The sequence below is a fragment of the Dromiciops gliroides genome, chromosome 3 (genome assembly GCF_019393635.1).
Source record: "Dromiciops gliroides isolate mDroGli1 chromosome 3, mDroGli1.pri, whole genome shotgun sequence".
Lineage (NCBI taxonomy): Eukaryota > Metazoa > Chordata > Mammalia > Microbiotheria > Microbiotheriidae > Dromiciops > Dromiciops gliroides.
The window spans coordinates 428,011,405-428,079,993 of record NC_057863.1 but is presented as its reverse complement, the minus strand read 5'-3'; the positions used below and the strand labels follow the sequence as shown (position 1 = coordinate 428,079,993).

Below are 68,589 nucleotides of genomic sequence, written 5' to 3'. Positions count from 1 at the left end.
TTCTTTCTAGTCATTATTGCCAAGGATTCATAGATTTTCTAGATGACCTTTCATCATGCTAATGAGTGCATTGATGTGAACATATTTTCTTTTTTCGTGGTGCTATTAGGTTTTAGTTTATTAAGAATTGGGACAAAATGCCCATTATATATCACAGAACATATATTTTGACATAGAATTTACATGTGGAGTTCTGGTCTGTGATATTCAGGTTTTGTGACATATAACATGAACTTACCACATCTTCTTTCAGTAAAGATCCTGCTTTGAACTCCAGATTTATTTTACCTACAAATTGTAGTTTGACACCTCTAAGAATGAAACCTGTTATAGGGGAAATCCCAGATCCATAGATTAAATCTTTTTAAAAAAACTATTTGCTGGTGAGGCAATGATAGGGCAGATATATGTTTGTGGATGATTTCATGCAGAGAAATTAATCTGTAGACCTTATCTTGGTGGCATAAGGCAATTCTGAAAAGAAACTTCATTATGATCCCACTATGAATCAAAAAATACGTGTAGATACCAAATGTCACTGTTTTGGGAGAGAAAAAGCCCCATATATAGGCCCATCTGTGCAGTTGTGATTTTGGCTGTGTCCCTGAAAATACAATTTAAATAGATTTTTTTTTTCCTGTCATGCTTAATGATTTATATCTAGACTAAGAGAAAAAAAATAAAGTTAATATTTTCTCAAAAATTGTAAGTGGAAAAGAAATATAATATGGAGTTCATTTATTTGAAGAGTCAGGCTTTATTGGCTTGGATAATAAAATTCCCCCTTTTAACTTTCAAGTTACATTTTGTTTTACTTAGGTAACTATTGTATTTACTTAACACTTAAAATTTATCTAATGATATAGAGAATTTTTGGAGTTTATATGAGCTTTTAAATCCTCTCTCTCCCCTTTCTCCATGTCACTAGATTTGAGGCAAAATGTTGACTATGATGATTAAACCACTATGACAACAGTGATTGGAAGAAAAATATATTGTTTTAAATCTTTATTGATATATCCTTTTTTCCTTTCTTTTCCCATTAAGATGTATAAGTATAGCATTTGGAAAGTATTCTTCAGGAATTGGGCAACCTACTTTCTTCCTGACTGAATCATTTTAATGGAAAAAAACTAAAACTTGGCAAGACAAATGTAAATGAGTCAGGCATTTCAAATGTGTGAGGAACTCAAAATGTTCCTAATATTGAAAGGAAGATTTTTGACTGTGACACAATGAATTTCTCAACTATGTACCATCCGAATGATATACATAGAAAAAGTTACAAAGACTAATTAGTTACAAATAGAACTTCATGACTGAGCCTAAGTGTTTAATGTCAGTCATTACTGGCAAAAAACCCAAAATAAAACGAAACAAAACAAAAAACAAGCTTTTGGAGGTACTCTATAACTGTTCTTTAGGTACTATTTAGCCATTCTTTTTAGCCTTAAGTCAATTTAGATAGAAAGTTTTGGAATTCTTGTTTATAAATGTAATTGTATTTCTGAGGTTTTTATTATTCTATTATGTTACCATTCATGTACATGCAGTTACAGTCAGAAACCTCAGTTTGTGTTTGCTTTGTTTTTTGAATGGTTAAAGTTTGCCTGATGTGATCAAGAAAGTCAAAGACATTTATTTTATATGATATTTGTAATTTATCCTGTACCAAAGTACTTTTTTTAGGTGTGAAAATACTTGATTTTAAAATAATAAATTTTACGTTTTTCCCTGTGTCAACCTTTTGGGTTTTTTGTGAATTTTTGTTTGAAATAATTAAAGTGCTTCTTGTGTTCAAGCTAGGAAAGAAAACCCATTGATCACACAACTGAATGATTTTAATTATCAATTACCTTTGAGGCTTTAGATAGTAAGTCATTCCAAGAAGGTTTGTGTTTGTATTAGTGACAAGCAATAGGGGGATGTAATTTCTTACCACTGAAACAACTGTACAAAACTCAGTGTTAGAGTCACACTGTAACCTCCAAATATAATAACCCCTAAGGCATACTATACTAAGAAATTCAAAGGGAATAACACCCTATTTGTATGAATTTAACTCCTAAAATGAGATCTATTTGAAAGAAAAAAATAGGTAGTTTTTTCTTTCATAGTTTTGAGAGTACTTTGTTTAGCAGTGTAGACCAAAACCTTTCCATTCTTTCCTGTGTACTTTTTTTTTTTTAAGTGAGGCAGTTGGGGTTAAGTGACTTGCCCAAGGTCACACAGCCAGTAAGTGTTAAGTGTCTGAGGCCGGATTTGAACTCAGGTACTCCTGATTCCAGGGCCGGTGCTCTACCACTGTGCCACCTAGCTGCCCCTCCTGTGTACTTCTTATCCATATCTTTCCATACTTTCTTCATGAAAAATCTACCTTACCTACTAAAGTCCTTTCTCAGGTTCTTTTAATAACTCAAGGTTATCATTATAGCCTTTTAGCCCTCTAGCCTAAGGTGCTCATCCTTGGTTCATGACTGGCCCAACTTCTTTTCCTATTCTACATGGTTCTAATGGTTACTATGATTCTAATCTTAGATTTTAAAATGGAAGGTATTGCTAAGGTAATTTAATCCAAACTGCCATATTTTACAGATGGGGAAACAGAGACTCAGAGAGGGAAGGAACAAAGGGACATGCCCACAGATACCCAAGTTGTAAGTCATATTCAGACTTAGGCCCTTTGATTTCAAATCTGATGCTCTTTCTACTATACCATGCAGATTCTCCATGATGACATTTCTTCTTTTATTAATATATTTTATTTTTTCCCAATTACATTTAAAAACAATTTTTGACATTTTAAAAATTTTGAGTTCCAAATTCTCTCCTTCCCTTTGCTTCCCTCTCCCTCACTGAGGAGGCAAGCAATGTGATATAGGTTATACACATCCAGTCATGAAAAGCATAACTCTATATTAATCATGTTGTGAAAGAAAACAAAGCTACCAAAAAACAACAAAGAAAAAAAGCCATATATAGAGATAGGTATGCACACATGCACATACATATACACACATACACGTACACATATGCTTCAATCTGTATTCAGAGCTCTATCAGTTCCTTCCCTGGATGTGGAGAGCATTTTTCATCATAAGTCCTTTGGAATTGTCTTGGATCATTGCATTGCTGAGAATAGCTGTCATTCACAGCTGAAAATTGTATAATATTGCAGTTATTATATAGACTGTTCTCCTGGTTTTGCTCCCTTCACTTTGTATCAGTTCATGTAAGTCTTTCCAGGTTTTTCTGAAAGCATCCTGCTTGTCATTTCTTATAGTACAATAGCAACCACTTTAGATGAACCCTATTTGGCTTGCTGCTAATATTTGGTGAATCACTGAAAAAAGTTATTGCCCAGTTGGATCTGTCACAGAATTTTTTTATTTTAACATAAATGAGAGATAAATTATTTAAGAAGAATTTTAAGGCATTTTGTTTTCCTGAATGAAATACTTTTAAGATATCAACAAATACACAGTGAACTTTTTACACTTTCTATGTCTCTCAGTAGCATGAATGCTAAGTAGTAGTCTGTTACAGAAAAACCTTTGAAAACCTATTTTATTTGCATTTTTCTTTTTAATCAAAGATATATTCAATGCATGCATGAGCCATTTTCTTTTTAAAATTTTTTTTAAATTATAAAAGTATTTTATTATTTCCCAATTACATGTAGAGATAGGTTTCAACATTTTTTTTTTAATTTTTGTTTTTTTTAATTATAAAAGTATTTTATTATTTTTCAGTTGCATGTAGAGATAGTTTTCAACATTTGTTTTTATAAGATTTCTAGTTTCAAATTTTTCTCCCTCCCTTCTCCCCTCCCCAAGACAGCAAGCAATCTGATATAGGTTATATAGATACAGTCACATTAAACATATTTCTGCATTAGTTATTCTGTGAAAGAAGAATCAGAACAAAAAGAAAAAAAAACTCAAAAAATTTAAAAAAGAAATAGTATGGTTCAATCTGCATCTAGATTCCATAGTTCTTTTTTTCTGGATTTGGAGAGCATTTTCCATCATGAGTGCTTTGGAACTATCTTGGATCACTGTATTGCTGAGAAAAATCAAGTCTATCACAGTTGATCAACACATAATGTTGTTGATACTGTGTACTATGTTCTCCTGGTTCTGCTCATCTCACTCAGCATCAGTTCATGTAAGTCCTTCCAGGTTTCTCTGAAATCCACCTGCTCATCGTTTCTTACAGCACAATAATATTCCATTACATTCATATACCACAACTCACTCAGCCATTCCCCAATTGATGGGTATCCCCTCAATTTCCAATTCCTTGCCACCACAGGTGTCAGATGGTACCTCAGAGCTGTTTTTAATTTGCAATTTTCTAATCAATAGTGATTTAGAGCATTTTTTCATATGGCAATAGATAGCTTTCATTTCTTCATCAGAAACCTGCCTGTTCATATCCTTTGACCATTTCTCAATTGGGGAATGACTTGGATTCTTATAAATTTGATTTAGTTCCCAATATATTTTAGAAATGAGGCCTTTACACCTGACACCTATCAGATTAGCTAATATGACAAAAAAGGAAAATAATAAATGTTGGAGAAGCTGTGGAAAAATTAGAACACTAATGCATTGTTGGTGGAGCTGTGAACTGATCCAACTATTCTGGAGAGCAATTTGGAATTATGCCCAAAGGGCTATCTATAAAGCTGTGCATACCCTTTGACTCAGCAATACCACTTTTTGGGTCTTTTCCCCAAAGAGATCATAAAAAGGGAAATGGACCCACATGTACAAAAATATTTATAGCTGCTCTTTTCTGGTGGCAAGGAATTGGAAATTGAGGGGATACCCATCAATTGGGGAATGGCTGGACAAGTTGTGGTATATGAATGTAATGGAATTCTATTGTGCTGTAAGAAACAATGAGCAGGTGTAGTTCAGAGAAACCTGGAAGGACTTGAATGAACTGATGATGAGTGAGATGAGCAGAACCAGAAAAACATTATACACAGTATCATCAACATTATGGGTTGATCAACTCTGATAGACTAGATTCTTCTCACCAATCCAACTGAACAAGAAAGTTCCAAAGGACTCATGATGGAAAAGGCTCTCCAAATCTAGAAAAACAAAAACAGTAACTGTGGAATATGGATGCTGATTGGACCATACTATTTCTTTTGTTTTGGGTGCTGTTGGTTTTCTGATTTCAGGTTTTTCCTTTGTGCTCTGATTCTTCTCATAGAACATGACTAATGCAGAAATATGTTTAATGTTATTATGTATATATAACCTATATCAGATTGCCTGCTGTCTAGGGGAGGGTGAGAGGGAGGGGAAGGAGGGAGAAAAATTTGAAATTGGAAATCTTATATAAACAAATATTAAAAACTATTTCTACATGTAACTGGAAAATAATAAAATACTTTTATTTAAAAAAAAGAAAGAAATGAGGCCTTTATCAGAAGTACTGGCTATAAAAATTGTTTCCCAGCTTTCTGCCTCCCTTCTAATTTTGGATGCATTGCTTCTGTTTGTACAAAAACTTTAAAATTTAATGTAATCAAAATATCCATTTTGCATTTCATAATATTCTCTATCTCTTGTTTGGTCATAAACTGTTCTCCTTTCCAAAGATCTGAAAGGTAAACTATTCCTTCCTCTCCTAATTTACCTATGGTATCACCTTTTATGTCTAAATCATGTACCCATTTTGACCTTATTTTAGTATAAGGTGTAAAGATGTTGGTCTATGCCTAATTTCTGCCATACTATCTTCCAGTTTTCCCAGAAGTTTTTGCATGAGCTATTTTCAATAAAGATATCTTAGAGGTGTGAAAATAGACCTTATGCTTAAGTCCTATTCTAAGCCTACATGATGTCTTAGAGATGACTCCTGGTTCTTGAAGCTTATTCAGCAAAGGATAAATTCTGGCAGGTTTTACCAGTCTTGAAAACTCTAGATATAGATTCAGTGATGGACTGTGTAATATGTGTAAGTTGAGAGAGATATACCAAATGGTGGTTGAGGGCTGATGCTCTTTTTGGCCATAGTTCATTTTAAAGATACTCTTTTAAGATAAAGAGAGGCTGTTTGCTCTGTGACAGTGAAGGGGAATAACTATCCCAGCAAAATATTTCTATACCTTGAAGTCCAGCCAACATGGTATAATGGAAAGGGTGCTGGATTTGGAGTCATCGGATATTGATTTCAATCACAGCCATGGCATTTACTATCCCTGTGACTTTGGGCAAATCATTTAACCTCTCTGGGCCTCAGTTTCTTTATCTGTAAAATGAAAAACTTGAAGAATTAAGCTTTATTGATAATGTGAATAATTCTTGGGGAATAAAAAGAGTAAGATAGTATTCTTTGCTTATTTTTATGTTCCTTCTTGATGTCACTTTAGCAGGGATGGCTGGCAAGAGGAGGGGATGGTTCATAAGTACTTATATTTATATAGGGAAATTTTGTAAGTTAGGTCTTCAGAACTTATGGCTCTTAGAACTCCTTTACTCTCCTATTCCCTATTCATACTTTTCCACTTAACACTTAAAAAAATAACATAGATCATACAGAGGGAGTATAGTGTAGTTGATATAGTACTAGTGTAAGAGTCATAAAGATCTCAGTTAAAAACCTGTTCTTGGCACTTCTAAGCTATGTGACACTGGGCAAGTTGTTTAATCTCTGTGTGTCCCAGACAACTCCCAAGGACTTAAGTTCTTGTCAGTTTGCATCTTTGTTGGTGGAAAGTTCTTCATGTTTACATAATCACTGACCTTTCCTATATTGTTTTGTAAGTCAGATTTGACAGCATAAAATTTAGACCCCCTGTTTTCTAGAGTTAAGGCCAAGCAAGCAAGCTGTGCCCTGAACTTGTCAGGACAATAATCCTTTGCAATCACCCTCTGGGTGATCTCACCCTCTGGGTGATCTCACCCTCTGGCCTAGTCACACAATTCACCAGGTGTTCTCTGATCAAAGACTAATACTGGATAAAGTCAGAACATCCTGCAATGAATTAAACTTGTCATATGCTTGTTGCTCCCTCATTGTAAGGGCTACAACTCACTGCACAGCCACTAGTATAAGTATTGAGATCTCCCCACACTGCCTTGGGTGCCCCCACTAGGGGTGGGGTCCCAGAATTTGTATCTATAACTCCTCCTTGCTTGCAAGCCTCTTTCCTCACTTAGAAAATAAACTTTCTAATTCCTTACTCATCTGTCTTTGGCCTATTATTTGTGCCTCCCTGCCATACATAAATTAGAGACTGGTTCTGATCTGTTTGATGGATTTGTAGCTCTCTTATCCACAAATTATTTCATATTTTTACATCTTATTTTCTCAACTGAAATAAAAGGTGTTTTTTTTTTGGTATGGAACAAGTGTTTTGTACTTCTTTTGTAACCCATAATTCCTAGTACAATGCAATGTACATAGGAAGGAGACAATAGCTGCTTGTGTAATTATTTATTTATTTTTTTGGTGGAGCAATGAGGGTTAAGTGACTTGCCCAGGGTCACACAGCTAGTAAGTGTCAAGTGTTTGAGGCTGGATTTGAACTCAGGTTTTCCTGAATCCAGGGCCAGTTCTCTACCCACTGTGCCACCTAGCTGCCCTCTGTGCAACTATTCATTCATTCATTCATTTATTTAATTATTGGTGGGGCAATGGGGGTTGAGTGACTTGCCCAGGGTCACACAGCTAGTAAGTCTCAAGTGTCTGAGGCCGAATTTAAACTCAGGTCTTTCTGAATCCAGGGCAGGTGCTTTATCCACTGCGCCACCTAGCTGCCTCTGTGCAGTTATTTATTAATAAAATTTCCTTGAGAGTCATGAAGTTGATTGTGGTAATCCACCTATAGATTTAGCTGTTTCAAAGAACACTTAAAACTTGGGGCTAAGCGACTTTAGTAAAAATAATTTATAAAATTTTTTTAGGTAACTATAATAGTTAATATAATTGTAGATGATAATCAAAAACATTTCAATGCACAGAAGCTGGTGGGAAGTAGCTGGAAGACAAACTCAGATTTGAGGGAGTTGAGAAGGAATGACAAGTTATAATAAAATCCAGACAAATAGGAATGGATTTCAATCTATTAATCCTACCAAATGATGATAAGATTAAGTCAAGCTGAAGGGAGAAGTCAAATGGATTACTCCAACTATGAAAAGTTATATGGTAGGGAAATTTTTGAAATTTTGTTTTAGAGCATTTTTTGACAACCAACCAATAATGATAATGATCTATCTATCTATCTATCTATCTATCTATCTATCTATCTATCTATCTATCTATCTATCTATCTGTGGGACATTGAAGGTTAAGTGACTTGCCCATGGTCACACAGTTAGTAAGTGTCAAGTGTCTGAGGCCAAATTTGAACTTAGGTCCTCCTGAATCCAGGGCCAGTGCTTTATCAACTGTGCCACCTAGCTGCCCCTATCATTTTTATTTATAACAGAAATGGAACAGAACTTTAACACTTTTGACCAAAGGCTACTGCTAAAGCTCTAAACAGATAAAATACAATCTCTTTTAGTAGATGGTGTCAGCATTTAAGCAGTAGAACAATTATATTGGAGACACGAGTGACAGTGTTATAGGGTCATCCCTGTTTTTAGAGCACTGAGTAACTCTGCCTTACTTAAAACTTTGGCTATCTTATGTCTTGGTCCTTTAACCGTACTCTCTTTAGACCTGAGGTGGCTGTGAGTACACCTCTTCCTTGTTCTGCTCAAATGGATCTCTGTTTTTTCAAATTTGGTCAGTTCATGATCCACAGCTCTTTACTTCCCCAACCCCTGGATAATGTAACTCCTCTCCTTTTGGGGTTTGGAATGGAATTTCTGCTGTATTTTCATCTTTCTAGCTTCTATCTTCTTCCAAGGCAGCTAGGTTTGGTTATGCAAATTATCTTGGTCTGTTTCTTAGTCAGTTTTCAAAAGCAAAAGGGTTCCCTGTGCCTATTCTAGGAAAGTAGGAACTCAGCTGTAAGAGCAAAAGATTGGTGGCAGTTTAAATCTAAAATAACATTTTATATCTCTGAACAGTTATAAGCATGTCTTTGTTAGATAGTAAGAACCATATCCTTTGAATTGTTCTTGAATATATTTTCCTCAAAATTACTTTTAGGAAACTATTGACATGACTCTGAGCCCACAGTGCTGCTGAGTTAAGAGTATAGAGCTTCTACTAGCTAGAGTCCATGCTGATAATGTGAAAACAAGATGAAGTTTGGAGATGCCCACTGCCATTATAAAGGGCTGGTGCTTAGGGGAAGAAAATTGTGTCAGACATTTAGTAATTTCACTAGCACTTCTGATAATATACTTCTTGATTTCTGTGTAGTAAAATATAAGAATATAAGGTACTTGAGAACAGTGATTGTTTTGTTTGACTTTATATTCCCCAGTGCCTAGCACCATGCTTGGCACATAGGAGATGTTTAGCAAACCTTGTTGTTGAGCTTCCTAACTTTGGTTTAACCCCCATATTCCTACTTCTGCCTCACTTCAAGTTCCATGTTCTGAGAAACTCCACTTCTGACATAGCCAAGCTTGCCATTTATGTTCTTCCTTGGATCCAGATTTGGACTCTGTTCCTCAAGGAGAGGTTGTTTTTGTTTCCCCTCAGTCCTATTTAATAACCAATATATGTTAGCCAGAAGATATAGGGGATATGACAGGGTGGTGGATAGCTTTTCAGGAAGGCAACCAGCATTTATGAAGTTCTTACTCTGTACTAGGTACACAGTAGATACTCAGTAAATTATTGAATTGAATCCCATGTATGTGAAGATTATTCTTTGATTACTGAGTATACCTATTATTTGGAGAACTTTGTTGTCATTTTTTTATTCTCTGTCATTAAGATTTTGACTATACAAAAAGCATAATGTTAAAAAAAAATCGCCAATTGTGGGCTGGCTTGCTCCTATTCCTGAAACATCTACAGCTTTGATGCATTGGAGAACTCCTCCCAGATACTCTATTTAAATGGAGGGTGCCCAGGGCAGCCATCTCAATTTTCCACCCTATTCTACATTTCTCTGGACTTTCATCATGCCTTCCTATTTAGCACAGTGCCTGGTACATAGCAGGAATGTGATCTTTACTGTCTGACATTGTGGGCCCTTGCATGGGTCTTCTATCTAGAAGATTGTCCCCACTATCATCCCTATTCTCTCTCAAGTATTTTTTTTTTTACCTACTAGAACCTTCACTATTACAAACCCCCTCTCTCCCTGTTCTTTAAAAAATCCTCACTAGATTCTATCATGCTTCCTAGCTACCATCCTATGACTCCTCAAAAAACATTTGGTTCCTTCACTTCTCCTCTCAATTACTTCTTAAATTCTGCAGTTTGATTTCCACCTTCATCATTAAACTGAAACTACATCCTTCAAAGTTACTAGTTTGGAGTACTAGCATCCTACAAAGTTAATAGACAAATCTAATGATCTTTTCTCAATTCTCATCCTTTTAAGCTCTCTACAATATTTGACAAGATTGATTACCTCATCCCTGATAATCTCTCCTCTGTTATAGTATGCCTTGGTCCTCCTATCAGTCTAACTGCTTATTATCAATCTTTTTTTTTTCTTTTGTTTTGGGCAGGCAATGGGGGTTAAGTGACTTGCCCAGGGTCACACAGCTAGTAAGTGTCAAGTGTCTGAGGCCGAATTTGAACTCAAGTACTTCTGAATCCAGGGCCGGTGCTTTAACCACTGAGCCATCTAGCTGCCCCAATCTTTTTTTTTTTTAAAACTGGATCTTCATTTATGTCATGCCAACTAATAAAGGGCACCCTCCAAAAGTCTGTTCTGTGCCCTCTTTTTGTTTTTCTCTAGACTCATTTAACAGTCACATCAGCTTCAGTGGGCTCAATTATCTTCTTAATATTATCTATCTATCTAGCCCTAGTCTGTTTCTTGTGCTCCAGTCTTACATCACCAACTGTCTATGGGGTAATTTGAACTAGATATTTTGTAGGAATGTAAAATCCAAGATGTCAAAAATAGAACTCATCATTCTCCCTCCCTCCCACCCCCAATTTTGCTATAGAAATTTCCTATTACTTGTAGAGGTTACTACCATCCCTCTGCTCATCCAGATTCAGAAACTTGGTATCATCCTTAATTCTTGAATAGGCCCTTGAGGATAGGGACAGTTTTTGCTTTTTGTGTTCTTAGTGCTTAGCACAATGCCTGTCACTTAATAAGTGCTTGTTGATTCTGATGAAGTGTCATGCCTTTGTTACTGGGAAGGATTTGATGAAGAAATTAATGTACTGAGGAAATAAACTACTCTAGGTAGACCAATAATTTTCAAATTATCTCTCCTTGGTTCCTGGACCTATTTTCCAGATCAGCAGTTTTTCCCAGAAGATATTTCACACTGTCCTCTATTTTTTAAATTCATTTGGATTTGCTTTATTGTGTCTTGGTTTCTCATAAAGTCACTGGTTTCCATTTGTTCAATCCTAATTCTTAGGCAATTATTTTCATCAGAGAGCTTTTGTACCTCCTTTTCCATTTGGCCAATTTGACTTTTCAAGCTGTTGACTTTTTTCTCATGTCTTTCCTGTATCACCCTCATTTCTCTTTCCATTTTTTCCTCTACCTCTCTAACTTTATCTTCAAAGTCCTTTTTGAGCACCTCTATGGCCTGAGACCAATTTGTATTTTTCTTGGAAGCTTTAGATATAGGGGCCCTGATGTTGACATCTTCCTGTGAGGGTGCCCCTTGGTCTTCCTTGTTACTGAAGAAACTTTCTATGGTCCTCACTTTTCTCTGTCTGCTCATCTTGCCTTTCTTTTACTTGACTTTTAGCTCCTTAAAGTGGGGCACTGTTTCCAGGCTGCAGTATCCCAAGCTTAAGAAGTCCCAGGTGGTATGATTTAAGGAGAATCAGGTTCTTCATTCACCTGGCCTGTTTCCTGGTCCTAGATGACCCCAGACCAACTTGCTGATCAACTAGCTTTGTGTGTTGTGGTTGTCAGCTCCAACGAGCCTGTGCCCCTCCCCCACCTGGGCCACTGCTACTCAAGCCTACCTCCTGGTTCTCAGCAGGGGTGTAAAATCCAAGTTCTGCCTTAGCACCAGCATAGACCCCTGTAGTCTCCCCCTTGCCCAGGGTTCAGCCCACTCACCAGACTGTGAACTTAGTTTCAGACAACACTGGCGCTTCAGCTGATTCAGAGGCTCTGAGGGTCTGCTTCTCTGGTGAGGCCTTCCTGGGACTGGATCTGTGTCTGTGGGGTTGGGCTCAACTCCTGTATCAGCACAGCAGCTCCCTCCTTCTGACCTTCCAAGCCGTTCTTGGTTAGAAGATGATTTCAGCACATTCTTCTGTGAGTTTTGCTGCTCTGGGCATTTTCCTATGGTGTTATTTGGGTGTTTTTTTGAGTTATCGTGTCATGAGTTCGGGAGCTCACTGCCTTTCCTCTGCCATCTTCAATAAACTACTCTAGAGAGTTGCCAATGTTGGTCCAAATGTTAGTAACCCCTAAGTATGAGTCACACTCCTACAATTATCAATTTGTAAAGTATTTACATATATACACACATACATGAATACTGAAAAATAACACTGTTCAGAGGCCATAGAAAGGTTCTGTGTAAGCCAAATTTTTGGAAAAATAATGTAGTTTTGACTTAGAACAGTGCTATATTTTAAGGAAGAAAACAAGTCAGTTATTAGCTATATGATAATATAAAGTCCTTCATTAGAATCTTTTCCTGAAGACTCACTTTGGTATGGAGATGTCCTTGGGTTCTTGAAGGCTTTACTGATGAATCACAAACTGTCATGGATATTACCATGCAGACAGGATTTGAATACAAGCCAGATAACTCCTTGTGTCTGTCTTCTAAGGATCAGTCTAACTAACTAATGTCCAGAGAGGCTCCTCCCTAGAAGAGTGGCTAACAAATGGTGATTTTTCCAATCAAAGCAACCCATGAGGACTATTTACTAAGGAATGAAGAGATTGTAATCTGTCAGTGCAGAGTACCAACATTCATGAAATCACAGATTTTAAAAGTATTGTGGTTAAAAAATTTATACATTCTAAATAGTGACAAAACATTAGCAAATGGGAAGGTACTGTTCTTCATAAAAAGCACTGCTATTCTTGTTGTGAAGTGAGTAAAATGATTAAGTACCCTGACATTTGGAGGTGAAATTTGCCTAATTACACATTTCTCTAACAATTTGAAAAGGAAATTGCTTATCAAAATGATGCCTCAGTAATTGAAGGAGAGTTATGGTATTGTTTTATTTCTAAAAGGCAAATATAAACTTTCATTTGAATAAAAGAAAAAACCCTAAGATGAATCAACTAAGCTGCTCTTTCCTTTGATGTTTTGCTGCCCTCCTCCTGCAGAGAGTTTACTATACAGCAAAAGAAAATCCCAGCACTTTTCACAGTGTACATAGTTGCACTGGGGAGGAAGAAAGCATCCTTGAAAATTACAAGTAGAAGGAATGGTGTGTTATGAAAAGTGTATGGTACACACTTGGTCATTTTTTGGGTTTTGTTGGCTCAGTGAGTGTAAATAGCCATTATTTTTGTTCTGACCAGAAACCCTGAGGGTCTTCCCTTTCTACTGATTGTTTTTTTCTTTTGAATAGGCAAAAGAGGCCATCTTTTGCCTCATTTCTTACCTAGACCTTAACCACCGAATGGTTGTTGCCTCAGACAAACTGAGACCTAGGAAAGCCCTTAGCTTGAAAAGGCCAAAGGCACTGCATCTAGGGCCATCTCCAGTCCACCTGATCTATGTCTTGCCACTGGACCCAGATGGCTCTGGAGGAGAGAGTAAGGCTGATGACTTTACACAGCCTTCACTCATTTAAATCCAATTAACTTTCTTTTTTTGTTTTTTTGATCAGCAGTATTTTTTTTTAATGAAGGCATCTGGAAACATCTATGAAATAACAAGAGTGAATACATGAAAACAAAGAAGCAGATCTATAGAAGAATGGAGTACATATTAACTAGTCATTTGAGGGAAAATAAATGAGAATGGACAAAGAATTCTGATAATTATTGACATTGTATTATGACATTTTTGCTTTGCAATTATTTATCCAATTCACTTTCTTTTTTTCTTCATTTGGTGAGGCAATTAGGATTAAGTGACTTGCCCAGGGTCACACAGCTAGTAAGTGTCAAGTGTCTGAGGCTGGATTTGAACTCAGGTCCTCCTGAATCCAGGGCCAGTGCTCTATTCACTGTGCCACCGAGCTGCCCCTCCAATTCACTTTCAAGTCAAAGACATCACCTTCCTGTCATTGGTCCTTTTGAGAAGGAAAAACAACTATTATACTCGGGGAACAATATGTTGTACATTGTAGACCACTTAGTTGGGTGTATCATTTTTGTGGCAGAGAAGTACATCAGGTTTGGATTGTGAACTTAGGAGCTAGAATATAGATGGCTCTGAATACCAGGGTAAGGATTTTACACCTTATCTTATTGCCAACGGAAAGTCACTGAAGGTTTCTCAGCAGGTAGGTAAGGTATATCAGAACATGTTTTGGGTAAATGAATCCAGAAATAGCATGTAGAATAAATTATGAAGTAGGGAGGAGGATCAGGAAACTGGAGGCAAGAAGTTTTAGGAAGAGTACTGGGTTTGGAGTCAGAAAATCTGAATTTGAATCAGCCCAGGGGAAGCTAGGTGGCACAGTAGATAAAGCACTGGCCCTGGATTCAGGAGGACCTGAGTTCAAATTTGACCTCAGACACTTGACACTTACTAGTTGTGTGATCCTGGGCAAGTCACTTAACCTTCATTGCCTCGCCAAAAAAAAAAAAAGTTAAGTATAGAATCTTAGCCCAGCCACTCACTACTGTGACCTTGGACAAACCACTTAAAACTTTCTAGGCCTCACTATCTTAATTTTTAAAATAATCTATCATCCTAGGAAAACTAGGAGGCCTCACAGCTGGAATGAACATCTAAGGTCATCTAGTTCAACCCCCTCATTTTACATATGGGGAAACTAAGATCCAGAAAGATGAAGTTTACAGTTGGTTACACAACTAGGACAGGGCCAATGGCCTCCTTGATATTCCTTGCAGAAGACACTCCATCTCCCAAATCCCTTGCACAGACCCCCGGGCCTGGATACTCTCCCTTTTGGCATCGGTCTCCCGGCTTCCTTCAGGTCTCAGCCAAAACCCCACTGTCTGCAAGGAGCCTTCCCTATTTCTTCCCTAGTTCCCTAGTCCATTCTGTTTGATCAGACCCCAAATGCATCCTGTGTCTGCACATTTGTTTTCATAAGGTCTCCTCCATTAGGTTTCAAGTTGTCTGGGAGCAGGGCTTGTCTCTGGTCTTTCCTCGTATCCCCAGTAATAGGCACGTACATAGGAAGCCCTTAATAAATGCTAGTCGACTTGCCTTGATTATAAGACCCCCCCCCCAAAAAAAAAGACCTCGTTTAAAATTATAACTAGTTGGAGGCAGGGAGTAAGAGGGGAGGTGGGAGAGAAAAGAAATACTTTTAAATGAAAAGAATGTAAAAACCAAACAAAAAGATGACAATGGGCTTTGTTCATCCGGGTAACAGCATCGGAAGACAAAGGGCTGAGAGTACAGCGCGGCATTTAGTAGCCAAAGCCTCTCGGGCCCCTCCGCTTTTGGCCCATTCAAAAAGCCACCGCACGGATGGCAGAGCGAGGGAGAGGCCACTTTCCTCGGCTCAGAGGCACAAGTTAGTCTCTCGGCTCCGCCTCGGTTTGCCCTCCCGCCCCCGGATCCGGAAATGACGCAGTCCCGTCAGACCACGCGCCCCTTCCCGCGGGGAGTGTTTCTGCCATTTTTGAAAATCAGGAAAAGCCGGTGTGAGCCCTTCTCGCTCAGTCATGGCCGCCTTCGCCGTGGAGCCCCAGCCGCCTCCGACAGGTGAGTTGCAGATGGAGCGTCCGTTTCAGCTGGACAACTTCACTGGCGAGCGGGGTAGGAGGGCGGCTCCGGGTTCCTCGTGGCCGCTGGCGCCGAGAGTACGCTCATCTCCGGGGTGGACCCCGACTCCACTCGCGGCGGCCCCTCTCTTCTTCCTGCCGCGGCCCCAAGGCTGTGGCAGCGGGTGCGCCACCGTGGGTGTCGGGGCCCTGTCACTGCCGTGTCCCGGCCGCTAGCGCAGTTCGGCGCGGTCCCCATTCTCCCGGAGAAAGCGTGAGCGGGGCTCAGGCGAGGAAGCGATTGGCTATAGCCGAGCGTGGGCGGAGTCCTGGGGTTTGTATTAAAGTCGTCCTCCCGTAAGCTTTGTGGAGATACGTCCCATGGAGGTTACGAAGGTCGGCTCCTTTAAAGAGAGGTTTTTGCCTCCCGGAATCCCGAGGCGATAAGCTCTTTGTTGTGTCATTCATTCAGTAAGCATTTATTAAACGCTTACTCTGTGCCTGACTGTGTGCTCAGCGCTGATAATATAAAGAAAGGCAAAAACGTGGTTCTTGCATTCATGTTTTAATAAGAAAGACGCTGCACTATCAACTTTGCATACTAGGTTGATAATGTTGCCAAATGTTTATTAATCACCTACCTCGTACCGGGCCCTGAGCTGAGCCCTGCGGGGTTGGGGTGGGGTTGCCAAGAATGGCAAAACAGTTCCTGTTCTCTAGGAACTTTCAGTCTAATGTGAAACAACATGCAAACAAATGATGTACAAACATCCTGTATACTACTGGAAGTAATGCACCAACTGAAGGCACTAGAGTTAAGGGAGATCAGGAAAGGCTTCCTGTATAGAAGATGGGATTTTAGCAGGAACTTGAAGGAAAACCCGCTAAGTCTAGGAGTTAGAGATGAGGAGGGAGTGCATTCCAGGCATAAGGGATAGCAAGTGAAAATGCTATGAGGAACGGCAAGGAGGCCAATGTCACTGGACCTTAGACTATGTGGGCCCAGGGGTGAGTAAAATGCAAGAAGACTGGAAAGGTTGGGAGGCAGGTTAAGAATACATTTAACACCAAACAGGATTTTATATTTGGTCTTTGAGGTGATAGGAAGCCACTGGAGTTTATAGTGTAAGGAACTAATGTGGTCGGGTCTTTGCTTTAAGATCGCTGAGTGGAGGATGACCTGGAGTGGGGAGATGCTTGTGGCAGAAAAACGAACCAGAAGGCTCTTGCAGTGATATAGTCATGAGGTGATATGGGACTGTACCAGGGTGGTGGAAGTGTCAAAGAGGGGGTAGATTCAAGGATGACACCTAGATTGTGACCCTGAGGGATTAGGTTAATGTAGGAACTTTGGAAGAGGGGGAGGTTGGTGGAAAAAGATTTCAGTTTTGGACATGTTTAGTTGGAGATATCCACAACACGGAGATGCCAGAGAGAGGGATAGGGCTACATAAATAAATCACTGTCATCTGCATAGAGATGACATTTGATTCCATGAAGCTGAAAAGATTACCAAGTAAAATAGTAAGAAGGAGAGAGGAGGGCCAAGGAGAACACCCAGAGGATACCCAAGGAGGGACAAACCAGCGTTAGCAGGTGTGACCTGGATGAAAATCCAGCAAAGGAGACTGAAAAGCAGTCAGACAGGTAGGAGGAGAAACAATAGTCACAAATTTTTTGAAGATGGAGGAAACATGAGTATGCTTGTAAGCAATAGTGAAGTCAGTAGGCAAAGAATGATTGAAGATAAGTGAGAGAGTGGCCATAAAAGTGAGGATAATCTATGAAGAAGATGGGGTGGAATGTGGTCACTTGTACATGTAGAAGAATTTGCATGGGCAAGGAGAAAGGACCACCTCATGAGGTGGGTGAAAGATACAGTAGCAGAAGGCAGGCATCTGAGTGAAGTGAGGTGAGGAGGAAGGTCAGAAAAAAGAGGTTCTTGGAGCTCTTGATGAATGGCCTCAGTTTTTTCATGGAAATATGAGGCCATGTCCTTTGCTCAGAGGGTAAGGGAGGAGTCATGGGAGATTTGAGGAATGAAAAGGTTTGGAAGAGCCTCTGTATTGAGTGGGATAGTGAGTCAGTTTTGTTGTTGTTCATTTGTTTCAGTCTTTGTGACTCCTTGTGGGGTTTTCTTGGCAAAGATACTAGAGAGGTTTGCCTTTTTTCCCCCTCTAGCTCATTTTACAGAGGAGGAGACTAAAGCAACAGGGCTAAGTGACTTGGCCAGGGTTACACAGCTAGTAAGTGTCTGAGGCCAGATCTGAACTCAAGAACATGAGCCTTTTTGAATTCCAGGTCTTGCTCTCTATCCACTGCACCCTGTAGCTTCCCAGTGAGTTAATTAAAGAGGTATAAACAGATTGCCTTGCCACTGGGAAGTTCCAGTTGAGATCATGTAAAATAGTTTTTGATTGGATCCAGTCAGCATGGTTTTGTGATTTAAAAAAAAAAGTTTATGGCTTTATTCAGCAGCCTGTGAGTAGGAACCAACGCAGCAGATAGAAGGTAGGAGTAATTGAAGGCTAGGGCTTAGTAGTGCAAGATCTGCAATAAGATAGGGGCAAGGGGACTAGAGAGAAGAGTACTGTACTGTATAGTTGAACTAGTTCACTAAGGTGTCAAGATAGGGAAGGGAGGAAAATATAACCACTGCAGGGGTGAAAACTTGGGAAAGAACTGAGGGGTTGACAGATTGGAGGTCATAGTAAGGATGAAGAATAGAGTTTGGGGTTGCAAAGCAGAGGGAGAGGTAGAATGATAACAGATTGTGATAGATAAGGGAATTTCAGAGTTTATGAACATGGAAGTGGTACATTTGTGAGTGATTGCAAAGTGAAAGGTATGACCATTTTTGTAGCTAGGGTGGGATAGAGAAGAATAGGTCATGGGAAATGTTGAGGAACTGGGAGGTAAGGGTTTAAGGGAGTATCAGTATATATGTTGAAGTCCTCTAATATAAGGGCAAGAGCTGGAGAGGAGAGAAAGACTACGATCCAGACACTCAAATCATTGAAGAAAGAAGGAAGTAACCATTAGGGTGATAGATAATAGATACCAGTTTTGATTGAATGGTAGATAAAGGTTGAGTGAAACTCAAGGAAGTTACTGAGTGAAGGTGGTAGAGAAAGAGGCAGTGGCATTGGGGATAGAGGAATATTCCAGTTTCACTTTGGCCGATAAGATGGAGAATGAATAAAAGTATAACCAGTGCTGGAAAAGGTAGCCAGGGCAGCTATGTCATCGGGAACAATTCAGACCTTTGTGAGAGCCAGAAGATGGAAGGTGTAGGAAAAGTAAACATTTAAGGAAAAATCAGATTTATTATCTATGGAGTAGGTGTTCTATAGAGCACAGTGGGTAGCTTTTGAGTGTGGAACATCATGGAGGGTGGTTTGAGGGGTTTAAGAATAAGGGAGAAGGCATTGGCCAAGGCTTGAATAGTTTGAATAATGATAGCCCAGGATTCTGAATCATTGAGACAGGGAGTGTATGACAGGGTAGAAGTTTGTTAATTACTGAGGTATGAGTTCAAGTCAATCATTAACAGGGTAAAGTAGTCTCAGAAAGAAGGCACTATTCAGAGTGGAGCAGGGTAGTGGAGGAGGAGACCTGGGAAAAGCGTCCTGCAGAAAGTGAAATTTGGACTGAGTCTTGAAGGAAGTCAGGTGAGGAGTAAGAGCTTAGCATGCATGAGATCACCCTGTCAGGAAATGAAATTTCTTGTTAGGGACAACAAGGAGGAAGGTAAGTGTTGCTTAATTGTAGTGCCTGTTTGTGTAGATGGGGGTAGAGAATAAGAAGTATGGAAAGATAGGAGGGGGCAAGGTTGGGAAGGGTTTTAAATGCCAAACAATTTTATATTTGATTTTGTAGGTAATAGGAAGCCATTAGATTTTATTGAGTGGTGGGTGCTGGTAGTGGCACCTTAGGAAAATAACTGACAACTGAGTGGAGAATACATTGGAGTGAAAAGAGAGTCGAGGCACAGAGGCCAATCAGAAGGCTATTGCAGTAGCAAAGGATTCATGTGATGAGAGTTTGTACCATGACAAGATCTATCTGGGTCCCTGCTGACACCTTTTCCTGGGAAGTGAGGACTAAAGCCACAATAGGTACCCGGAACACAAAGGACCCTGACCCACTGTCCTGGCTTGTGTACCTTGCTCACACCACTTCTGGAGGATTATGTTCAGTTTTGGGTATCACAATTTTTTTTTTTTTTGGCGGGGTAATGAGGGTTAAGTGACTTGTCCAGGGTCACACAGCTGATAAGTGTCAAGTGTCTGGGGCCGGATTTGATGGGCATCAATTTAAGAGAGACATTGATAAACTGGAGAGTGTCCAGTGGACAACCAGTGTGATGAAGTGTCATGAGTTCAATCAGTTATTCATAATTATTAAAAACCCCTATTGAGGTCCCTTAAAATTCTAGACCCATGATCCTCTTATGTACTAGGTACATGGGATACAAAGACCACAGTGATAGGACTTGCCTTTAAGAAACTTGAGGGAAACAACCTTTACACAGAATTGTAATAGTAGTGAGTTCTCCTTCTTTGGATTTCTTTATATGGAAAGTAGATGAGACTTTGTGAAACGCTATTGTAGTGGAATATTCTTTTCAGGTATCGATTGAACTAGATCAGGGGTTCTTAACCTTTTTTTGGTGCCATGGACCCCTTTGACACTCTGGTGAAGTTTGTGTACCTCTTATTAGAATAGTGTTTTCTTAAAAAAATTATAATGGAAGAAAATGCTAAATTTCAGTTAGAGATTTGTGAAAATAAAGATGTAATTGTTTTCCCATCTAAATTCATGTTGAAATCTTTTTATGAACCTCAAGAACCCCCTGAACTAGATGGATTCTGAGAGCACTTGAGACTCTTGTAGTAAATGTGTAGTAATTAGCAAAACCCTGAAGTTGCCAAAATTGGGATCCTCAGTATAAGTCAGTATTAGTTATACTTTGTTAGATTATAAATCACTGAAATTAAATTTCAGAAAATGAAATTATTTACTGAAAAATGGGTTGCTAATATTGAGATAAGTTGTTTTGGGGAGACTAGAGGAAGGTAGTTGTGAATTCTTTTAGTCAAAAATGTCTTAATATTTGCAGGATTTTTATTATTTGGGTCTTTTTGGTGAAAGTACATGTTCTTGGTTGAGAGTGTATAATGATTTTTAAAAATAAAAATTTCATAGTTTATGATTGAAGCAGTGTTGAGTAGTTTCTTAGAGTACTGGCCTTGGAGTCAGGAAAACTTCTTACTGGTACTGCTTATAGCTGTGTTACCATGAGCAAGTCATATATCTTGTCTAAGACTGTATGTTAGAGATGAGTTCTCTAGATTTATGAAATTACAAGATTGAATCTGCTACCCCCCGCCCCCAACGCATCAAACTTATAGAGATATGCTATCCCTTGAAGGGATCTTAAGAGTTAATTTAGACCAGAATATTCCTTGGACCCCTAGTGTTCTGTTAACTGTGTCTAGGAATTCTTGAGAAAATGTTTTTCTAATACTGTTCCTTTAAAAATGTCAAATGTTTTTGATAGCATATGGCAATGTTTTCCATATCAAAATATGTTTAATTCTCCCTTGATTTTCTTGTTGGCCCTAGGGATGTATTCCACCAAAAATACACACTTGTTGAACCAAAATTTAAAGCTTACTTCAATGAATTACAAGTGTTCATTAAATTAAGTTTATTTTTTTTCCTCACTTAATAGTATTTTATTTTTCTAATTACATATAAAGCTACTTTTCAACATTCATATTTGTAAGATTTTGAGTTCCAAATTTTTCTCCTTCCTTCCCTTCCCTCCCCCCGCCCCCCCCCCCCAGCAAGCAAGATGATATGTTATATATGTGCAATCATAGTGAACATTTCCACATTAATCATGTTGTGAAAGAAGAGTCAGAACAAAAGGGAAAAACCACAGGAAATCTCCCCCCCTCCCCAAGTGAAAATAGTATGCTTTTATCTGTATTCAGACTCCATAGTTCTTTTTCCGGATGTGGATGGCATTTTCCATCATGAGTCTTTTGGAATTATTTTGGATTATTGTATTGCTGAGAAGAGCTAAGACTATCACAGCTGATCATCATACAATGTTACTGTTACTGTGCACAATGTTTTCCTGGTTCTGTTCACTTCACTCAGCCTTAGTTTGTTTAAGTCTTTCCAGGTTTTTCTGAAATCTGCTTGCTCATTATTTCTTACAGCAAAATAGTATTTCATTACAGTCATATACCACAACTTGTTCACCCATTCCCCAGTTGATGGACATTACCTCATTTCCAGTTCTTTGCCATGAATTTTCAAGCCCCCAAATGTTCCAAGGCCAAATTAATTTGGGAAAATATCTAGCTGAGGCTCTGACTTGTTGTTTGTGTACAGCTGGCAAAAGCCTAAGCACCCCTTCTCAGAATAATGTTTTTAAATGCGTAAAATAAAATACATTGGATTTGAAAGGAAATAATTTTCATATACTTATCAAAATATTGAAAATAAAATCCAAACAAGTTCATAGATCTCAGGTTAAGAATCACTAGGTAAATCCTCTGTTACCCACTGTATAGATGAGTAGATGAGGAAATAACCCCAGAAGGTAACTTGTCTGAGGTCAGGCATCTAGTTAGTGCCAGAACCTCTACTAGAAAATAGCTATAACTCCCAATTCTGCCTTTGTTCCACTTTACTACTAAATTGTCACAGAAATTTACTTGAGTTTTTGCTTAATGTGGTTTTTTTATAGTCTGACATTTTTTAAAATAGTATATTTCTTTGGGGAAATGAAAATATTGTATCCTAAAGAACACGAGGGAGAGTTTTTTAATGTACTTGAACAAATGAAAAAACCTCTCACTTTAAAAAAAAATTGTACTTAGTTAACGTTGCTGAGTTTCCTCAATAATTTTGATAAGGTTTAAATGGAAGTCATTTGGCAATATGGAGAGAATAACTAACCCTTTTTTAAACCCCCCAATATTACTATTAGATCAGTATCTTTAGCTGGTTTGCTCTATGACAGCTCTATACTTCTGTTTTTAAGTGTTTGGGTGATATCTGATGGAAGGTGAAATAATGTCTTTAGTGCCTGCTTTAGGTTGTCAGCTCAAATGTGATAATGTATGTTATGAGTGCTTTAAAATTTAAAATTCTACATGCCTCAGTTATTATGAAAGAAATGGAGGAGAAAATAAAAATTTACTATTTGAGTTGGCAGGAATACACAAATGCATCTGAGATTTCATCAATTTGGGTTTTCTCCCTAATGGTGCAGTTTAGAGTCCATATATACTTGCCCATCCCATGCAACTCTTGTTGGTGTCCTCCCATAAGTTCTACAGAGAGTCTACCCAATGAGCTGAGCACCTTCCTTTAGTTCTCTTGACATCACAAAGATGCCAGTGGAGCATGCTCCTTTTGACTACTAAGGCAGTGCGCTTTTCACGACATCATGCTGCCTACCAATTCAATTTAACAAGCATTTCACAGCGGCTGCAATGTGGACTGGTGAATATCTTTGTTAAGCATACATGTTCTGTTTTCTGCTTCATTTAAAATCAATAATTAGATCATCAGAACAAAGTTATCTCAGAAGAATTTTGAATATTGTAGAATTTCTGATGTGGCATCTTGTACTACCAAATCAAATTCATTTTTATAGTCAACAAACAGCACAGTTGGGATTTTGTATTCCTTCAGTCTTTTAATTTCTTTTGATCCTTTTGGTCAAATGGGTGATGTTGAAGTTTTCTGCAGGGGAATATTACAAAACCTTGTCTAATTTCTCCTACTGTTATTAAGGATGTCATGGAGATCCTTATGTAGTATAGGTTATGTTTATTAAATTTTATAGAGATGGATAAAATAGGCACGTGGCTCAGTAATTCTTATTTCTTAGTCACTTTTCCCTTTTGGTAATAAAGTCTTGAGTTTTATTTTTTTTTAAGGTACACATTTGGTTTTTTGTCCTTCAGATTTCTTGAGACTCATCCTCAGCATCCTCAAAATGATCACCTGTAGCACAAACCACTTGTTACAATCCAGATGCTTTTTCTGTTTTTGTTTAATGCCATTTCTACTTCCTTCGTAAGCACAGCTTAGACTGAGAGTTCATATGGGGTTGCTTAACTGTAATTGATGAGCAGTTGCTGAGCATTTATTAAATGGCTCTTATGTGCCAGGTGCTGGACTAAGTGTTGAGCTACAAAGAAAGGCAAAAGAATAATTTCCCACCCCTTGAGGAGCTCCAAATATAATAATTTATTTTTATGGAAAAAAATAAAATATTAACAACAAAAAAATGGAAATTTTTTTCAAAAGATCGTGATATCACATTACTTGCCTTTGCAATGGTTGGTGAGAAGGAATCTTGGGACACTGTGCAAAAAATATGCACCACCAAGCCAGTACAAGATAAATGGAAAATATATTTAACAGAGGGAAGGCATTGGAATTAAGAGGGATTGGAAAAGGCTTCCTGTAGATTGTGGGATTTTAGCTGGGACTTGGAGGAAGCCAGGGAAGTCAGGAGGTAGAAATGTAGCATTCTAGGTATGGGGGAAAGCTAGAGAAAATGTTCTGAGCTAAGAAATGTAGTGTCTTAATCAGGGATGGTGGAAAGAATTTATTCCAATTTTTTTTCTTTTGCACGTTTCCCCATCTTTCTGTCTGTTTTTTTTTTAGCTTAGTCCTTAAATACTCTTGGGATGACTTTGCTTAGTTGTATCTTAGTTAAGTTTTCTTCAAATTGTGTTTTCCCTTCATTGCTGCTTGATGTTTTGTGAGTGTGAGGATGGTGGGGAGTAGAGGATGGGGGCTTGGGGATAGGAGATAGAATAAGGAGGAAAGGGGTTTGAAAGTAGTGTGATATTGAACTTGTTGGCTCTAGAGTCAGCATTGGGAAAGGGAGAAAAGTAAAGTCCAAGGATAGGTAAGAATGAGGCTTGGAGGTTTGAAGTGATGAGAGTGAAGAATAGGTTGTGGTGGGGTGGGTGTGGGGGCACTGAAACATAGGGAGAGATATAATTGGTAGGAGTTATGGTCTGATAGGTATGTGAGGGTTTTTTTTTTAAATCTTTATCAAAGGCCTTTATTTATACATTCGAGCAAGAATGGGCCAACTCCCAAATGGAAATGGCCAAGGTAGTGAGTTTTTGCTCTAGGAAGTTAAACATTTATGGGTAATGGTAAACATCCAGGGTGTGACCATTCTTGTGTGTGGCTGAGGTGGAGTGGAGGAGTAGCTGGTTTTGAGATTGAGGAACTGGGAGGTTGAGGGTATTTGAGTAACTGGGAGATTAGGGTGTTTGAGAGAACTTCAGCATTTCTCTTAAAACCTATTACAAGGGCAGCTAGGTGGTACAGTGGATAAAGCACACGCCCGGAGGACCTGAATTCAAATTTGGCCTCAGGCACTTGACACTTACTAGCTGTATGACCCTGGGCAAATCACTTAACCCTCATTGCCCCCCCAACCCCTCCCCCCACCCCCCCCAACAAACAAAACAACCCGAACCCTATTACAAATGGAGGAGCTGAAGTGGAGAGGGAAATAGTGAGCCAGTTGAATCATATTAAATAAGTTAGAGTTTATAGATTGTCTGAAAACTATGATTTTTAGTATCCTTTGCCTCCTTTTCTACAACTGCCACTATGATTATAGAAGCAGAAGGGTGCCACACAGAACTGAGGGCCATTTTTTCTTTTCTTTCATGAATGAATGTGTTACTTGGCAAAGAATTCATCACTAAGTTGGCTAGCCTTCTAGTAGTGAGCTTCTCTATCCTTAGCTAGGTTAGTCCTTAGAAAGCAGACACTGTGTATTCTTGGCACAGACAAGTTTTTTTCTACATGGTAGAAAGTGCTAGAACATGGGTTCTAGGGGCATGGCTCTCATAGGTGAACTTTAACCCATCTTTCCAGGCCTCCATCTTATTTTCTGGTCACCAGCTTCAACCACGTTGCTTAATGCAACTTTCTTCCCTTGCCTGTTCTCCCTCTAACCATGCCAGTTTCCCTTTATGTGTGGTCTTCCTTTATTTTCCCCAGTTCATCAAATATGAATTCATTTTCCTAATATGCTATTTATTTTTTACATTCTTTAAAAAAAACATTTTAAGTCCAAAATTCCTTCCCACCAACCTCTCCCTCACTCATCGCAAAGGCAAGTAATGATATCACCATCTTTTAAAACATTTTTTTCATTTTTTGTTGTTAATATTTTATTTTTTCCAATTGCACGTGAAGATAGTTTTCAATATTAATTTTAAAAAAAAATTTTTTAGTGAGGCAATTGGGGTCAAGTGACCCGCCCAGGTCACACAGCTAGTAAGTGTCAAGTGTCTGAGGCTGGTTCTGAACTCAGGTACTCCTGACTCCAGGGCCGGTGCTCCATCCACTGTGCCACCTAGCTGCCCCCAATATTCATTTTTGTAAGATTTTGAGTTCCAAATTTTTCTTCCTCTCTTCCTTCCCTTTCCCCTTCTGAAGCCAGCAAGCAATCTGATATAAGTTATACATTACAATCATGTTAAACATATTTCTACATTAGTCATGTTGTGAGAGAAGAATCAGAACAAAAAGGAAAAACTACGAGAAAGAAGAAAAAAAAACAACAAAAAAGGTGAAACTACTATGCTTCAATCTGCATTCTTTTTCTGGCTATGGAGAGCATTTTCCATCATGAGTCTTTTGGAATTGTCTTGGGTCATTGTATTGCTGAGAAGACATGGGATCTTTCTTATTTAGAATGTAAGCTCCTTGAAGACAGGAGATATTTTGCTTGCTTGTATTTGTGTCCCCAGAGCTTAGCACAGTACCTCACATGTATAAGTGCTTAATATATGCTCTGGCTATCCACCTATCTTTATAATTGCTTTTGAAAACTTGTTAGCTTTATAGATATACATGCATATGTGCATGTATGTATTAGTATTATCTCTATGCCATGATGAAGCATTGGAGTAGGAATTTAGGACAGCAAGAATACAGTTTTAATATGAAAGTCTCAATAATTTTTGAAATCATGCCAAATATCTTTTTCTATATGTGTTTGTATGAGCATGTGTTTGTATATATGTATAGTATATATGTTAAAGATCACATGTGTACATTGTACCTTTAAGATAATAACTCATACATATTTACATCATTCTTAACATTTTTGGGACTGAAAATCCAAAACCTTATTTTCATTGGTGCAAAAATTAGTTCTCTTTTCAAATATCCATCCATTACTACTCATCTTAGCATATGTTATTGATGTGACCATTTAGTTAGAAAAATCTCCCATCTCTCTGTACAGTATTTTGGCCAGTAGTGAGATGTTACTTAACTCCTTTATTTAATATGATTCATTCAACAACATTTAAGTACCAAAAGTGAATTGGGGGGAGGGGAGGAGGGATTGTCTTTTATTAGTCTAGAATGTTTCAAAAATCAATTTCATTATTTTAAAACTTTTTGACCTTTTCTATAGTTTTGCCAGATTTTTGCTGTTTTATACTCTTTTAAGGAAGAATTTGGTTGCATTATTATTATGTACACCATTAGATTATTGGCAAAGAATTGACAGTTTTTAATGTTTTGTGTTTATCTTGTCACATAACATAATATTAATGAAAAATGTAATTATGCACACATAAGCTGGTATTTTATGTGTTTGGGGGAAATGGTAGGAGTTAACTCTTTAGAAGAATTGTCTAATTTGATAGGAGTTTGTATATAAATGTCAATTATTACATCATTCCTTGTAGGATTATTGTAATATGTAAAATGTCAGCCCTTACAGCTATTCGATATTTAAATGCTATTAGATATTACATATTTATTTGATATTTAGAATGCTATTTTTATTTAGTAAGGAAACCGTGTTTCCTTAGATTCAGAGTATGTCACAGACTTTGAATTTATCTATCTGTAGTTCACTTGTGCGTGTTTTATAAGCAAAGCTTTAATAAGATAATTTTTATGTAATTAAAAAAATAAACATTAATTTAAAACTTTGGTTAAATTCTCAAATTCTTTAGATCATTTGTGGTGATGATTAGATATATTTTGTTAATTTTGTTTTTATGTAACAATTTAGGAGCTGAACCAATGATGCTGGGTTCACCTACTTCTCCCAAGCCAGGAGTGAATGCACAGTTCTTACCTGGTTTTTTAATGGGAGATTTACCAGCTCCAGTCACTCCACAACCTCGATCTTTCAGTGGCCCTTCTGTGGGGGTTATGGAAATGAGATCTCCTTTACTTGCAGGTTGGTAATTATTTAAGACAATTTTAAGAATAAATATGAAAAAAGAGAATAAATATGATGTGCTTGCCAGAGTTAAAAAAATTATATTCATAAGGATCATTTTAGTAATATTTAAGACATTCTCTAATCTAACCCCTCCAGTTCAACTGTTCAATAGTTACAATGTCCCAAAGAGGTTTAGTGGTTTGCTTAAATTTGCACAGCTAATACAGAGAAAAACTGATTCCAATTTTGCTGGTATCTGGCATCTCAACCAGTGTTTTCTCTACTAAACCTTGTTGGGAAGGAACTGGAACTGTGGATAGAGAATTCTAAGTGAATAACTTTCCTTAACAATTGCAGCTGAGTACTTGTTGAGAGGTTAGAGTAATTAATTTGCCCAGGGTCACAAAACCATTATGGATGTATCTGAGGTAGGACTTGAACTGCCTGGTCTGCCTGGCTTTGAGGCATTATGTCACACTGTATTGTGCCACACTGCTTCTTTACAAACATTATGGCTGGGTTTCTCCTTTCCTCATTATAAACATTTATTACTTTTTAAAAAAAAAGTGTAGTTTTAATTGTAAATTCCAAGATTTACTGGTTGTGCAGATAAAACTGAATGCTGAATTATGGCAAACACAAACTACTGTAATTGAACAAACCGCTCATTAAAAATGTGCATATATTTAACATCAATTGAATGTCAATTTAAATGTCTTGGTTTAATATCTGAGAAGGGAAATATCAAGTCAAAATAAATATAATTTGAACATCTGCTGATGTGCATTCTTTTTCTAACCAGTGAGTTAATCTCACATTCTCACATATAGGGTGTTCACAAAATGAGCCATTCTACAACTTATGGGGAAGACATTTATGCAGAGTTTGCAGCTTTAGGTATAGCACTTTCCATTTAAATGTAGCATGACAAACAAATCCTTTAAAGAAAATAAGTTCTGTGTTTCCCTCTTTGGGGTAGTAAAATTTGATATTTGCAAAAGAGTTGTCTTAACATTTGTGAGCTGACAAATTTTCTTACAGGCCTGGTACAGTTTTAATTTGCAGAGATAAACATTTATACTTTTTATTAGTGGGCATTAAAAAAAAACCCTAAGGTTTTTTTTGAAGTGATTGATAATAGTATATAGTTATCCCATCCACATTGTAGGGGTTAGGGATGTGGTGCTTGTGTGAACTGGAAAATGCGTAAAATTATTTGGCCCTCTCTTCGTGCTATAGATGAAGTCTGAATTTTTTCTTTTTCTTTTATGGTGTGTTTACAGTACCTAATTGTAAAATTTGGGCTAAGTATTTGGTCACAGGCTATATGTAGGTCAATGTTAAATAAATAAAAATAAAAATACTGCTTAAAACTTCCCCCCAAAATCCCATTTATAGTATTTTCTTATGACAACCCATGTTATATTGAAACCTCAATGGGGAAAGTTGCAATTTGGAAAGGATACGTGTACTTGACAATTCCTATCACATCTTCCCTTTTTTGAATTTATTGTTAGGTGGATCTCCACCTCAACCAGTTGTGCCATCTCATAAAGATAAAAGTGGTGCTCCACCAGTTAGAAGTATCTATGATGAAATTTCCAGTCCAGGACTTGGATCAACTCCTTTATCTTCAAGAAGACAGGTGAGTAATAATGTTGGGTCATTAATGCTGTTAAGAATTGATTGTAATGGTTCCGAAACATGAATATAATAGCTAAAAAATTCTTAATACAATTAAGAGATATTTGAAGGGCATATGTATTTGTATATGAATATTGAAAAACTTTTAAAATAACTTTTATTTTTTTATTTTACTTAAGGGGAGCAGTGCTAGACCTATTAGGTACTCAATAAATACAAATGAATTTTTTTTTCTAATGATAATCTACCCAGTATAGAAATAGGATACTGTTGTATGCTATACCACTTAAATTGTTTCTAATATGATAGTCATATTTCCTTACCTCCTATATGGAAAACATTGTGTTCAGGTCCTGGAGAAAATACAAAGAGTACAAAATAGTCCCTTCTCTCAAGGTGCTTATATTTACTCCCACAGGTTTAATTATCATTTTTTGCAGAAGATTCTCAGATCGATTTGTCTAGCTCTAAGCTCTCACTTGACCTCCAGTCTTGCATCTCTAACTGCTGCTTGGATTATCTAGAACTAGATTGTCCTTGTAGACATTTTAAACTCCAGATGTCCAAAACTGAATTCGTTATCTTTCCCCTATAAAGCTTTTCCTCTTCCTAACTTCCATATTACTCTTGAGGGTCTGGTCACCCAAGCAACCAACTCAGACGTCTTCCTCATTTCCTTTCAACTTTCTAACCCGCTCCCATCCAATCAGTTGCCAAATCCTGTTGATTCTGTCTTCATAAGATCTCTCATTTACCCCCTTTTCTCTTCTTATATTTGCCACCACCCTGATGTTAGTCCTCATCACTCCACACTTAGATCATTATAATAGTCTGCTGGTTGATCTCCCTGCCTCAAGTCTCTTTCCACTCTAGTCCATTCTCTACTTAAGATATCAAAGTGATCTTCCTCAAGCACAAATCTGACCATGTTACTGCCCTATTCATTCAATTCCAGTGACTCTTTTATACTGTTAAATATGTGATCCTCTGTTTGGCTTTTAAAGTCCTTCATAACCTGACCCTTTCTCTCTTTCTGGTCTTTCTATACTTTGCTTCCCACTGCTTACTCTCCTCCACTGTAGTGACCTTTTTTCCCTTCAAACAGGACAAGGCATTCTATCCTCCTGAGTATTTTCACTGGCTGTATCCCATAGCTGTTATGTTTTCCTCATCTTTCTCTCCTAACTTCTTTGAAGTTCCACTTTTGCAGAAAGCCTTTCCTGGTCCTCCTTAATGCTAGTGCCTTTACTCTGAGATTGTCTCCAGTTTTTCCTGTGTATTAATTTTGTCCAGACTTTGCATGCTGTTTCTCCCTCGTAGATTGTGAGCTCCTTGAGGGCAGAGACTACTTTTGCTTTTCCTTTTATCCCCAGTGATTAGCACAATGCTTGGCATATACCCAGTAAGCCCTTAACAACTGCTTGTTGACTTGACTTACTCTCCTTAGGGGAGGTGATAGTTATATACATCATTGGATCATAGATCTAAAATTGGAAGAGAGTACTGAGGCCATCAAGTCAAACACCTTCATTTTGAAAAAGAGAGTACTGAGGCCCAGGGAAGGTAAGTCATGATTTGCCCAAGGTTTCACAACAGGAAACATCAAAGATAGGATTTGAATCCATCTGGATCCTGTGAGTCAGTGTTCTTTTCATTGTATTATGCTACTTCAGAAACTACAATACTGTATTCTCAAGAATATTGAATCACAGAATATTCTGTGATTACAAGAAAGATAAAGTACTTGAAGACTGTCACCATGGTATTGTGTAAAGGATGCTGGACTTTGACTCAGGAGAGATTTCTTCTGTGGGATGCTGAGCAAGTCATTTAACCTTTATGAGCCTCAGTTTTCTCATCTTTAAAGTGAGGGTAATGATACAGTACACAGGGGCAGCTAGATGGAACAGTGGATAGAGCACTGGCCCTGGAGTCAGGAGGACCTGAGTTCAAATCCAGCCTCAGACATTTGACACTTACTAACTGTGTCACCCTGGGCAAGTCACTTATCCCCAATTCCCCTCCCCCCCCAATACAGTACCCAGTGTATAGGGTTATTTTGGCAACACTTTATAAATCTTAAATGCTTTATAGAACACATTAATTTTAAAAAATCAATAAACATTCTTTTTATCTCCCTTTTTCCCCCTTTCCCTGAAGAGGGAAAAAAGAAAAACCAAAACCCTTAGAACAAATATTCATAGTTAAACAAATTCCAGTATTGTCATTGTCCAAAAATATCTCTTATTCTGCAATCTTCAGTCTGTCCTGTCTGTCAGGAAGTGAGTATAAGGATCATAGTCAGTTCCCTAGAATTGTGGTTTATCTTTTTATTGATCACAGTTCTTAGTGCTTAGCAGAATGCCTGGCATATAGTAGGTGCTTAATAAATATTTATTAAGTCTTTTATAGTTTATCTTTCTAATGCTGTTATATAAATTATTTTTTTTTCTTCTGCTTATTTCACACTGCATCAGTACACACAAGTTTTCCTAGGTTTCTATGAAACCATCCCTTCCATAATTTCTTATGTAACAGTAGCATCCCATTATATTCATATATCATGGTTCAGCCATTCCCAAGTTTATATATACCTTTTTAGTTTCCAGTTCTTTGTGACAATAAAAAGAACTACTATGAATATTTTTGTATATATGGGTCCTTTTCTTCTTTCTGTGATCTCTTTGGAGCATAGGTCTAGTAGTATTGCTAGGCAAAAAGATTTTGCACAGCTTAGTGACATCTTGTGAGTTAGTTCCAGATTGATTTCTAGAATGGCTAGACCAATTCACAGCTACATTAATGATGAATTAGTGTGTATATCCTTCTACATTCTTTGAAACAATTGTCATTTTCCTTTTTTTTGGTCATCATTGCCAATCTACTGAATGTGAGAGGAAACCTTGAAATTTAATTGCATTTCTCTAATTATTAGTGATATGGAGCATCTTGTCATTTGGTTGTTGATAACTCATATTTCTTCTTCTAAAAATTACCTATTGGACAATTATCTACTGGGGAATGATTCTTCTATGACAAGGTAATCTCTGAAATCTTCCAGTTTTTAGATTCTGGGCTTCTTTTACTAGGCCTACTTCAGTTATGTTCCAGTTATCTCTAATGCCTAAAGGAAAACCCAGAGAGATTATCCAGATGCAGAAATGGGCAGTACATCTTGGGAGCATTCTGTAAAGAATTCAGCTTGGATCATTTTGATCAAGAAACACAGGCTTCCTTCTGTTTTCAAAGAGAGACCTACTAGCTACTTCTTTATTTGTTTTTTGTTTTTTTTTTTAGTGAGGCAATTGGGGTTAAGTGACTTGCCCTAGGTCAAACAGCTAGTGAGTGTTAAGTGTCTGAGGCCGGATTTGAACTCAGGTCCTCCTGACTCCAGGGTTGGTGCTCTATCCACTGCGCCATTTAGCTGCTCCTAGCTACTTCTTTAGTGGATGAAGCCTCAACCAACTGAAGAAAGGAGAAACCACTGGTTATCTTTTCATAGGGAAATTCAAAGGAGCCAAAGAGAGGCTATGATATATTGTAATTCTTAGTATTTACTAGTCAAGAACATTTGAAGCTGTGGGCCTGGAGTTAACCTTATTTCTTTGCCCAAGTCTTCCCCAGCAGGCGACCTCATAGGACAATGTACTAAATCTTTCTGATCATGATGGTATCAGTTTTGAATTTAGGGATATCTAAGATTCAAGATGTTTGATCTGTTAAGAGCACAAATATTGTGTTACTTCTGCTTGAACACAAAAAAATCAAATGATAAGTAAGAAAGAATGTACAAGGGCACAAAACTATGGTGTGAAAACCTAAAAATAATTTAGAAATAATATACTTTTCAGTTCTGCATAATGTGTTATATTTCATTAATATTTATGTAGAATATTAATTCATTAATACTAATGTAGAATATATATCTCATTGTTCTTACTTTCCTATGGCTTGTGTGTGTGTCTCTGTATATCATTGTATCAATTTATCTAATTGTTCTTTGTTTGAGCCTATCTCTTTTTCATTCTGACCTCACAAATGTTTGTTTCTTTTCTATATAGACAAGTTAGATAGCTATACAAGCGAGATCATAAAGCAAGAGGCCCAATGAAAGAAGCCCAGAATCTAAAAACTGGAAGGCATCTCAGAGATCATTTTGTCCTTTAAGAATCATTCCCCAGTAGATAATTGGCCAACAGGTAATATTTAGAGGAAGAAGTATGATTTATCAACAACCAAATGACAAGATGCTCCATATCAGTAATAATCAGAGAAATGCACTATCTTCTTCCAGGACTACTATTCTAATTTACAGAGTTGAACTCTATTCATGGGGATTGTGTTTTGCCAAATTTTGGTTTGTGAATTACATATAGACTTTGCAGAGTTTCCTGGGTCTAGTTTCTTGACTAGATAAAATTTAGTTTCAGTATTATCAATTCATCATATCTTTGTATTAACTAACTAAGGGTTATAGTACTTGGACTTTTAGTCAACCAGGTAGGAACTGGGTCTTTCAAGGGGAGTTTTACTACTATCTACTTGTGTCTATTTTTATGAATCTTTGAGTTTTCTCTTAATTAGTGGATGGAGCGCTGATATTTGAAATCAGGATACTTACTTGCTTGTGGTTTTTTTGTTTGTTTGTTTGTTTTTGCAGGGCAATGAGGGTTAAGTGACTTGCCCAGGGTCACACAGCTAGTAGGTGTCAAGTGTCTGAGGCGGGATTTTAACTCAGGCCCTCCGGAATGGTGTTTTATCCACTGCACCACCTAGCTGCCCCTAGGATACTTACTTGAAAAACTATTTTGTATTCACATGTCTGTGTTTTTGTTTCCCTCTAATAATACAGTGTTAGTGTTCTGTGGGTAGGGGCTGTTTAATTTTTTTGTCTTTGTATCTTGGCATAGTAGGTGCTTAATAAATACTTATTGAACAGTAGTAAATGACTATAGTAATCTACTGTTTGATAAATCCAAAGATTCCAGCTTCTGGAATAAGAACTCAATATTTGACAAAAACTGCTGGGAAAACTGGAGGATAGTATGGTGGAAGCTAGGCATAGACCAACATTTTATACCACCAAAATAAGATCAAAATGGGTACATGATTTAGACATAAAGGGTGATACCATAAGTAAATTAGGAGAGGAAGGAATAGTTTACCTCTCAGATCTATCTATGGAGAGGAGAATTTATGAGCAGAACCAGGAGAACATTGTACACAGCAATAGCAACATTGTAAGATGATCAACTGTGCTAGATTTAGCTCTTCTTAGCAATACAGTGATCCAAGACAGTTCCAAGGGACTCGTGATGGAAAATGCTCTACATATCTTGAAAAAATCTGAATGCAGATAGAACCATTCGTTTTCCACTTTTGTTGTAGTTGTTGTTGTTGTTGTTTTTCTTTTTTAAGGTTTTTCCCTTTTCTGATTCTTCTTTCACAACATGACTAATGCAGAAATGTGTTTAATGTGATTTGTACATATATAACCTATATCAGATTGCTTTCGGTATTGGGGAGCAGGGAGAGAAGGGAAGGTGGGAGAAAAATTTGGAACTAAAAATCTTATGAAACAAATGTTGAAAACTATCTTTACATTTAACTGGAAAATAATAAATACTTTAATGATTAAAAAAATAAATGCTTGTTGAATGGATGGATGAATGAACGAATGGATTGTTATTATTCCTCCAGAATATATCCATCTGAGACCAGTTCATTATTAGGTGTGCCACAGAGCCATTTTTATGAATTTGTTATTTTGTAAACGCTTCAGTAATCAGTTTACTAAGGAGAAATAATTTTCATAAATATTTTCTAAAGATAAAAAAGTAGGTGTGTGGGCTAGTTGTTATTATTATCTTAATTGCAATTTTTCGCAGGTTTTTTTTTCCATCCTTCCCCCCCCTTTGAGAGAACTGAAGTATTTTCAAATTTGTGTATTTCTTTGGGGCGTACTTGCCAGTCCTTGTGCCAGTTTGATTTCTGGCTTTAAGGATTTAGGTGCTAAGAATAGGATGTATTGGTTTGTTGAGAATAGTTATAGCAATTCTGACAAATTTGTTGGATTTTCTTGTTTATTTATTGTCCTCCTGTCAGTTTCATATTTGAATGCCCTTGGGATGATGTGACTCAGATGGGCCAACTTTTCTGGGGCAGTGCTTATTTTTAATTTTTGTTATTTTAAGAGGTGATAATGCTTATAGCCTTCTACCATCTTCCTCTGGCCTGTTTTACAAATGAGTTTGTCATAAGCCCATATTACCCAACTTTTCAACTATCCTTTTGCTTGTCAAGACAAAGTGTTTGCTGGCCAAGGCAATTTCTGGGCTCTTTTGGCCTCATTACTGTCACTGTTTTATATTTGTTTACTAGTCACTGTTTTAGATATGTTAAACTTTTATAGGAAATGGTGATAAGGTTGATATTTTCCATTTCTGTTTTTTTAGTATCTACGTATTTGAAAAGGTTAGGTTAAAACTACTGTAGATATTTATAGTGTTGTCTTATTTAATTTGATGCTAATTTTTGACCTTTGCTTTAATTAACTGGTGGTTATACTACATACAGACCTGTGACTGAAAGGACTCTTACATTGGTAATCAGGTTTTTCCTTTCAGTATAGTCAATTTAATATTTATAATGTTCAATGCTTGCCATTTACTGTGCCTTCTGATTGTCTCTTGGAGGGAAATACTAGGTTAGAATATTCTGAGTTCTCTTTATATAGGCTTGTAATATAAATACCACCTTTCTGAAGTGAAGTATTCAGAACTTCTTTTAGATTATGAAAAAAACTTTGTCCCTTAACTTACCTACTTCTCTTTTAATGCAGACCAACATTTCAGTAATGCAGAGTCCCTTGGTTGGAGTTATGCCAGCTTCCCCAGGAACAGGTAAATATCTTCCTTACAATGAAAGGTCGATTCTGTTCCTTGAATTAAAGAATAGTGATGCTAGCAGACTTTCTCTTACATTCCAGACTTTGGTCATATCTTACAAATCAGTGTTATTTTATTTTTTATTTTTTTGCTTAGTGCAAAAGAATATGGGCCTTTTAAGGTAATTTTCCTTTGTCCCATGTTTGTATGTGTGATGAAACCAGTATTTGACTTGAATTTTTTAAAATTGAAATTAATCCATATACACACACACACACACACACACACACACACACACATATATTTCCTTTTTTCTTGGGAAGACTTCCTAGCTATAAGGGGAAGCTTTGACATAATGGAAAGGACATTACATTAGGAGACATGGATTCTTGTCCCTGCTCTATTACTAATGAGCTTCATTATTTTGGGCAAGTCATCTTATCCTCTCTGAGCCTCAGTTTCTTCATGTATTAAATGATAAGATTAGACTGGATAATTTCTAATTTCCATTCGAACTCTAAAATTCTATAAATCCATGAAATTTCATGATTTAGCAAGATAATGATATCCTCTTTGGTTGTGTATTGAAACTTGCATTTTTTTTTTTTTTTTACTTCAGGGAGATTGGTGATCTAGTAATCTTAACAACTAATCTTCAGATTTTTGAGATAGACTGATAGGGACTGGATAAGAATTTGGAAAAAGTTTGTGGTTTAACAAAAAGTCTTAAACCCCAAAGGAACTGAGCATTAAGGATTTCAGAGAATGTTAAGAGAATAGAAAATACCCTGGTATATTGGAAAGAGACTTAGTTTTGGAGTTGGGGGAATCCTTGGTTCAAATTCTGGCTCTTTTATTACCTATATGGCCTTGGCCATGTCATTATAAATTGCTGATCCTTCGTTTCCTTATCTATAAAATTATGGGGTTGGACTCGATTATCTTTAGATCTTTGTAATGTTCCTTTTAGTTTTAAATCCTGTCAGTCTGGGAGGTACCTAGGGTGAGGATTGGTCAGGCTTGACCTGGGTAAGTGTGCCTGCATGCTTCTTCTATGGGGTGTTGGAGAGTAGGTGGTTAATGGCAGTTGTTGGGCCTACATATATAGGGATATAGCAGGAATCATAGGTCTTACACTCAGATTTTGGCTGACTAGATAGTGGACGGGATAAGACACTAGAAGAGCTTGAAGCTTTTACTGGGAGGCTTTTATTGGGGTCAGGATGAGGCCATGTTGGGATTTGGATGGGATGAAGATGAAATGTGTCACTCTACATTGGGCAAGTAAATTGAAGAGAAAAGAAGAAAAGCTGTGTAATAGTAGCAGCACTGTTGATGGTATCACCCACCGAATTTGCTTGTGGCTGTGGGCACAGATAGTGTAGGTTGAGAACAGGTTTGGAACAGGAGGAAATGTGATATAGGGCCAGACTGGAACTCAGGAAGAACTGGATTCATATTATACCTCAAGCACTTACAAACCAAATGACCTTGTTAAGTCACTTCTCTTTTCTTTGTCTCACTTTTCTCATCTGTAATACAAGGGGTTGGATCCATTGACCTATAAGGTCTCTTCCACCTCTAAATCTACGATCCTATAACCCTGTTAAGGGGTCTGAGGTTTGAGACAGACTCAGGAGCATGTTTGAAAGTAGCTGGCATATCACTCTGAAAGTATGTTAGGTTAAAAAGCAACTCAGTGGTGCATTTCCAATTAGATGTGACAGTGATTTTTTTTCTTTTAATGGTGTTCAAGGCAAGTGTGGAAGTCCAAAATCAAAAGTCAGCAAAGTAAACTAATGCTAAGAGATTCTTTCCAGTACATTAACTTGTGCAGGATCTCTTAGCAGAGCTAGTTATCTCTGAAAGTATAAGAGTTGTGATAAAGAAAATATACAGATCCTGAAACAGCCACTTGGTGCCACCCCTGCTTCAGCAGCAAGCAAGACTTGACCCTCCCCCCACTCCCCCCTGCCCCCAAATGTGGGAAAGACACAGGCATAGGTGAACAAGCCTGTGGAAAAGCTGTATACATATTAGACTAGGAGGGAGTGTGTTATATAAGCAGGCAATTGAAAGAGGTTTGGAGGAGCTAAGGAACTCAGATCTTAAGAAGTAGATGTGATTGCTGATAGATTCAGGGGAATAAGATTGTCTACCTCCCCCAAATTAGCTCAAATAAATGAAAATCTCAATTTATTAATTTTAATTAGAAGGTGTGGAAAGTAGAAATATTCACTGCTATCTTATGCAGGCCGTTTTGTCACAGTAATGATTCTATAGTATGACTGAAATTGAAAATGAATGTTAATCTTATTTCAGCTACAGTAGAGTTTATTACTGCTGAGAAGTGATATTTTCTGGATAAGGAAGCCTTTGGTTTAACTTGGAGATTTAACCCTGTAGCACAGATAGCTAGAAGGTTTACTGAGGGATAAGAAGTGGTTATTTGCCTTCTAGCCTATAGAACTCTTCTGTCTCTTCTCAGGCACTTTTCTTAGATGTCAGTTTGTTTACTTTTTTCCTTTTTTTTTTTTTTTTTTGGATGGGGCAATGGGGTTTAAGTGACTTGCCCAAGGTCACACAGCTAGTAAGTGTCAAGTGTCTGAGGCCGCATTTGAACTCAGGTACTCCTGAATCCAGGGCTGGTGTTCTATCCACTGCACCACCTAGCTGCCCCCAGTTTGTTTTCTTTTAATCCCTGCTATTCTTGCTGTAGTATCTGCTGCTTCTAACTTTCAGTACTGCTTTAGTAGCCAACCTGAATTCTTATCACTGTTGTTCCCCACCCCCCCATCTGCCTTAAAAAAAAAAAAGTTTTATTAGTGTTTTTTTTAAGTATACTTATTACCCCTAATAGAACCCTTCCTGTAAAAAAGTACAACTGAGCATAACAAAATACAGAAATGACACATTGACCACATCTGACATCCTATGCCTCATCATCTGTAGTCTTCCACCCCCTCATGGAGAGGAGACATATGCTTCATCGGCTGTGTTCTGGAGTCAAGATTATGTCTGAAAAAAAAATCTAGAGGTTTTAATGAACTGCAAACTTAATGTAATTTAGCAGTATAGTAGGGCAGTCAAAAAAAAAAGATAATACAATTTTCTTGTCCTGCTTTAAGAGGAACATGGCTTCTAGAAAAGAAAAAAAAAAGCCATGATAGATCCTATGTACCGTGCCCTAGTCAGACCACATCTAGAGTATTTGTGTTCAGTTCTTGGCACCATAGTTTAAGCAGGTTATTCATAAGTTGGAGTGATGAAGGACCTTAAATCCCTGTCATTTGAAGATTGGTTAAAGGGACTGGCATATTTTTCTTGGGGAGTAAGACTGAGAGGACATGATAGCTGTCTCCAAGTATTTTAAGGTCTGCCATGTAGAAGGGGTAGTTTAGACTTAATTCTGTTCTGCCTCCGAAGGCAGAACCAGGAACAACGGGTGGAAGATCCTGAGAGATAAATTCAAGCTTGGTTTAAGGAAAAATTCCCAACAATTAGAACTGGCCCAGAGTGTTACGAGCTGAAATGACTTTTGGTTTCCCCATCATTAGACATCTTCTAGCAGAGGCTGAATGGCCACTTGTTTGGTATGTTTTGGTGTGTGTTCTTTTTATGTATATCTTGGACTAGTTATATTGTTTGTGATATTGCCTGGTCTAATCTGTTTGATTGATCTCTTTATTCTTTAACCAGTACCTGGTGGTTTTGATGACTATTGCTTTATAATATCATCTGACATCTGGAAGTGCTGTTCCCCCTTCATCCTTCTTCGTCATTTCCCTTGATATTCTAGATCTTTTGTTTTTCCAAATGAATTTTGTTATTATTTTATCAAGCTCTGTAAAGTATCCCATTGGTAATTTGATTGGTAGAGCAGTAAAAGTGTAGGTTAGGGGGCAGCTAGGTGGTGCAGTGGATAAAGCACCGACCCTGGATTCAGGAGGACCTGAGTTCAAATCCGGCCTCAGACACTTAACACTTACTAGCTGTGTGACCCTGGGCAAGTCACTTAACCCCAATTGCCTCACTTAAAAAAAAAAGGAAGATGTAAATTAAAAGTGTAGGTTAATTTTTGGTAGTATTGCCATTTTTTATTATATTGGCATGACTTAGCAATGAGCACTGAATATTCCTAAGATGTTTATCTCTTGAAGTTCTTTATCTCTTTAAGGAGTGCTCTATACATTTAATCCAAACAGGTTTTTGTGTGCTTTGGGAGGTCAGTCCCCAGATATCTTATGCATTTTGTAGTTATTTCCAAAGGAATTAACATTTCTATTATTGCTTATTGTTTTTTGTTGTTATTATTTAGAAACACTGTTGATTTTTGATGATTTGTTTTGTAGCCTACTACTTTGCTGAAGCAATTGCCTCAGTTTCTTTGCTGATTCCCTAGTATTTTCCAAGAGCACTCTCCTATCATTAGCAAACAGGGATAATGTTAGCTTCTCCTTACCTGCCTTTATTCCTTTCTCATCTTATTGCTAGTATTTCCAAAACTATGTAGAATAATAGTGGGGGAAGTAGGCATCCTACTTCACTCTGGGAAAAGACTACACACACACACACACACACACACACACACACACACACACACACTCTTTTTGGGTGGGGCAGTGAGGGTTAAGTGACTTGCTCAGGGTTACACAGCTAGAGAGTGTCAAGTGTCTGAGGCTGGCTTTGAATACAGGTCCTCCAGAATCCAGGACTGGTGCTTTATCCACTGTGCCCAGGAAAAGACTTTAAGTGGAGTTATAGTATATTACACAAAGGAAGGAGCATTGATTTGAAGTTAGATCTGAGGTTGATTTTTGGCTCTGACACTTAGTTTCTGCTTTACCTTTGACAAATCATTTCACCTCATAGAGCCACAATTTTTTCATTTTTGTAAAATTGGGATAATACATATTACCACTATCTATGTTCCAAAGCTTTTGTGAAGAAAGCTCTTTGAAAGCTTAGTGCAAACACAGAATAATAGGATAGTAAACTTAGAGCTGAAAGGTACCTCAGAGGTAATCTAGTTTAATTCCCTCATGAGGAAACTGAAACTCCAAGAGGTCAAATGATCATTCCAAGTTCACACATGTAGTAAATGGTAGAGAACCAAGTTCCTCTGATTTTATCTACATCCTGTGCTTTTTCCACAGTTTCATTACAAATTCAATATGCTTTGTGGTTTGGGAACTAAGCCTGGAACTACCTTTGTTTCTAGGGCAAAATGGTAAGTGAATGCTGCTATTGTGGGAACACATTGTCACCCTTCTGTTAGTTTTGGTAGAGGTCACTGAACTCATGGCAAGAAAGTAATGTAGGGGTTGGGGAAAACCGTTTACTTTTTAGGGAACAAATGGAGCAAGCTCTTGGCTTCACTCACTTTTGTTCTATAAAAAGAAAACTTAGGTTAGGGGGTACTTGTAGTAGTTGATTACTTATAAAAGATGTATCTCATAGGCTTTTGTTGTTTCTAACTTAAGGTCTAGAAGTTAGCTGATTTCTTTTTTTCTTTTTTTTTTTTTAAAGTGAGGCAATTGGGGTTAAGTGACTTGCCCAGGGTCACACAGCTAGTTAAGTGTTAAGTGTCTGAGGTCGGATTTGAACTCAGGTCCTCCTGACTCCAGGGCTGGTGCTCTATCCACTGCGCCACCTAGCTGCCCCCCAGTTAGCAGATTTCTTAAGGCAGCTTAATCCATTTTGATCACTTCATTTTTCCCTGATCTGTTATTATGGAGAGGGTGTTGACTTCTAATTATGTGGTTTAATAAATTGATTAATTAGACTAGCCAGCTTTTAAACTTTTCTCTTTTAATATTCCATCTCTCAGCTTTGGTATATTTTCTTTGTTTACTTCATGCCTGGAAGGCTTTCCGTCTTCATCTCTGCCTATTGGCTTCGTTTAAGTTCTATCTAAATTCCATCTTGTATAGGAAGCCTTTCCCAACCCCTCAATTCTAGTGCCTTTCATTCTTTAATGATTTCCTATTTAGTTTATATATAGTTTTCTTCTTGTCTTGCCTGTTAGATTGTGAACTTCCTGAGGGCAGGAACTGTTTTTCCCCCTTTTTGTGTCTCCAGCACATAGCATAATTCCTGGCACATAGCAGGGGCTTAATAAATGCTTATTGTTTGCCTGACTTTCAGGTCAGTAGTCCTAATTTTGAAATAACTTGATCTTCTGTTTCAAATGAATTTTTAAAAATAGCTCATTTTCATGAATTGGTCCTTTGACTTCTGCTTTAGTTTGATCTTGTGAAGGGTGTTTAAGTTCTAATTTATCAAGAGAGACACATTACTGTCCAATTTAATGTGGTTTGTAAATAGGTATGCCTAATTTTCAGCTTTTATAAAGCGTAGCATGTATGTACCAGAAAGTCTGATTGAAAGGATGTAGAATCAGTGAAGCAATTAGACATTTTTTTAAAAAGGCAATTATGTTAAAGTTATGTAAATGGTTTTAGATTATGTATAAGTAATTATATTTTTCAGAGCAGTTGACAGGGCAATATTAAGCCTGTTCATTTGAACTTTGATTTTGATTTATTTTTAAAAGTCTTAATGGCCCTCTAACTTTGAGCCTTTGACTCCTTAAGGGTCTTTACAAAATATAGTAAAGCTAAATATTACTTTTTTAGTATTAATAAAATGCTTGGATATTTTGATTGACTTTAGACTTAAAAATAAATACCGTTCCTGTTTTCTATAAAGGCACGACTTTTGTAGGAACTTTTGTTTATGTCTATTTTTCTTTCTTTAAATTTTTTCATACTCAGTATCATCGTGATATTGTTTTAAACGACTGTCACTAAATCAAAGACCATGATTTTAGATCAGAGAATCACAGAATTTGAGTCTGAAGACTTCAACAGCTATTTTGCTCCAACCCTTGACTAAAAAAAATTCTCATTGTAATCTATCCAATGAGTTGTCATCTAAGCTTGGGTGAAGATCTCCTTTGAGGAGAAACACACTATTTCAAGGCACTTTTCTTTTTTTGGGTAGCTCTAGGGTTTGTTTTTTTTTTTTTTTGTCCTGACAACAAGCTTAAATTTACTTTTTTTTCAACTTATAACCTATTGTTCCTAGTTTTACCCTCTTAGGCTCAGCAAAAAAGGCTCATTCTTGTTTTCACATGGCAGCCTTTCAAATACTTGAAAGCCACTATCGTCTCCCGTCTTCTTTGGGGTCAACAATCAACAAGCATTTATCATGTACCAGTTCTCTGCCAGGCACTGACTGGGCTAGGTGCTGGGAATATAAATATATAGAATGAAACAGTTTCTGTTCCCAAGGGGTTAACCGGGGATACAAGTTCATGTATAAAGAGAATAAATAGAAAGCTACCAAGGTAGTTGGAGAGGGAAGTCACTACTAGCAGCTGTGGGATTAATAAAGGCTTCATATAGAAAGTGGTTCTTGAGGTGCATTTGAAGGAAGAGAGGGATTCTGTGAAGTAGAAGTGAAGAAATATGGTGCATTCCTGGCATGGGAGGAAGCTAGCATGGGAGTTAGAAATGGGAAACAGAGAAAAAACCAGATCAGAGGACATTGGTATGGGTGGGCAGAGTAGGGGAAGGTGGTGTTAAAAAGGTTGGGGCCAGGGTTTTCAAAATTAAACAGAGAAATTTACATTTCATTCTTTTTTTTTTTTAAGTGAGACAATTGGGGTTAAGTGACTTGCCCAGGGTCACACAGCTAGTAAGTGTCAAGTGTTTGAGGCCAGATTTGAACTCAGGTACTCCTGACTCCAGGGCCGGTGCTCCATCCACTGCACCACCTAGCTGCCCCTACATTTCATTCTAAGGGTTATAGGGAATCACTGGGGTTTATTGGGTAGAGGAATAACATGATTAGATCTGTACTTAAGGAAAATTAAACTATTTGTAAGTGTGTAATTTAAATTTCTAAATGTGGGTTCTAATCTGTCCCCCCAGTTTTTGGGGGAAACTGACTAAAATCACTGATAAACGAGTTTAGGTTTTTTTGTTTTTTTTTTTTTTTGTAAGGCAGTGGGGGTTAAGTGACTTGCCCAGGGTCACACAGCTAGTAAGTGTCAACTTTCTGAGGCCGGATTTGAACTCAGGTACTCCTGAATTCAGGGCTGGTGCTCTATCCACTGCGCCACCTAGCTGCCCCCGAGTTTAGGTTTTTTAAGGGTTTATTGAAAAATAGGAAAAGAAAGAGAAAGATTGAGAACAGATTTCCTATAACCTGGCAATCCTAGCCTTCCTAATCTCCCACTTCTCAAGTTCCCTGCCAAAAGAGCAAACCAACTGGCCAGCATCTCCTTCCTGCCTCATGTTCCCCTCCCAGAAATGGGAGGTTCTTCAAGCTGATTGGCTAGTGTCATTCAAATTCAAAGTTCAAAGTTTTTTCAGCTTCTGAGAACCATGCTTTCTTAAGTACTCTTAAGTACCAGCCAGATGTGCTTTAACTGGAAGTCAGCCAGTATTCCATTCAGGAGTCAGTTGCCTTATCCAATCCAATTAGTTTAAATTAATCTCCAAGTGGGCCCCTGGGTATCTGCTAAATCTCATCTGTCACATTCCATTATCTTGACACATAAGTTAGGGCCGAGTGGGGAGAGACTTGAAGCAGGGAAGCTATTGTAATAATTTAGGTGTGAGGTGATGAGGACCTGAACTAAAGTGATAGCTGTTTGAGGAGAGAGAAGGCATTAGATGTATTAAAGAGGTATTATAAAGGTAGAAATGCCAAAATTGGCAATGATTAGATATGTGAGGTGAGGGAGATTGAGAATGAGGAGTTGATGATAATGCCATAGTTTTAAACTTGAGAGATTAGAAGAATGGTTGTACCTTTGATGGAAATAATGGAAGGTAGAAAAGTGGGGCAGCTAGGTGGCACAGTGGCTAAAGCACTGGCCCTGGATTCAGGAGGACCTGAGTTCAAATCCGTCCTTACACGCTTGACACTTACTAGCTGTGTGACCCTGGGAAAGTCACTTAACCCTCGTTGCCCTGAAAGGGGGAAAAAGATATTATAGAAAAGTATGGCATTTGATGGGGAAAGATCATGTGTTTAGTTTTGAGCATGTTGAATTTAGTGTGTCTCCAGGACATTCATTTTGAAATATTTAGTTGGTGATGAAGGACTGAAGCTCAGGGGAGAAAGACTGAGGCTGGATCTTGGAATTATCAGAAAAGAGGTGATAACTAAACCCATTTGACCTCCATTCATCTGGAGGAGATAGGATGGTGATAGGAGTAATCTAGAGTTGGGATTTCACAAGGATTGAGGGTTAATAGGACAAGGGATTCATGAGTAGAGAATAGTGGAGAGGTAAATCACTTCATGAAGAAGTTGAGGTTGGGAGGGAAGGAAGGTAAATATTCATTTGGAGCAAAGAGTATGAGGACTACATCTTTAGGATCAGTGTGTTTTGGGGGTAGGAGAGAAAGTTTAACTTGTACTGGAAAGGAAGATCTGGACTGTGGTGTCATTAGGGAAAAAGGCAGGTCCAAAATAAGAGGTAGAGATAGAAATAGATGAGAGGAAGAGGACTAAAACAAAGGAAATTTGTTAATTTTGGAGCAGCAGTTTCAGAGATCACTGTGCCAAGGGGTGGGTAATATGAACAGGACATAAGGGGAGAAAGATTGAGGTGGATGTGGAGGAAAGAGCAGGCAGCAGGTGTTGAAGGGATGTTTACTCTTCCACAATCTGGGATTCAGTGTGACAGGAATAAGAGAAGGTAGGAAGGAGTTTGCTAACTTTGCCTCCATTAATGACCATTCTTTGAGTCTGGCCATTTGGCTAGTTTCACATCTCTCTATAAAAAAGAGCACGAGACGGTTTATTACCAACTTTGCTAACACCAAGATAAACGATATCTATAACATCCCCCTGAATCTGCCACTTTAGCAACTTTTTTTTAAAAAGGAAATAAAGGTGGTTACTATTGTTGATATTACTACTGAAATTTTTTTCCAGTAATTTTACTTTCCAGTAACTCCTATTTCCATTGTCTGGGCACCAAACAGAACTGCCCTTTGTAACAAAGTAGTACAGTTAAGCAAAACAAATCAAAACATTGTCTATGTTTGAAAATGTATGTCTCATTCTATACCTATCAAATATCCTTTTCTAAATGAAGCCATACTAGCTTTTTATAGATCACTGCTTCTTTTACTAAATGTTCACTGGTCCATCTCTTTAATAATCAGTTTTGGAATTTTGTGAGGAAGTGAAGTTAATTTCACTGGTCTGTAATTTGCAGATGGTATTTGATGGGTATGGGAACTCTCTCCCTCTCTAGTTCTTAACTTATCTTAACTTTAAGCTACTCCGCCATGGTGACATTGCTAATGTCAGATTAGAATTTGAACCCTGCTATTCCTGACTCCAGGTCCACTACATCATGATATTTCTCTTTTAAATTAAGAATTGTAGTTAATAATATCCAGCATCCAGAGCACTTTCACAAAATCAGTTGGTTTGAATAACACTTTCCAAAAGTATTATTATCCATACTTATTTTGGAACGATTTATTTTATGACTATTGAAATCATTTGTGGCAATGCAGGTGGGAATTGTTTTGATATGTTTATAACGTTAGCACTCACAGCAATCTTTTGTATTCTGGTATGCTTGTATATTCATTAATGATTTGTGTAGAAAGTCTTGGAGTGGTTATATTACAGGAAAAGCATCTGACTTGTAAGGGAATTCATTTATTCAACAAACATTAATTGCATATTATATGCTAGGTACTGGGGGAGAGAGAGATAAGGTATGGTCCCTGTTGTATAGGCACTTAAAATTAAATTTGGGTGGTAATAGATAATAATAGCTAGCATTTATATAATAACTTAAAGTTTACAAAGTGCTTTGCAAATATTAGTTCATTTGATTCAGTGCTTAACACTTGAATATAGTAATTGACACTGCATGTAGTACTTGCTTAATAAATGTTCATTGATTGATTGATTGATTGATCCTTACAACAATCTTGGGAGGCATAGGTACTATTATTATTTCTATTTTACAGATGATAAAATGCAGGCAAATGGAGGTTAAGTTACTTGCCCAGGGTCACACATTAAATGTCTGAAGAAGGATTTGCTTATGCATAGATACAATAAAAATTAGTGCCTAAGAGGAAAGAGTATTATGAGATCAATATGAAAGATCTTCCATCAAGGGTTATCTGGGAAGACTTCACTGAGTGATAGCCTTGAGGGAGAGGTAAGATGTCAGTTGTAGAGGAGGCCATTTTTATATATAGGGGAATGGGAGATTCTGGTTAATGAGACATTATAGTTAATGGAACATTTAATCACCTGAACATTTGGCATCAGCTTAGATGAATGTTTGGTCTTGTTAGGGACTGTTGTTGCAAGAAGAGCTGGAATAGCTTCACACTCCAGTCATATTTTTTGTAATGGATTAGAGGTATGTCTTCAGTATTCACTTAAGTTTTCCGATACAGCTGTTGATTTATTAGGCTAGTAGGATCATAGATTTAGATCTGGGACATATCTTAGAGGTGTACTAATCCAATTTCCTTATTTTAAAGAAGAGGAAACCAAGGCTCAGATAAGTTAAATAATTTGTCCAATATCACACAGGTAATAAGTGGCAGATCTAGTATTCCGACTCCAGATTTAACTTTCTTTGCACTATATCTTGATTGAGGATTTGGAATAGGTCTGTTTGGATCTCAGTTTTGCGTTTTAATCATAGCTTGACTTTAGTTATTAGTCCATTGAAGCTGTTTTTTGGGGACTTAGAGGTTTCCACAGAAGAAGCATAAGAGGAATTGGTCACTTGGTATGTTTTAACACATACAAAAGGTAAGACTTTCAGCTTTAATTTGAAGTACTTTGTGGCAGGAGGAGAGGGACAAACACAACAGGTCTAAGGAGGGACCACAGCGTAGTCCAATTTCCAGAAGAGTTCATCTCCATTTGGAATTCATCTAGCGCAATGACATCTGGGCCCTGGTTAAAATAATCTTTGGGCCCTAGTTAGAGGAGGAAGTGTAACAATTATTCTTCTAAGAGATGTTCTTTGGACTTGGCACCTAGGTTCTTATCAGTCATAGTTTGGTATGAGTAATCTTGGGTTCTTTCCCATATAACAGGGCATCATCAGGGTTTTTATACAGAAGGCCCAAGGTCTCTAATAGGCAGGGCTTTCTGCCTCTTTGATAGTCTGGGAGGTTAAAGGGATGTGGGAAATTCGAGGTACAGGAGACTAGAAAAGGAAGAGGGTGCAGTCAGGAGGAAGGAATTTATTTAGAGCAGAGATAGCTTTTTGCAAAAAAGGCTAGTCTCATGCATAAAACCAGAGGTTTTTAGGGACTACCTCATTGTCACTGTATGTGCTTTTTTTTTTTTTTTTTTTGGTGGGGCAATGAGGGTTAAGTGACTTGCCCAGGGTCACACAGCTAGTAAGTGTCAAGTGTCTGAGGCTGGATTTGAACTCAGGTTCTCCTGAATCCAGGGCCAGTGCTTTATCCACTGCGCCACCTAGCTGCCCTACTGTATGTGCTTTTTTCTTTAATTTTTAAGAATATCTCAAACTCCAAACACTTAGAAACTGAATCTTAACTGCTATATTTCCTGACTTTATTAACTTTGTTAGTAGTACTATCAGTCTTTTAATTACCCATGTTTTCAACAATGGAATCATCTGTGTCTTTTCCTTCATAATTGTTCTGCACACCCAATTCTAGTGAAGTTCTAGTCATTCCTCCTCCTTGGTGGGGCTCGCATTTGTCCCCCTTGTTATTCAGTGCCATGGTACCTTCCTGATTCTGATCCTGATGACTTCTCTCCTAGGCTATTTCTGTTGTCTTCTAACAAAACTTTCCATGTCCTTTCTCCTTCCATGAGTCTATGCTGTGTATCTCAGACAGAAGCAACACTTCCTAATGTACAGGTCTTGATCACAGAATCTTCAAGTTGGAAAGAATCTGAGACGCCATCTAGTCCAACCTGTAGCTGCATAAGACTCTACAACATACCCAACAAAAGGGGTATGTTTGCTTTTATAACTGAAGTCTGTGGGTTTTAGAGGGAGGGAACTCACTACTACCCAAAAATGGTACATTTCACATTTGGAAAGCTCTAATTGTCAGGAAATTTTCCCTTATTTTAAGCCTAATTTCAATCCTTTGCAGCTGCCACCTGTTGTTTCCATTCTAATCCAGCTTCCATGTGTGAGCTCCTCAAATCCTTAACATCCATCATCATCCTTGCCTCCCCCAAGTTTTCTTCATGCCACTCCCCCCCACCCCCCAAGGGAATAGTGATCAGGTCACATTGTCTATTGAATATAGTCCCTATTCCTTGGCCTGACAGTCAAAGTCCTGTGCTGATTCCAGCCAGCCTCTCTATCCTTATTTCTTACCGCTTCCCCTCTCTCATATTCTTTTGGTTGAATTGAAGTTTTCACAATCCTTGTGAAATTCCTTTTACAATCCTGTGCTTTTGTTTAAGCGATTGTTTCCTTTTACTGAATGCTCAAAGACAAACTTAAATGCCATCTCCTTCCTGGAATCTTCCCTCATGCTAAAGAAGCAGTGCTAGATTTGAAGTCAGGGTCTGGATTCAAATTCTAGCTCTGCTACTTACTACATGTATGACCTTGGGCAAGTCACTTAAGCTTTCTGGACCTCTTTCCTCTTCTATAATGTGAGAGACTAGGACTAGGTGACCTCTGAAGTCTTTTCTATCTCTAAATTCTTTGATCCTACCTAGAAATCATCTACTTCATTGTATTCTTCTTATGTAACTCTACTTCATTTGTATTCTTCATATGCATTTATCATATTTTGTTTGTATATTTTATCCTTTCAGTATTATAACCTTGTTTAGAGCAGGTATTATGTCTTACTTATCTTTGTATCTCTCCTGGTGACTTGAAAGGAGTAAGCTCTTAATAAATAAATGCTTGTTGAACATTGTGCATAGCATTGCATCAGAATGCAACAAATTTGTTTTAAATCTAATAGCAAGCCCTCCCCCCCCCCATTGGGAACCAGGTGGACTTTTCAGTTTTCAAGGAAAGAAAAACAAAAGGATAAGAACTATAGGATTAATTCATGGCTCCTATCCATTGTTTTCCCCTTCTCTTTGAGTGTGTGCAGGGAGCAGAACCTTGACCCTGAACTAGAATAGGTACAATGATGGCAGAGCAGCTTTGGGATCCTCAGACAAGGTGTCACTATTACTTAGATCTAGTTATACTCTCTAATACTTCTGACTTCTTTTAAAGATAGAGTGTTAGTGAAAATGAAGATGATTAGGAGAGGCTTCATGGAGAACGTAATTCATATTTAGCAAAAAGGAAGGTAATATGAAAACTCTTATAAACTCTTTGTTCTCTCTAAGTTTCAAGTTTTTAACGATTTCACCTATATTTGTTGTCTTTGGTCACAGTTCTGTCTTTTAATAAATTTGGAATAATGTTATGTGCTATTTTGCATTTAAAACATAGCTAGATTTCCAATAAAATGAATTGATCGCATTGGAATTTAACTTCTTTTAACAATAGGTCCAGGTGTGTTCAGTCCAGCAAATATTGGTCAGCCACGAAAGACTACTCTGTCTCCTGCTCAGTTGGATCCCTTTTATACTCAGGGAGATTCCTTGACTTCAGAAGATCACCTTGATGACACTTGGGTAACTGTATTTGGGTAAGTGATTTTCATCATTTGGCTCTCTGTCATAAGCTTTTTTATTTTTGGGCAAAGAACTGAACTGCTTCCTTATTTCGTTGTCTTAAAAGTATTCCACAATGAATATACTTTATTAGTGAAGTATGTAATCTTATTTTAGAGTGGGAAAATAGGTATCCCCCTATCATTTATTATAAATTAGAACTGGAATTATCTACCTATTGTTTGGTTTCTTACCCTGTCTTACTATTCCTTTGTCTATGATTGAATCTTTTTTTTTTTTTTAATGAGGCATTTGGGGTTAAGTGACTTGCCCAGGGTCACACAGCTAGTAAGTGTGTGTTAAGTGTCTGAGGCCAGATTTGAACTCAGGTACTCCTGACTTCAGGGCCGGTGCTCTATCCACTGCGCCACCTAGCTGCCCCTTATGATTGAATCTTAATTCCAAAGAGCCATTATGCTTACTTTCCAGTAACTTCTTCCCATATCTTCCAGTTCATACATAATTTTGAAGCAACAAAAATGGAATAAAAATTATGACAATCATGTAAATATTTATACACTGTAACACCTAACTGGCACATTTATCTAGTCATGTTGTATCAGTCAAGATGGAGTAGTTTGACAATAAGATTGGTTGTTTTTTGAAAACACTTTCCAGGGTGGGCAGCTAGGTGGCGCAGTGGATAAAGCACCAGCCCTGGATTCAGGAGGACCTGAGTTCAAATTTGGCCTCACGCACTTTACCACTTATTAGCTGTGTGACTCTGGGCAAGTCACTTAACCCCATTGCCACACAAAACAAAAAAACCCCACTTGCCATACCAATATTAAAGCTGGGTAGATATTAGAAAGAATAACATAACATAAAATCAGAATAATTTAATTCTCTTGGTTTTCTTTTTCAGAAAGACAAAGCATTTTCCTCATTCAAGTCTATTTGTAATAATTGAGGCTAGGTTCTTTGTATTTGAATCTTTATATTCATTTAATCATGAAATGTCTATACAGTGATACATGAATATCAACTTCTGAACAAAAATATTCTATTCTTTGGTAGCTGCAATGTCAGTAACATGGTTATGTCACTATGAATTGGGTAGATTGCTTGAAGCATTTCTTGGAAAAATTTTTCTATCTTTAGCTTCCCCATTTTTGATTTGTTATTTTTTTGCCTCGTTTAATATTATAGGAATACCTTACTTGTTCATCTTGGAATAAAGTGTTCTACATAATGAAAATTTCTAGATAACTTGGCACTTTCTAGATAATATGGCACTTTTGAGTGCCATAACATTTTTGTTAACTATTTTTATGAAATTATTTCTCAGCTATTTTATGGTTTTTTTTGGTCAATAAATTATACTTAACATTATTTAGCTTTTTCTCAGTAACATGGGGTATTTCACCTCTGCTACTTAATAGCTGTGCAATCTTAGGCAAATCTTTAATGTCTCTGGATCCCATTTGTTTTTTTCTTAGTGAGGCAATTGGAGTTAAGTGCCCAGGGTCACATAGCTAGTAGGTATTAAGTGTCTAAGGCTGGATTTGAACTCAGGTACTCCTGACTCCAGGGCTGGTGCACTATCCACTGCGCCACCTAGCTGCCCCTGAATCCCATTTGTAAAATAGCACCTCAGTTGTAAAAATCAAAGTCTTGGACTACAATGATAATTAAAAGTATCTTTCAGCTTGTAGTCCTATAATTCTGTTATCCTACAATTAGTGTGACCATATCATACTGTTTCACACTTAGCACATAGTGCATGCTTAATATATGTTATGAATATTCTCCTTTCTCTCACTCCCTTGCCAGTTACTTTTATTATTCTGTAGACTGGACCTAATAATGATAAGGTCTGTTAGAATTGTGTCTAAAATAAGAATAAATAGACTTAGATTGAGTACCTGAGTGATTCTCTACTATTAGCAAAATGCATATATTTTAATTCATGGATTTCTTTATATTTTGGTTAATGGGAGACCTTTTTTGTTAACTTAATGATTTTCACTTATTCACTTAGTATATAATTGAGATAATTCACAATCATTTATCTAGCTAAGTCAGCTATGACTTTGCCACAGTGATACTGTGAAAATCTTAGATCAAATCCTTCTGACAAATACATTGGTTTATAGCACTACAATTTATGCAACATATTCTAAGGAGTTGGCAAATTTGAGTGCCATAGTTAAATTTTTCCTTGTAAAGTTCCCATTGTGACTTGAATGAATTTGGAATCACTTAAAATAGAGGTAGGAAAAAAAGACTGGAGTGTTTGTTAGAAATTGAAATGCTAGAATTGATTGATGGCAGCTGGAGGGGTCCTTTTATAAGGGGTGGAGGTATTCTTTCTTTTCCTTTTCTTTTGGCGGGGCCATGAGGGTTAAGTGACTTGCCTAGGGTCACACAGCTAATAAGTGTCAAGTGTCTGACGTCAGATTTGAACTCAGGTCCTCCTGAATCCAGGGCTGGTGCTTTATCCACTGTGCCACCTAGCTGCCCCCTGGAGGTATTCTTCTTAAGATTGTTCTTCAGATCTTTGTGTTGCTGTCCCTTCTTGCCAAATGTGAACTTATTTAGATCGATTCTTTTAGCAATCAGAACTCTTTAATTTTTTTTCAATTATTTGTCACACAAAAAATTTAGTGAACTCCTTGAGAGTAGAGACTTTTATTTTTGTCTTTCTATCACAAGGTGCCTGTCCAGTACCTAGCACATAGTAACAACTTAATAAATGCTTACTGATTAACGGTATTTGCACTGTTAATGTTGAGTTGAATGTAGTTTCTGTTCCTTTTAGGTTTCCTCAAGCATCTGCTTCCTATATACTCCTGCAGTTTGCACAGTATGGAAACATATTAAAACATGTGGTAAGTTTTATTAATAAAAGATTTCTAAGTAGGGAAATAATTTAAAAGATAGGCAGAGTAAAGATGTATTGTGGATAGGAGAAATTGGAAGGGTTGTATTTTCATTCATATTTCCCCATTTCTTTGGGTTTTTAAAGATTTTTTATTTGATTTAAGGTTTTCCTTAAAGTTCTGAAAGGTTTGACAGAAAGCAAAGTATAGTGGATCTGAATTTGAATTCTAATGCCTCCGTTATTTGCTGTGTGACTTTGGGCATATTACTTGAATTTTCTGTGCCTTAGATTCCCAATCTATAAAATGGGGATGATAATACTTGCTATATGTACTTCTCAAGGTTGTTATGAGGGAATTGGCTTTCTGTAAACCTTAGAGCACCATGTAAATCTGAGTTTTTATTATTATTGAGAGGCATTGTGGCACAGTGGATTAAACAGCTCTCCATGGAGTGAGGAAGACCCAGATTCAAGGCCTGCCTCTGATATATTCAAGTTGTGTGATCCTGGGCAAGTCATTTACTTTTTCAGTGCCCCAGGTAGAGCAGCTACAGATCCGCATTGGTTGAAGGAGTATCCTCATCAGGAATTCCACAGTTAATCATCGATAATTGTTGCAGATTTATTGACAGGTGGACAGGGGATTCATAGGAGAATTAGGCATAGATCTGGCCTATCCTGTACTTCCTAACAGGAACTCTTAAATGTATAAAGCCAGTTGAGTCTTTTTTTTGGTTGTTGTTTCACAGGATTTGTAGATGATGATCCATCAACCAAGCTTATGGAGTTATGGATTAGTCTATAAGCATAATCTTAGATTTAAATAGCATCACTTAAAATGTTATTTTACCTTTCAGGGAGAATGTTACTCATATAAATGGAATTTAGGAAAAGGCATTTTTTTGTGTAGTATTATTTCAAATAGAGTTATTGTTTTTAGTTTAGCAGTACAGCACTAGTAATTGTAATAGGAACATTTTTCTTATCCATAATTCTTTTAAAAAAAGATTTGGTATTTGTTGGGACAACATAGTATACTGGGAACTGCACTGGACAGAGTCAACAAAAAGCTGTCATCATGGGCAAACCATTTAACTTTTTAAAGTCTCCATTTCCCTACTTACAAAATAGAGATAATATTTATATTGCCTATTACATAGCTTTGAGAGGGATGTATTTTATAAACCATAAAGTGATTTTGATTTGTTGTTGTTATTGAGGAATTTTACTTATATACTATTTTATCTATGCTTTATTTTGACTCATCTCATGTTTTCTGTAACTGAAATCTATATAGATGTCTAATACAGGGAATTGGATGCATATTCGTTATCAATCCAAACTTCAGGCCCGGAAAGCCTTAAGCAAAGATGGAAGGATTTTTGGAGAGTCCATCATGATTGGAGTAAAGCCTTGTATAGATAAAGTAAGTATAGATAAAGTAAGTAGGTGTATAACCTAGTCTATAGGAAAACTACTGAACTGAGAGTCAATATGCTTTTGATCTCCATGATTGCTTTTACCCCTAACTAGTATTGTTATCTTTTGGCAGGTCATTTATGCCCTTGTTGTATCTCTATCACTATAAAGTGGATTATGGTGAAGTTAAATTAAGTTAACATCATAATATTAGGACTGTTAGCATGTTGGGAAATGAGGTATTCTACATTGAGATGGAACTTAGCTCTTTAACTTAAAAAAAAATTTAACCACTTTTGATGGAAATATTTCTAACTGTATTACACATTTGCCTAGAGTTGTACTGTGCCATACTATAACTATACTGTATTTAGGACTATTTGTTTCTACATTGTTTCCATAGTTTCATTTCTTTAACTTGTTCTCACTGCATCTTAAGCTACCTATTATCTTATTAGAAAACCTCACATACATGGAGAAAAGTATGTATATGTAGTCCACATCTTTCCTAATGCTCAAAGTTTGTGGATTTTTTGACAGTTTGCATTTCAGATGCTTCTGTTGCTTATTTTTTTAGTCTATAACTGTTACAGGTTTGTTGAGGTTGTTTGAAATACTGTTTTAATTGAAGGAAGGGCATTATTCAAACTTCATTTGGCTAGCAAAAGCCATGACCTTGTTAGATTGAATTCATATTATGATTCATAGAGCTAAGAAGAAACCTTAGCGATCATCAAGTCTAATCAGTTAGTTTTACATACGTGAGATTGTTATTGGACCAGATGGCCTCTAAAGTTCCTTCCACCTCATTGTCTATGATGCCAAGGAGAGGGAACCTCTTTATTTTTTTGCAGTTGGAGAAATGGAAACCTATTAAGAGTGGTCATTTTTACCGTGATTGATTAGTTAATTAGTGGCAGAACCTTACTGGAAACTAGGCCTCCTGATTCCCAGCCTATTTACCATATGACCGTAGTTATTTCAATGTGGAAGTTGTTCAGAAGGTTAATTTGAACCAAGTAAGATGTTCTAGACATCTTCGTGATTTCATTTTTTAACAAAACACTGAAATTTTATATTGATATATTAGCTTTGTTTCTACCAAAGAAGGGATAAAATGAAAAGAGCAATAGATTAGAAATCAGGGGGATTAGTTATAACCCCAGTTTTGCTACTTATTGCCTCAATGATTTTAGGGTCCCAGTTTCTAAGTTGTAAAATGAAAGAGTTGGATTAAATGACTCCTTGAAGTCCCTTTGAGTTTTATGATATAAGTCAAGTTTTGCATTTTTTTTTTCCCCTCTAGAGTGTCATGGAAAGCTTTGATAGAAATGCCATATCTTCTCCAGCATCAGCCTTCACACCACCAATCAAAACCTTAGGCACACCTGTACAGCCTTCAAGTACTCCTAGGATTTCTACCATGAGACCTCTTGCTACAGCTTATAAAGCTTCTACTAGTGACTATCAGGTATTTTGTGAGTTGGATAAAAAGACATTTTTTATCTCTATATACATGCAGCATTTTTTTTCTTAGCTGATGTTTATAAGAGATAATTCTTATTTTGAAATCATTGAAGTGAAAACTTTTTGAAAATTCTAGCTGTATTTTTCTTTATGTTTTTAAAAATGATAAAACTAGTGGTTTTTGCATGCCTTTCTCCTTTCCATTGAGATGATTTAGCCAACTGGATGTTCTTGAATATCATTTTTTGAAAATGAGATTTACGAGCAGCTAGGTGGCGAAGTGGATAAAAGCACCTGCCCTGGATTCAGGAGCACCTGAGTTCAATTCCTGCCTCAGACAATTGACACTCATAGCTGTGTGACCCTGGGCAAGTCACTTAACCCTCATTGCCCCGCCCCCCTGAAAATAAAAAGAAAATGAAATTTAGATTCATGAAAAGGCCCTCTTTCTTTCCTTCCTTGCCCTCTATATTTTTGTCTCCTTCCATAGGGAATTAGATGTTATTTTAGTTTGTGGAGCCCCATTTCTGTTATCATAGTAGAGAATAAAAGATCAGCAGCAAAGACAATAAAATGGTAGTGATTGTTGGCTTGTCCTTTAACCTTTTTTAAAATCTGGGAGATTTTTTCATTCTGAATATATTTCATTGTTTCAATGTACTAACTTTTACTTGTTCCACTTTTGATGGAAATATTTCTAACTGTATTACACATTTGCCTAGAGTTGTACTGTGCCATACTATAACTATACTGTATTTAGGACTATTTGTTTCTACATTGTTTCCATAGTTTCATTTCTTTTACTTGTTCCATAGTAAATAGATATAAAACCATTGAAATTGTTTTACTGCTCCAGATTTTAGTTCTTCTAAAATATGATGGCCCAGTATCAAGTTCTATAAAGTTAGGGGAGGACATTTCATTTGTATTCCCTATGGTGCCTTGCCAAATAATAGGGTTTCAGTAAGTACTTGTTGAATGAGTAAACGAGTCACGTAATATCTTTCTTTTAATTATTTACTATGTAATTGTTTTGAAGAAATTGTTTACTAAAATACTGGGTCTTTCTCTTTCTTTTTCTCTATGTCTTTTAGGTTGTTTCTGACAGACAAACTCCAAGAAAAGATGAAAGTCTTGTATCTAAAGCAATGGAATATATGTTTGGTTGGTAGTATTATAGAAAAGAATCCTCTTGAAGGTGTTACACTAAACCTGAATGGAGTTAGGGATGCTCTGCCAGTTTCCTTTTGGTTAGTTGTATAACCACTTAGGGCAGGATTTGGACTCTACACCAGACCTTTTAATGCCTTTTTTTTCCTTTAGGAATACAGCATATTTGTAGCTTGCACTTTAAATGATGGATGTCACATGGTTTTAAGAAACTTCAAACATTTGTAAATAGAAAGTTACAATGCTTGATGTGATAGGTGCATGCTTAATCACAAAAAAGGCATTGTTTACTGTAAGTTATATAACTAAGTTTGTGGTGAGGCTTTTTAATTGTTTTCTCTGAAGGCAGTAGACTTCATGAAGGAGGAAAACGATGTACTTCTGCCAGGACACGTGGATTATAATTGAACAGTTTGAATTATGGCCTCTTAATTTGGATACTATTTAATACTTTATCATTGCCTGCATATGCCCTGTCATGAATCATCATTCAATGTGTTTCAGATAAGAAACAACCCTTTTTTAACCTTGTATTCATGTTTCCTAATAATAAACTTTACAAATTGTGTAGGTTGGATCTTTTTCTCTATGTACTGACTGCACACAAGTAGTGTTAGGTAATAAATCATAGACTTAGAAGAGAACTACACAACTAGTCCACCTTTGGCCCCTCATTTTATAGATGAGGAAGTGGAGGTCCAAAGTGTTTGTGATTTGATTAGGATCGCCTAGGTTAAGTAAGTGGCTGAGCCAGGCTTTGACAAGGTCTTCTGATTCTCTTTGGTAGCCTGCCTTCCTTAATGCTTTTTAAAAGGCACAATTGTTCTTTAAGGAGGAGACAGCATATCATAGTGGGAAGAGCTCTCGATTTTTGTTCTCAAAGGGTTTGTGTTCAAATCAAAAGAATATGCGTGGGTTCAGTGTGTTTATCCAAAATCAGGATTTCTTGTATAGAATATTTACCTATGATCTTTAATGAGAAGCTGTTTCTATGCATAATTTTATGGTAATTCATTAATACACTGTTTCAACTGACTGAAATTATTGCTTTTATTGCATCTTTTGTGAACTTCTGGTTTTTGGTTTTTGTTTTTGTTTTTACTTCAGCATAAAGGGAAGAAGGAAAAAGAGATAACAAAACTTATGTGAAATCTCACCAGAATTGGGTTGTGCAAAATCCTTCTCACTTGTTTCTGAAACTTATTATAGTTCCTGGAGAATCTTTGGAGTTGAGATAAAAAAAATAGACAGTATGAATACATGTCTTTCTGAGTCTAAAGCTAGCAGCCTACTTACAGTGCTGTGTCATTATAAGAAAAGTTAATCTTACTAAGTATTATTTATTGAAGTTCTGACTAGTTTCAGTGTTCACATAAAGCTGTGTCTCAGTTATCTAGAGCAGTGCAGATCAATACAGAGAACAATTTAGTACCAAGAAATGCCCAGTTTTATAGTTCCTTGACCAGCTGATTCTGGATTCTCTAGAACTGTCTAGGTGTTTGATAAGTATAGGCAAACTGAGAAGGTAGATTGTTGAGAAGAGATTGTTATAGGAAATATAAGAGATGTGAATCAATTTGTTTTTCTTTTGCGTTATTTAAATGCTAATTTCATCTGATGAAAATGTTATATTAGACCACATAAATATATACTATAGTAATTCTATCTCATATATTCCTAAGGAATGCAAAAAATTACTAGTATTTTAAAAATTAACAGAATAAGAAATTTAATTATTGTAGTTGAGATCTTTGTAGCCTGTAAGTTATTACCTGGTGTTCTTACATCATGATTACTTAATTTGACAAAGAATCAGGAAGTTCTGTATGTTTGCTCTCTTAATGTTTCCCCATCACAATCTCTACATAATGATTTTACCTTTTTATAGTTTATCTACACTTGTCAAAGCACAAAGTTAATTCTAGATAATCGGCATCAGCTAGTCAAGGAACTAAAACTGGGTAACTCCTGGTGCTGAATTGCTCTCCTACATGATGAAAATAAAAATCATAAAATGAAATTGACTTTTTTTTAACAAACAAGTTGTGGTTGGTTCTTAGCTGATATGAGTTATTCTAAATTGTGAAGGCTTTTCAGAGCAAGTATAAAATTAATAAGCTAGAGGGAAGGATAAAAATATAGTATGTCAATAAACAATGCCAACCTAGCTTATTTAGATAAGTTATTATTGCTGAAATATGAGAAATAGTTGGAAGAAAGGATAACAGTTTTATACAGAGGTGTAATCAATTAATCATTTTCTGAAAGGACCAAAAAAATTCAAACTTTAAGTTGGCTAGAAAACACTTGATCTTATTAACATGGCAGCCTAGGCCAGTATCAGATTATAATTTTAAACTCCTTTTTAAGATTTTATGAAAGGTAGTAGCAGAATATGAAAAATATTGTCCCATAAAATAATGGAAAGAGGTGGAGGGAAGAACAAACATGAAGTCTCAATTTGAGCCCCAACTAAGTGTAGTCATCCCAGGTATGGCTAAGGATAAAGATGGAAGGAGGATAACAAGACAGATGTAAAATGGAAAAAAAAAATCTGTCAAGTACAGGGTGAATAGGCACTAGAAACAAAGATGGGAGGGGGAACAGAAATAGATCAAGTTCACACAAAGGGGGTTAGTGCTAGAGGTGATATTTTTGGAACACTTGAGAGATTCTCTCCATGTACCTTATTCTCTTTAGATGGGGTAGGAAGTGGTATCTTCTCTTTCTGTGAATTTGTTGGTAAATTCAACTGAATAAAATTTAATTTTCCTTAACTGATATAGGATAACATACACACAATGATCCATTTGGTTGTGGGAAGAAAATATAACTTCTATTTAAATTTTTTTCCACAACAATAAGTTGTTAAAATTTACCAGTTATTACTAATTTACACTGGTACCCATATGTGGTTAAGTGAGGTATCTTGAGGGAAGAAGTTGAAGTTCTACAACATAAAGGGATGGATAGTGCCACCCTCAGTCGTTTGCTTACTTTGGTGTATTGCAATAATTGCAGTTTATGTATGTACAGTTAAGTAAATTTCCTGATTGCATTATCTAGTTTTAACCAACCCTCAGAAAATGGACTAGTGGCTTAAAAATAATCCTGAAAAGAAACTGCAGATGGAAAATAATTATGCAAGCACAAATAACTGAAAATGAGCAGAACTGATACTTGTATTTCTAACATGAGCTCTTTGTTAACCATGTCATGAGGCAAAAATGATCTATTTTGAAATGATAAGATCAGATAAAATTTGAAATTATATTTAAAATATGGACTTATACTCATTATCATGAATTATGACTCACCCTAAGTATATATTATACCTCGAAATGTTGGCTAATGACAGTGTAAAGTCATCATGATTTAGTGAAACATTTAAAAAATAAGCTCTTTTTTGCCAAAATGATATAAATGTGCCACCTCGAAAAACTTTACTATCCAATTTGTTTTATTTTTTCCTAATTACATGTAAAGATAGTTTTCAACATTCGTTTTTGTAGGATTTTGAGTTCCAAATTTTTCTCCTCTTTCCCTTCCCTCTCCAAGCCACCAAGCAATCTGATATAGGTTATATAGTACAATCATGTTAAACATATTTCCACTGTAGTTATGTTGTGAGAGAAGAATCAGAACAAAAGGGGAAAATCACTAGAAAGAAGAAACAGAAAAACCAAAAACAGTGAAAGTATCTACTATACAATTTAAATACTTGGAAATAGAATTTTCTGACTTCTAGATGAAATACCAGTCAGTTTTGAATCAATTTGTTAAAAATATGTATAAAAATGTAGCTCTTTCCTGTTAGTTTGCAAGTACAACTCATTGACATCATGGAAGATTGCAGTTTGGGATTGAAAAAAGCATCTTTTCAAGGGGGCACATCCAATGATACATTTCTTCCATTTTGATCTAGGAATCTTTGTAAAGGATGAAGTTATGACAGCCATTAAAATCAGAAAATGAAATAAACACCTTAGAATCAGACCTTTCAATTAGTGTCACAAAAGGTTAAATTGCTCTCTTCAAAAATAATGAAGCATTTTTAATAGCTTTTCTCACTAAAATAACATTAATTGAAATAATATATTTCAAAAGGATTCAGTAGAGGTGAAATGAACAATATTTGATTTTTATTAATAGTAGTACAACACTGAATATTTATTTTCATTAGAGCAAATAAGCTTGTGCTATTCATGAGTCAAATGAAAAATATTTTAAAAATACTTATCTTTTAAAATGTCAATTTGATATAGCAAAATGTATAAAATTTTAATATTGAAAATGATACAATAAAGATGAACAGCATTTAAATATTTTCATTTTATTAATTGTACGAAACCTTAGACATTAATGATAATTTTTATTAAAGCAAAAGGTTTTTATACTATTCATAAATGAAAAATTTTAAATGCTCATTTAAAAAAATTTATTTTATATATCTTGGGTAAGTACAGTAGTGCATCTAAGATAAATTTACATATATTGGAGATACATCTTCACAAATTCTTTACTGATAAACGTGCATGTTCAAATAAAGTTTGAACATCATTGATTTATAAATGTATACATTTATGTATGTTATACGTATAAAATATTTGTAAAATATATTTTTGGAATCACATCAACCTTAAATTTGTTTGTATATCCCTCAACTTGTTTGTAAAATGTATTTTTGGGATCCCATCATCCTTAAATTTGTATATTCCTCAACTTTTGAAGAGGCTTTTTAATGAGTTCTTCATAGTTTTTACAGTGTTTTATAATTTTTATAGTTTTCCTTCTGACAATTCTCTGACCATAAGTAGTACTAATATTATAATTGCCAGTTTGCATATTAAAAAATAAGTGCTCGGAGAAACACTACCACTCCCTAAGCCCTATGGAGTAGGTAGGGTAGATGGTATATAGACAAGAAATAATTTTAAAAGATAGCTAGTGGAGTTAGAGAGCTAAGGATGAGGTTCTGGCCAGTGAGGGTGATTGTTAGGGATGCCTTTACAGAATTTTCCTGAGCCAAGAGATAACTAGTGAGTGTGACATAGGAATTAGAATCATTTAAGTTATTTAAACCAGAGATGTTAAACTAGTTAACTATGTAATCATTTAGTTGCAAGATAAAAATATAAAGATACTTAACTATTTATTGGGCTATGTGTGTAGTTAATAACTGTCTCTATTCTTTGTACTTGAATCTTCAGGGTCTTTAACAGTGTACATAGTAGGCTTTTAAAAAGTTGATTGATGAGGCAGCTAGGTAGCACAGTGGATAGTCAAGAGGATCAGAATTCAAATCTGGCCTCAGAAATTCACTAGCAGTGTGACACTGGGCAAGTCACTTAACCCCAAATTGTCTCCAAAAAAATAAGTTGAGGGGCAGCTAGGTGGCGCAGTGGATGAAGCACTGGCTCTGGATTCAGGAGTGCCTGAGTTCAAATCCGGCCTCAGACACTTGACACTTACTAGCTGTGTGACCCTGGGCAAGTCACTTAACCCCCATTGCCCCACCAAAAAAAAAAAAAAAAAGTTGATAAGGTAATAGAAGGAACCATTGAGAATTAAAGAAGAACCTAATTTGTGGTTATAGACCTGGAAAGATAAATTTTAGTCCCTTTGGAGTCAGTGGTTGTCTTATCTAAGTGGGACAAAGCTAGATTGGTTCCCTTAATATAATGAAATACATTTGTGTGTCATTCATCTAAAATTCCTACAGGCTAGTATTAGGAGAAATCATTAAGGAAACAAATGTCTAGTATACTGAGGATGATGATTTAGGGAACCCTGAAAGAACTGTAGGGGCAGTATCATACCATGGATTCAAGAGACAAGGTAATGAAATGTACCTTTGTAGACTGTAACATTTTCTAAATCATTTGGTTAAGTAACACAAATATTTAATTTATAGTTATTTGCTGACTGCTTAAAAGTTTCTTAATATTAAAATAATTGTCTTCTACAGTTTCAAATGGAATGTTAATAACTTGTTAAAAACATTTGCTTGACTACTTCAGTGCAATTCTCTGCTCAAATTGCAGATTCATCTCCATCTTGTGGTGGTTTTTCAGAAGTGTCTAGTTTGAAAAGTTGTGACAATTGGCTTGTTCTTCTAAAGCTAGACAAGCTGGATGAAAAGATGCATTTATTGTGGTTCTCAAAAATACTTAACATTTGTGCAATTCATCATTTTGTGATTTTCTTGAACAATAAAAAAGGAGCTTTCACTTTATAAATTGTGAAATTGAAACTAGTGATTAATTGGTTCCCCTAAGACAGTAAAAGGAATCAATGAGAACAAGTAAGAATTTAATTCAGGGTCCTACTTTGTGAGAAAAAATGATTTTTAATAACTATTGATTTGGGGAGATCCGAAATTACCCCTTTTTCTAAAGTTCTCATTTCTAAGCTGAGCCTTTGAAGGATAGGACTGATGATAGATAGGATTGACATTTTTCTCAATCTAGTTGTTGCTACCAGACTTAGAAGGAATTTAGTCTAAGGTGAAACTCCTGGCCCATTGTCTTCTACTTAGGCTTGGGTGGGGGATATAGATTCTTTTGTCTAGGTTCTCCCCTCTCCCGCCCCCCAATAATTTAGAAGTAAATGACATAATCTAAGTTTCCTCCATTCCCTCATTAGAATAGGCCCACCTATCATAATATTCATTTTCTCATTACTTGTTAACCAATCAGAGTTTATTGCCACCCTCAGAAACACCCACTCTTCCAAGGACATATAAATTGTGAGTCCACCACCATGAGGGATCTGGCATTTGAGACTGTCACTGGCCTTTTTATTAATAAAATGCTAGCAATCTTTTTTTTTTTTTTTTTGTGGGGCAATGGGGGTTAATTGACTTGCCCAGGGTCACACAGCTAGTAAGTGTCAAAGTGTCTGAGGCCGGATTTGAACTCAGGCACTCCTGAATCCAGGGCCAGTGCTCTATCCACTGTGCCACCTAGCTGCCCCCGAGCAATCTTTTTTTAAAAATTATTTTCCAGTTAACATTTGTAAAGATAGTTTTTAATATTTGTTTTCATAAGATTTTTTCTTTCATATTTTTCTCGCTTCCTCCCTTCTCCCCAAGATAGAAAGCAACCTGATATAGGTTATGTATATCTGCAGTCACATTAAACATATTTCTGCATTAGTCATGTTGTGATAGAAGAATAAGAACAAAAGGGAAAAACCTCAAAAAACAAAAAAAAGTAGAAACAGTATGGTTCAATCTGTGTTCAGAATCCACAGTTCTTTTTTCTGGATGTGGAGAACATTTTTCATCATGAGTTCTTTGGAATGGTCTTGGATAAATGCTTAATAAAATGATTACCCAGAAACTATGTCTCAAACTTTTTAAACGTCACATATCCATAACAATAAGTTATATAAGAGCTCCTCCCATTAAACAGTGAGCTCCTTCAGAGCAGGGACTACCTTTTGCCTTTCTGTGCGTGATCCTTACTCAGCATAGTGCCTAGCAAATAAGTAGTAGGGACTTGATAATGCTTGTTGACTCATTGCTTTAGTTTTTAACATTTAAGAAACCTAATTAAGGTAGAACTTACTAAAACTAAAATGATAAACTTTGCAAATTATTTGCTGTGGATTTACTTTGAGGAACCCTAGCTTTGTTCACTAAACATGTTTTCAGGTAATTCCCCGCTGTTCGGCACCCCCTCCCCCCATCTCCAAGAATTAGAGTTCTTTTGGTTGTGGGACACCTTTAATTATTGCTTCTCTCCATTTCATAGAATCCTTTACTTCAACTCAGCTTAAGTTCTACTTTTCACATTTTATAATGCCCACCCCCAGCTTCCAGTGTTCTCCCTCTTCACATTAGTTTGTACTTGTTTTATGTTTATTTTGTATATGCTTGTATATGGACACTGTTTCCCTAATAGAGTAGAAGGTACTTAAGAGCGAAGACTTGAATTTTTGTCCTTGCAGCCTGAGTTCCTTCCTAGCACAGTGCTGGGCATGTAGTGGGTCTCAAGTGCTTGTAGATTGATTTGAATTAGAAGGAATTTCAGAGGCCATTTAGTCAACTCCAGTACCCCTTATTAAGATTCTTCCCAACACTGCAGCCTGTTGGAGTTTTTTTTTAATGGCCTAATTCTGTGATTCAGTGTGATATAGCTATTTCTTCCGGCTCTATGCCATTTCAAATTCCATCAAGATGCTTTCATTCAGTAGTAAAAAGCACTATTGTATGCGTAGGACTATGCTAGAGAGAGTGAAACAAAGTTTAGATAAAATGTCCCTGACTTAACCCTTTGAGCTCTGCAACCCTTCCTTGGGAATCACAATTTTGATTGATAAATGTATCACATGGCCCAAGTAACTAATGGGCCATGGCCATGCTTCATATTCTACCTTGACCACCTTATTATCAGGCCCCCTCCTCCAATTCTCCCTCCTAGTTCTGAACTGTAATCAAATCAGTCCTGGGAAGAGTGTGTTAACCAGCTATACTGTTAACCAGTATGCCCCCCACTCATCCTTCCTATAAATTCTCATTCCCATTACTCCTATGTGTTACCTTTTCTTATTGAAATATATGCCCCTTGAGGACAAGGAGTGTCTTGTCTTTGTAAACAGTGCAAATTTTCATCTGGTAATAATAGCTGATATTTATGTAGCACTATGTGCCAGACACTATGCTAAGTTATCCCTGTTTTACAAATGAGGAAACTGAGACAAATAGGAGTTAAGTGACTTGTCCAGGGTCATGCAGCTAGTAAATGTCAGAGGCCTGATTTGAACTTGGGTCTTCCCAATTCTTGGCCCAATGCTTCCTGACTCCTTCTCAGTGCAAGTTCTATTGTGCCACTTAGGTGTCTAGTTAGGGAATAAGACATCTGTAGAGCTAACCAAATATATATTACTTGATAGGGGGAGTGTGTTAATAATTAACAGTATTAGGGGAAGCTTCATGAATGAAGTAATATTTAATTTGGAAGTGATGGATAGGAATTCAAGTGAAAAGGGAAAGAAAGGGTATTCTATGCATGGGGAACAGACCATGGAAAAGAATAGAAGCCTCAATGAAGAACACTTGTTCCGTGAGCCGAGAGTATAGAGGCAGCTAGGTGACACAGTGGTTTTTCTTTTTTTTTTTTTTCAGTGAGGCATTTGGGGTTAAGTGACTTGCCCAGGGTCACACACTAGGAAGTGTCAAGTGTCTCGGGCTGGATTTGAACTCAGGTCCTGTGCTCTATTCACTGCGCCACCTAGCTGCCCCTGACAGTGTTTTAACTCCTGGCTTTGGAAACAGGGAGAATCCTGCCTCTGGCAATATCTGTGGACCTGGGCAAGTCACTTAACCTTTCAGCCTCACTTTCAGGATTGTAGTTAGGATAAAATGAGATTTTATGTAAACATATTTTATATATATGTACATACATATATACCCACAAATAGACATATACACATGTAAAGGGACTTGCAAACCTAAAAATGCTATGTAAATCCTAGTCATTATGAAAGAGAACAATAAGAGATAAGACTAGAAAGGTAGGGTGAAACCTACATGGAATCAGAAAGACCAGGAATTATATCTCACCTCTAATACTAGTTAAATTACATATTGTCAATGTATATGTTATCTTCACCTCCTTCTCCACCCTCAATAGAATGTAAAACTTTTAAAGCTAGGAAATACAGATTTTTTTTGTTTTTTGTTTTTGTTTTTATATTCCCAAGGAAGGGGAAAAGAAGGGAAAGGAATAAGCATTTATATAGCACTTTTTACAAGTATTTTTACAAGTATTTGATCCTAACAACTACCTGCTGAGGTGGTTGCTATTACAAAAATAACACTAAGAGGTAGGTGCTATTATTCTCACTTTACACTGAGGAAGGCAGAGGGTCATACCGGGTCATATAGCTAGTCAGTGCCTGAAGTGAGATTTGAACTTCTGTCTGTGCTGATACCAGTTCTAGTGATCTATCTACTATCCTAGCTGCTGGCTTCTCAGCTCCTAGCGTAGTGGCTTGCATATAGAAGGTGCTTAATAAATGAATGGAGGGTCTTATACCAGGTAGAACAATTTCCGTTTTACTATATGATGAGCAGATTTTTGCATAATATTATTCTGACAGTGATATGAAACACTACATGAGGCAGAGGAGTCAGGGATGTCTTTAAGAATGTTACTGCATGCAAAGGGCAGCTAGATGGCGCAGTGGATAGAGCACCGGCCCAGGAGTCAGGAGTACCTGAGTTCAAATCTAGCCTCAGACCCTTAACACTTACTAGCTGTGTGACCCTGGGCAAGTCACTTAACCCCAATTGCCTCACTAA

At 36.8% G+C, this 68,589-nt stretch overlaps 1 protein-coding gene across 2 annotated transcripts; it reads left to right on the top strand.

Annotated features, from left to right (window-relative positions):
* The first annotated feature begins 15,768 nt into the window (after nt 1–15,768).
* On the top strand, nt 15,769–61,856 carry NUP35 (nucleoporin 35). Of its 2 annotated transcripts, XM_043998594.1 has the most exons (9): nt 15,769–15,914; nt 28,020–28,190; nt 29,693–29,820; nt 36,661–36,721; nt 51,234–51,375; nt 54,162–54,231; nt 55,522–55,650; nt 56,950–57,114; nt 58,205–61,856. In XM_043998594.1, the coding sequence occupies exons 1-9, from the start codon at nt 15,875–15,877 to the stop codon at nt 58,280–58,282; spliced, it is 984 nt and encodes a 327-aa protein (XP_043854529.1). In that variant the 5' UTR covers nt 15,769–15,874; the 3' UTR covers nt 58,283–61,856. The 2 variants fall into 2 exon arrangements, with proteins under 2 accessions (XP_043854529.1, XP_043854530.1); XM_043998595.1 differs by lacking the exons at nt 15,769–15,914; nt 28,020–28,190; nt 29,693–29,820; nt 36,661–36,721 and adding an exon at nt 49,275–49,713.
* The last annotated feature ends 6,733 nt before the right edge of the window (nt 61,857–68,589 follow it).

What these genes read in the sequence shown, in the direction of transcription:
- NUP35 (XM_043998594.1), top strand. Translation starts at nt 15,875, where the DNA reads ATGGCCGCCTTCGCCGTGGAGCCCCAGCCGCCTCCGACAG. An exon ending in GCCCCAGCCGCCTCCGACAG is followed by an intron (nt 15,915 to 28,019) that starts GTGAGTTGCAGA and finishes GTAACAATTTAG; the next exon opens with GAGCTGAACCAATGATGCTG. An exon ending in TAAAGCCTTGTATAGATAAA is followed by an intron (nt 55,651 to 56,949) that starts GTAAGTATAGAT and finishes TTTCCCCTCTAG; the next exon opens with AGTGTCATGGAAAGCTTTGA.